The following is a 61,507-nucleotide window of genomic DNA, read 5'->3' on the forward strand; positions in this document are numbered from 1 at the left end:
CTACAGCAGGCACATGTAGCCTCCCACCCAAATTTAAACTAAAGCTGTCACTGACCACATCCACACCAGGCCTTCATTTCACTTTGGACAGTCATGGCTTCTCCCAAAGAATCCTGGGAAGTGTAGTTAGTGCTGAGAGTTGCTAGGAGATGCCCTGATCCACTCACAGAGCTTCAGTCAGAGAAGTTGACTGTTAAACCACTCTGGCCACTGGAGCTCTGTCAGTGGAATAGGAGTCTCCTCTCAGGACTCTTCACAAACTACACTTCCCAGGATTCTGTGGGGGAAGCCATGACTGTGAAATCACGATCTGGTGTGGGTGTGGCCCCCTAAGTAGGCAAGCCGAGCAGCTGTGAGTCTGGCTTTTAGAACACTGGCTGTTGGTTCTTACTGAGCATGCCTGGCCTTATAGAATCATAGAATCATAGAATAGTAGAGTTGGAAGGGGCCTATAAGGCCATCAAGTCCAGCCCCCTGCGCAATGCATTGAGTTCAATGCTAAATTTCTTAAATTAATTAAAAATCAGCCAGGTATTTTTTTAACTTTTAAACTGCAGAAGATGAAGGTCAGAATATGGGGCAAGGTCAGCAATAGGGTTACAGGTACTCTGTGAATTTCAACAGATTATGAGAACTCTGACCAAAAAAAAGTCCAAAAGGGGTCTGGTTTTTTCCTTTCTGTTTTTACACTTTGAACTCTCTATTCTCTCTGACTGCTTTGTGTATCACAATGAAAATTGAGAGGGTTGTTAAGCAAGTGTTTCTGAGTTTCGAACTATAAGTTTTGTGAGGTTTTATTTTGAAATGAGCTTATGGGAAGCATCAGAATGCATGGCGGGATATTTTCAATTTAACATTGCGGAATGTGAAAAATCCATACTGACTATAGTATACAGCTACTCTCGTGGCTGTATAAATAATGGAAATGGACTGCCTTCAAGTCAATCCCAACTTATGGCAACCCTATGAAAAGGGTTTTCATGGTAAGCGGCATTCAGAGGTGGTTTACCATTGCCTTCCTCTGAAACTGAAAGGCAGTGACTGGCTCAAGGTCATCCAGTGAGCTTCATGGCTGCATAGGGTTTAAACCCTGGTCTCCCAGTTCATAGTCCAGCACTCTAACCATTACACCACACTGGCTCTCTATATAATAATACATCTATGTATATGATGTGTCCATATATGTGCAAATCTGTCTGTACACACACATACATTTATTTGAACATGAAAGGAAATAGTGTGACTTTAAAGATTTGATAAATATACAAGAGGTAAATAAGCAGGTTATGCAAGTGATTTATATACTGATTTTTCTGTTTCTACTTTAACTATTTTGAGTTGTATTCAGCTAAGTCCTACTCAGAGGAGACCTAGTGAAATTAATGAACATATTTTTGCCATGTTTATTAACTTCAATGGGTCTACTCTGAGTAGGACTAGCACTGAATATTGTTATACTTTGGCTACTGATTTTGTACAGTAAAGTAAAATAAATTGGGGGCGGGGAAAGAAAAGAGCAGGACAAATAATTTGTTCTGCTCGTCCTCAAGTTCTGTTGCACTGAGTGATGCTTTCTGCCTTGCCTACCCTAGGAATGTCTATCTGGGGCTCATTCTCTCATTGAGAGGTAGATGTTGCCTCCTATACATAATTCTCTGCATTTTAATTGTGAAATGATTCAAATGAGATGGGAAAGAATCAATGGCGGCCCAAAATTCTGAAGTGTCCACCATCAAGTTACCAGTGATTGGCCTAAACAGAGGAGAATCCTCTTGTGTAGAAGCCTCAGTCACTGGCGACACCCGCTTGTGAAAAGGGAAAGCTGACAGATTGTTGCTCCTCTGGCTACTGTTTGCGCACTCAGGAGCTATCTGCGATGTGAGCCATTCCTGACCATGCCAAAGCCTCATTTGACAATGAGGACTAGATACATACAACCCTAAGTCGGATAATTGGCAATAGCACCTGTCTGCGATAGCCCCGATTGTCTTGAGCAGATCATATGGGAATAGCACCAATCACCTAGAAGAGGGGCAGGGGCAAGAGGGAACTGAATCCAGCTCCCTTCCTCTGGGGGGCTGATGGGTGTTTTTGCACCAACTGGAACTGTGATGCAGCTGCTTGATCAGATTTTGTAATGTCAAGAACTGTACACATGGCGCCTGTTTACATGTGCCATTCCTTGTCCAGCTGGGCTTATGGAAGCTGGAAAGGGGGGAAATGTTTTAAAACACAGAAATATAAAACTTTATATAGGAACATAAGAAGCTGCCTTGTACTGTGTCAGACCATTGCCCCACCTTGCTCAATATTCTTACACTGACTAGCAGCAGCTCTCTGGAATTTCAGGCAGGGTACATTCCCAACCCAAATGGAGATGCTGGGGATTCATAGAATAGCAGGGTTGGTAGGGGTCTATAAGGCCATCAAGTCCAACCCCACTGAACCTGGGACTTTCTGTGTGGAGAGCAAGTGCTCTGCCACCGCGCTATGGCCTTTCGCCAGATTTGACTCAATAGTGTTGGAGTGTGACCAAAGAGTGGGAAAGCTATATTTCTCTTATTACCCTAAGGAGAAGACGGATAGGATTTTGCAGCCTTCTATTTCTAGGTTGTATTTCTCCCTGCCCTCAAACACCCATTATGAAATGGAAAAATGGCATTTTCTCAGTCTCTCCAAACAGTATCTGCACATGTGGGATTCTTGTTTTAATTTTGCCACTGGGGGGGGGGAGATTCATTGCACAAACTAATGCCATGAATTGGATGGAAAGCGGTGTGTGTGTGTATGGCTGCATAAATGGAGGCCGATGGGTTATTGTGAATTCAAATCAGAATGGGTTTGTCACTGAGAGTCATGAGGTGCTGACAGATATCCAAAATAAGGTGTGCATTTAGCCCACTTTTTCTCCTCCCCTAGCTTGCATGAGAGTTTCTCACCCCAACCAGACTGGGTGGGCTTTGGCATGAAGAAGGCAATGGGAAATTATTTGCACTAAAAGCCTACAACATCCAAAACAGAATCTGCCAGTTTTCAGTGACATCCCTTGCTAATGAATGTTTCAAGGGGGTAGTGAAATGTTGGCACATTCATTTTTTCCCTTAAAAAAGGGATTTTAACAACACCACTGAGTTTTATGTTAAATATATGACTATACAAAAAGATAAAGGCAGCCTGTAACAAAACACAGTGGGAGATACTCAATTAACTCATGCTTAGAATAGACCCACTTAAATTAATGGACAAGTCCATTGATTTCAGTATAACTAGAATCATAGAACAGTAGAGTTGGAAGGGGTCATTGAGTCCATCCCCATGCTCAGTGCCAGAATCCAAATTAAACTAACATTAGATATCATCCAATGCATCATTATATACACAAATAGCACCTGAAAATATCAATGTAAAGAATATATCCAAGGAAAAACGAATCCCTAAACAACCAATAAAAATCCCATTGTTTTCTGTGTTTTTTCCTCCCTGACAGAACATGTTAATGAAAGGCAGGCCTTCAGACAAAATGGATATGTTCATTTGGGGAGGGGGGGAAAGTGTTTGCTTCCTAATCTTACCAATGTATATATACATATATATATATATATATATATATATATATATATATATTCCACATCAATTTGAAACTAGAGTCCTATTCAAATATTTCATGATTATCTATGCAAATCAGTCTCCTGGTTTGATTATCAGACCACAGAAGTGTGTTTTTCTTTTTTTTTTATTGGAAGGGAGCATTTTCCTGCCCCATTCAAAGCATTCTCCAGAGATCATCAGTGATCATTTGGACTTGTTACAGTGACAAGAAAAAATGCCTCTCTTATTTACCTTGAGCCCTATAATGCCATAGCTTTCCCCATTTTGTCAAGAAATACTTCATTTCCAGGCAAATGGCTGTGTGGGGATTCGAACCCTGGTCTCCCAGGTCACAGTCCAACACTCTAACCACTATACCACACTGGCTCTCCTACAATTAATAGAGGATGCAAAATGATGGTCAGGCTGCCAAGACAATGGTTGCTTCTTCTGCTTGCAGGCCCAGCAAAAACAATAAAACAAAGCAAAAATTAAAAAACCCTTTGTGTGTGTATTTGTCCCCCACCTCCGCTGCCCATATTTCTCTACACACAAATGGGGTGGAGACTTTTACACTGGGGAAGGGCCATATTTCAGTGGTGGAGCATCTGCTTTCCATGCAGAAGGCCCCAGATTCAGTCCTTTGCATCTCTGGTAGGGCTGGGAGAGATGTGATGTCCCTGTATATATAATACTGTAAATATGGTAAGTGCAGGTTTATTAGAGTATATGTGATAAGTAGACTGAGTGAGAGGGGGGAGTACATGGGTTGGAATGTTGATGAGTGTTGTATGATGATTGGCTGAGCGTTTGAGTGTCTGAAGGTATAAATGAGAGGATGACAGTTGAGAGGGGGGTCTGTTGGTTTTTGGTGGGTTTTGGAGAGGGTTGTTGGGTGGATTGGATTAGGCAGTAGTGAGGCAGGATATTGATGACTAAGAAACATAAAGAGTAACACATCTTATGAAACCACACGCTTGTTGACTAAACCTTTAAGTAATCTTGTTATTCCCTGTGTATATAAATAAATATTTCTTGCTTTACCAAAATGCCTGATCCTTGTCTGGGCTTTCACAGACCAGAAGGGTGGGCAGGACATATACCAAGGTTGGGAAACAGTATCAATGGTGGCAGTGGTGAAGAGATAGTGTAACATCATCAGGTATCCAGAGCAACCCAGGGCTGTAATCTTTCTAGGCTCAAAGATACAGGGGGGTTGAGGCCTGTAAGTGCACCCAGATACAACGTAGCAATAAGCCAGGAGGAGATGAAGGCACAGTCTCAAGGCAATATTGTTTACAGGGAGTGTATGGTGGTGATGCCTAGCAGTGGGATCTTGAGACATCTTTGTAAGAGCTGGTGAGAGAACTGTTTTAAGAGCAGGACCCCGATGTGGGACCATGATAAGGCGATGACCACAGGTGGGGTCCTGACAGGTGGTGGCAGTAGCGGTGGGATACGACAAGAGACTCCTGCCTAAAATCCTGGTGAGCCACTGCCAGTCAGTGTAGACAACATTGAGCTAGATAGACCATTAGTCTGACTCGGTATAAGGCAGTTTCTTATGTTCTTGTGAGAGGCCTTGAGTGCCCAGTTTCAATTTGTGGTGAATCTTTTAGAATTAGCCTGAATCTGAGGATGCAGTGGGTTGTTTTAAAAAAACAACAACACAAAAATCCCTTTTTCCCCTTTAGTTGCTCATTTTAGATTTGAGATCTTGCTGAGATCTTTTACTGAGTCAGACCATTGGTCCATCTAGCTCAGTATTGTCTGCACTGACTGGCAACAGCTCTCCAGGAGTTCAGGCAGGAGTTTCTTCCAGCCCTACCTGGGGATTTATTTATTTATTTAACAAAATTTATATACAGCTTGATTGTAAAAATATTAAAATTATTAATAAAACAGTTAAAAACAAGTGATTAAAACAGTTTAAAAACAAAACAGCAAAGACTAAAAAGATTAAAACACATCAACATCTATGTGGCTGGATAGGCTTGCCGAAACAAAAATGGTTTAAGCAGGCATCATAGAATAATGGACTCAAGTTACAAGAAGCCAGATTTTGGCTGAACATCAGGAAAAACTTCCTGACAGTTAGAGCGGTATGACAGTGGAACCAATGACCTAGAGAGGTGGTGGGCTCTCCAACACTGGAGACATTCAAGAAGCTGCTAGATAGCTGCCTGTCGGGTATGCTTTAATTTGAATTTTTGCATTGAGCAGGGGGTTGGACTCTGGCCTTATAGGCCCCTTCCAACTCTATGATTCTGTGATTCTATGATTCTCCTGCCTCTTCTGGGTGGGTGAACAAGCAGGTTGCAATGGTTAAAGGGAAGAGCAGGTCCAGGGGGACTCTTATGAATGGCCTACCTCCTGGAGTGTGCCCCTCCCCCTGGCAAATGCCCAACCACGTTAACTGGCCCTTAATGTTGGCTCTGCCATGGTAAACCACTTACACCATCTACTGTACTTTTCCTGAAAGACGGCTTTCCTTGAAAAGCAGTCCAGCCATTTTATATGGAACACTATTGAAGGCACATAACACACACAACATGTGGAATCTTGTAATTTAATGCTTTTAAGATCTGTTTTCTAGGTTCTGTGCACTTTCATACTTTTACTACATACGTTGTTCTCTAGTTATTTTTGTTGTATAGTGCTTGGGAAACAATTGTTGGGAAGCAGCATATCAATCCTTAAATAAAAGAAATATATGTATTTGTAAAGCAGACAGTTGGAATAGAAATGTTTTAAAATAAAAAATGGCTGGGATGCTAAGGTACTTCTGCTCATACAAGGCAGACCCCCCCCCCACAAAAAAGTATGCCCTGAAGGGCTGTAGCTCAGTGGCAGAGCATCTGCTTTGCATGCTGAAGGTCCCAGGTTCAGCCCCCATCTCCAGGTAGGGATGGCAGAGACCCATCGGAAACCCTGGGGAGCGGCTGCCAGTCAGTGTAGTGAATGCTGAGCTGGATAGACCGATGTTCTGACTCTGGATAAGGCAGCTTCCTTTGCTCCTATTACATCAATATCCCCTCCTCCATAAGGAAAAGAGTTTTGGCCACATTTCACCAAAAAAGAAGATAAAAGGAGATACATTTTGCACATGTTAATTAATATGTATAGCTGCAAATGCAGAAAGAAATACTCTAATTTCAATGGAATATGCTTCATCTCATTGTAATGAGATAGACTGTGACCAGGTGACCTGTGCACCTGCTCAGTCTACTGTTCAGTTGCTAACTGTTGATGGGTAATTTCAAGGGCCTTCCTGCTTTCTCTTATTATGTTTCTTCATCTTTACTATTGTGAGATTTATATCCCACCTTTCCTCCAGGGAGCTCAAAATGGCATATATGGTTCTCTATCTCACTCCATGTTATCCTCACAATAACCCTGAAATATAGTGATGGTCCAAAGTAACCCAGTGGGCTTCATGATTGAGTGGGGATTTGAACCCTGGTCTCCCTGGCTGTAGTCCAAACCTTCAGCTGGATAGTCCTTCATATAGAGGACTGTCCTCTGAAAAGTAGGACATAGAGCCACCCTAGATGAGGCCACATGTGGTCTTAGAGCCACAAGTTGCTCACCCCCTCCCCGATTTAGAGGCAGTTGTAACCCCCAGGCTTGGAAACCTTATTCTTGGGTTAAAGCAGGTGTCAGTAACCTTTGGCCCTCGAGATGCTGCTTAGCTGCATCTCCCATCAGCCCCTGCAAGCATGACCAATGGCCAAGGGTGATGGGAGTTGTTGTTCAGCAACATCTGGAGGGCAAAAGGTTCCCCATACTTAGGTTAAGCAAATAAAACAAAGCACCTTTTAAAAATCAGGACAAGACACTTGAATGAATGCTGTTTCAGGCAAAAGCAGTCCTTTGAATACTTGATCAGTTCTGTATAAGTAAAAATGGGTAGAATTCCGTTCACATTTAAAGGCGAATCTATCTAATCCACACTTTCTGAAGCAATACATGAGCTGAAACACAGTCATCCTTCGAAAATTGCACTTTTCTGAATTTTGCAATGCAGTTCTCCAGTCAAATAATGTGTACAAAAATCCATATACTAGGTAGAAATAAAATAATATATGGCCTAAAATGCAAAATAACCTGAAAAAATGCTTTGTATCAGTGAACATTGCCTTGCAAAAATGTGTACATTAGGCAAAATTGCATACAAATATGTTTATGTTAGGAGAATTTAGCACTAAAATGTTAACTATGAATTTTCGTGAGGGCTTTTTCAAAAAACAAAAAATCACAAACTGATGTGGAGAACTGAACATAAGATTAGCAAAAATGAGACACTGAAATAAATAGATTTGCCTGTCCATACCTGTAAGGCACCAGAATACAGCACATAAGACATCCTAGTACAAATGAAGGGTGTCATGTGGAATTATTTCAGATTGGTGGTGGTGTTTTTTAAACTTGAACTTGCATTGTAAAATGTGCACACAGCAGGCTAAATGGATTTAGCTTCTCATTAGCAAGAATGAGAGAGAATAGCAAGAATGAGAAGAATGAAAGAGCCTGGAATTTCCTCTTGCATAAGAGATGCCAGCAGGCGAGCTTGAACAGGGAGAAAACCAGTGGCGGGGAACAGCCTAGGAGAACATTTATTCATTCATTCAGTTTCTAGCCAACCATTCTTCAGTAGCATCCCAAAGAACGCAAGAATTCCCCCCACCCCTCAAAAAAACAGTTGTAGAATGAAAAGACTATAAAACTAAAGATAGTTGTATTGGTTTTATATCACTTTAACAGTCACAGCTCCCTCCTCAAATCCTGGGTATTGTAATCCTTAGAAGAGCTTAGAATTGCCAATTAGAAATCTAAAACTTCCTTTGCAACACTAAGGCCATTCCTAGGATTCCCAAGGAGAAACAATGACTCTTAACCCCATTTAAGTCTGACCCAAAACTGAAGGATAAGACTGACATATGGCTATTAATACATATGGGTTTGATGAGCGATGGGGTTGAATGTAGCTTTGTTGATCTTAAAACATACATATCACTGCGGGTTGAGGGTGGCGGGCATCGTTCTGTAAGCTTCCAATATGTCGGGGAAAATCCAGGTAAGGTAGGCCCTATTGGCTAGCACCAGTGCCATTGTCCACATACCATCTCCATCCTCTACAGCAGGGATAGCATCAGGTTGGCACTCTTGCATATCTGCAATTTACTCACCAGCAAAAGGCCTACCGTCACCTGCTGGAAGGCCCCAGTCCTACTGCTTCCTATCTTTGTTTCTTTGTTTATTGCATTAACATCCCACCTTTCCTCCAAGGAGCTCCTCCATTGGCTCTATATGGATCCAAAGATTAGGCCAATAAATGTGGTTTGGGGGTCTTTTTATCCTTCAGAGTTGAAGCATGAATAAAATACCACCAGACCAAGTTGGATCAGAGCAACCCCCCCCCAAAAAAAGGACTGTGTCACTGGCTGCATTCACATGTGGGATTGATTGCATTCTTTTTCCTGATTATAATGCTAGTGCTTCTGTCCTGATTTCTAATATTTCTTTCACACTGCAGTGCCTGTTGCATTATGAAACTGTTTTTTTTTTAATCAATATACTGCCATGGTGCTCTAAGTGGATGTGGTGTGATATCACAGTGGGCTTCATTGGACATATCAGTACCACTCCACCCTTTATGCACATGCATGTATCTGTATGCTGGAATACCACCCCAATTATCATTACATGAGCTGTGGTGGCGTGATCCCAAGAAAACCACAGAAAAAATAAAATGCCAAACTCCGATTATTTTCAAGGTTAACAGGGTTGCAAACAGTTTTTTTTTCTTGGAAGCAATTAACATGGAAATGAGGGGGGGGGAAGCCCACTTGATTCTGTTAGATTTCCAGAAGTGGTTTTTACATCATGTGAAAGATCATATAAAATGCAAAATTTAACAGGTAAAGAAAGATGGGGGAAATAGAATAAAGTGCTGTCTGAATGCAGCCACTCTTCATTTCTATATTTTCCTGTTTCATATAGCTCTAAATAGCTCTTGTCGTTCTGTTCCGCTTTGTAGGCTTCCCATAGGCATCTGGATGGCCATTGTGACAAAAGAATGCTTAACAGGACATTGGTTTGAACCATCAGGGGCCATCTTATGTACACACTGTCACACATGCACCTCTCTCCAAATTTTGTACAACATGTGATTATTCCTATCTCAGGTTATTATAAAGTATTAAAAATATAAAGTAATGACAACAAATGTTATTAAATAATACACTGTGCTGTTGTCAGTTTAATCTTTGATAACTGAAATGCCTTCAGGACATGCACATAATTGCCCAAGTACAGTATGATGGTTAATTTTTGCTAGATATAGGTGTCCACTTCTGCATCTGAAAAGCCGGCCGTATGTTCAGTGCCACTAGGCTCTGCTTCCCAATTCATAGCAGCATCTTCTTTGATCCCGGTTTCAGTAGCATCAGCCTCTTTTACTCCAAAATGTTTCTTTACCAGCAAGAAAAAGACTAAACCCAGCAGATAGGATGGAGCTCTTAAGCCAAATGTTAGACCAAAGAAATAATATCTGCATGAGAGAAGAATCCATAAAAAAGGAGAGAAATTATATTTCTTTTTAAATTCTTCATTTCCGCTCTTTGACATATATTATTAAAAAGGAAATAAAATCCTCAGGCGACCAACATCATAAATCACAACACACATAAGAATAGCCATTTGAAACAATAGAAGAATAATGTGCAACATATTTAGCAGAAGGTGTAACATACAGCAGCAGCCACAAGCATCATGGTTAAAAGCAGCTTCTCATAAATTGCCAAAACAAATCAAAAGATCGCTGGAATAAATTAGCTTTGATTAGGGGGTGAACCCAGTGGTCCTTCAAATATTGCAGCCTCATTAACACATCAAAATAGGTTAATAGTGCTAATTTGGACAAAATTCGCTGCCAGATTTATGCTCACTTTAAATAAAAATGCTGCTGCCACTAGCAGAAATGTACTCTATGTGGGACTGCCCTTGGACCTGGTCAGCTTGTGCAGAATGCAGTGATTAGATTGCTGATGGGGACAGATGGCTGACAGTATGTGACAGTTTTGCTAAAACATCTGCACTGGCTTCCCATGTACTACTGGGCCAGGTTCAAGGCTCTTGTGTTGATATACAAAGCCCTGAACAACTTGGGTCCAGGATACCTTAAGTCGCTGTTCTTCAACCTTGGGTCCCCGGATGTTGTTAGACTACAAGTACCATCATTCTTGGCCATTGGCTAAGCTGGCTGGGGTTGATGGGAGTTATAGTCCAACAACATCCGGAGACCAAAGGTTGGAGAATGCTGCCTTAAGTGGTGCCTGAGCTCAGTTATTGAGGCTGCATACACACCATACAATTAAAAGCTATTTAAAGCACATGACTTTCCCCAAAGAATCTTGGGAACTACAGTTTAGCACCCTTAAGAAATGACAGTTCCCAGGATTCTCAAGGGGAAGTCACATGCTTTAAATGTATGGTGTGTACACAGCTTATGATTATCCAGAGGGGCGCTGTTAGTTGTCCCCCATATTACAGAGCCCCAACTGGCTTCAACCAGAAGTCAGACAATAAAATAAAATAAAATATTTATTAAATACATAAATATTATAAATTAATATTATTTTGTTTGTTTCATGGTTAAGCCCTTTTAATCATTTCTTCCCTTATTTCAGGAACCCACCAGAGCTTCAGAAGTGCAAATTTTACTTTTCGTCTTCTCTCAACAAGGGATGGAAGGATCTGTCAACTTCACCTCTCTGTTTCTCATTTTTCCAATCTTAAATTCAGTACTCCAAATTTTTACAACAATTTGCAATTTTTAAACAAAAATCCTCATGAAAACTCTTCAGCATTTTAGTTCAAATTTCTTCTAATAAACACATTTTTGTCTGCAGTTTTGACCAATGTACATACACGTTTTTGCAAGCAATACAATGCCTTTTTGTATGTTATTTTCACTAATGTATTCATTTTTATACACATTTTCCCCTATATGCATTTTTGTAAACATTTGTTGGATAACTGCATCGCAAAATTTGGATAAGTGCGGCTTTCAAAGGATGCCTGTGTTTCAGTTCTCATATTGTTTTGGAAAGTGCAAATTTGATAGATTTGGCTTTAAATACGAACTGAACCAAATTTCTACCCATCCTTACTCTCAACTTAAATGTGTTCTTCTCACCCAGTAACACTTTCCTATAACCAATGGATCAGTTATCAATTCAGTCCTAAGGTGGTGGTAGGGAATCCAAAGGTGGTTTAATTACCTCATCCAGTGCCTTGCTGGGCTCTGCCAACAGGTCATAAGTGGGAGAAGGGGAACCCTTTTGTGTTTCTCCATCCATTTCTGGCCTTTATTTATTTTAAAAAAAAATTCCTTCCATTGGAAACAATAGGAGGGAAAGGGAAGGATGAGATTTAGGTATGCTCAGAAGGATGTCTAAATCCCACCCCACCCTCAGTTTGGGGACATGTCACTGGTTGCCCATTAGCTACAGGGCTCAGTTCAAGGTGCTGGTTTTGATGTATAAAGCCCTATGGAAGGCCAAACAAGAGATGGATTGATTCCATAAAGGAAGCCACAGACCTGAACTTACAAGAGCTGAACAGGATGGTTTATAGCAGATGCTATTGGAGGCTGCTGATAGGGTTGCCATAAGTCAGAATCGACTTGAAGACACAGAACAGCAGCAGCAGCTTGGGACCAGGATACCTGAAAGATTGTCTTACCCCTTATATACCCAGTTGATCAGGTGAGGGCCTCCTGCAGATACCATTTCATCAGGAGGTCTGCTCCACACAATGTAGGAATCTGGCCTTTAGTGGTGCAGCACCTACCCTTTGGAATTCACTCCCCTTAAATAATAGAGGGGCATGGTCTCTGTTGTCTTTCTGGCACCTACTGAAAACCTTCCTCTTTCAACAAGCCTTTTAAGGCCTTTTAAGCCTTTTATCCCAGTCTGCATCTGTGTTGGGATTGTTTTTTTAAAAAAATTTAAGCAATTTTTAAGGGCTCCTTTTGGGACGAGGGGTAGGACATAAATTTAATAAATAGTCAGGGGATTGACAGGGGTTTGGATCCTTTAAATCTAAGTCATTTCCTGGAATTCTCCTGAATGCTCTATTTCCAGCCCTACTGATGTCAGTTGAGATAAGATACTGTGTGGAAGGAGCCGGCATTGTTGGAGAGGGTGGCTCTTTCATTGAATCTCCCTCTCCAGCACTGAAATTTTCTCTCCAACATAGGGATGGGGGAGAAATTTGCCTTAATTGACAATTAAATGAAAATCTAGCCAATTCTCACTTCCTGAAACATTAAACTAAAACACAGCTCTCCACTGAAATTCACACTTCTCTGAATTTTGTGAAGCAGTTATCCAGTCAAAGAAAGTGTACAAAAATGTGTATATTAAGAGGGTGCCCATTAAAGTGCACATCTTATTGAAAATAACATACAAACGTGCATAATATTAGGGGGAAATTGCTTGCAAAAATGTTCAAATTAGGAGGAATGTGCACCAAAATTCTGAAGAAATTTCATGGAGACTTAAAAAAAATCACCAACTGATGTGAAGATCTGGACAACTGAATTTAAGATTAGAAAAATGAGAAGCCAAGAGAAAGCAAAAACTGTACACAATACACTCCAGCACTGGAAGGAGAGCTAGGAGCACAGGAAGCTGCTGCCTCAAACCATTGGTCCATCTTGCTCAGTATTGCCACTGACTGGCAGAGGTTCTCTGGGGTTTCAGACAGGATTCTCTCCCAGGCATACCTGGAGATGCTGAGAATTGAACCTGGGACCTACTGCATGCAAAGCAGATGCTCTACCACAGAGCTACAGTCCTCCTGGGGGACCACAGGGCGGCACCAAAAAGCTCTATTTGTTCCATCACCTAATTGAGCCAATTAAAACTTGCAGCCCTACTGTTATATTAAATGAATATTCTTCCAAAAAAAGAGTTAGATAGATCTTGGTGTCAGACACTGAAATTAATTTACATGGAGGCAATTAGGCTCGGAGGACTCCACAGGGATGGATGCCATGCAGGAGACCATCTAGATTGAATGGAGCCACTGCATGAAGTTAATTAGGCAACTGCTGTTGAGAGGAGAGTCATAGAAGCTGTGGGATTCCGATGGAGCTCACCTGTATGCTGTAGTATCATAAAGCATGCATGCTCCTCGTTTGCCACACCTGCTGCTTGCCCACTTCAAGCAAGCTCTGTCTATCACTGCTCCAAAATAAGCAGGGGCTGGGATTCCAGCTGAAAGACATCAAGCGGCAAATATGTACCAGATTGTCAACTAGAAGCACATTTTTAAGTTAATATTGTTGGGTAGGATGGTAGAAAAGGCAGGGGTGTTTGTGTGCATGCATATGTAAGCCTTAGAAGCCCCATTGGCCAATACATTGAGCAGATTGTGGTTAGAATATAAGAACTGCCCTGTTGGATTAGATGTAAGAGCCCTCTAACCCAGCATTTGGTTTCCAGCAGTGGCCAGCTTATTGCCTTTAGAAAGACAATGGCCCTATCCCTGTGACATGTCCACCGTAGCCAGTATGTTGAGAAAGACCACCTTTAAACATGCAGATTTCATGCAGCAGCCATGAGCTAGTGGATGTCCCCACCTCCTGTAGCAATCAATGAACTGCACAAATGCATCATCTTAGCTATGAACAACAAACACATTCTCCAAGTACGGAGACCTATGCAGCCAAAATGGCACCACCCACAAACAAGAGGGAGGTATCCATCAGATTTCAGGAAATCCCAAAAGTTTGCAGACGTACAAAAAAATCTGGAGAGAGAAAAACAAAAAGGCAGGGGGGGAAACAACCCAAAACAGCCTGACAAAGAGTGAGCATGCTCAGTGGTCCTGGGATCCTGTTGGAATGGCAGAGACCAGATGGAAGGTCAGAAGCAGCTTGATGGATGGGGCTTCCCTGCAGGTGGGTCGCTGTTGCTTACAGGGAGGAGGAGGGGAGGTTGGCGTGGGGCATACCCTCCAGCACCCTCCTGGTGGTGTGTTTGCGCTGCACCAACTTCCCTGCTGCCTCTCCCCTCCTGGTAAGCAACAGCTACTCACCTGCTAGGAAGCTAGCACAGCGTCTACACCCCATGCGGCTCACTGATTCTGTGGAATGGGAATGGAATGGAGTCTTTGCAGCAAGGGCCTGGCTGGCTGGCTCCTGAACAGGAACATTCCACCCCACAACATTTTGTTACAGAGTTTCACTGTTTAATATTTTTCAGAGTGCCTAAAAGGACAAATAAGCAGGGAATATGATGTTGTGGTGGAATCAGCTGGTGTCAGGATCACCTTGGCGAAGGGGTGAAACTATAGAATATTTCAGTAAGGTATGTTGGAATGCATTTTGAAATTCTCATGTCTCCCAAAAGCCATGACACCAACCCGTTGTTGTTTTTTCCTCCTTAGATGTCCTACTTGCAAAAGCACCTCTTTCTCTATGAGTTACTTCCACATGGCTGGGAAAATGTTTAAATGTGAGAAAGCCTGAACAAAGTTAGCCCAATGCCAGGACAGGGTATTGCCAGTGGTAGAAATTCCATAGCAATGATTTGTGAGATTGACTCCCACCAATGTGATCATGCTGTTTCAATGTATTTCAGTGTAGGGCTCATGTACTGGAAGCATCTCTGCAGAGTGGGACACAATCCATATCTGTATGTTTTGCCTATAAAGTCACATTGCCAGTGTGGTGTAGTGGTTAGAGTGTTAGACTAGGACCCGGGAGACCAGGGTTCAAGTCTCCACTCAGCCATGAAGCTCACTGGGTGAGCCTGGGCCAGTCACAATCTCTCAGCATAACCTACCTCACAGGATTGCTGTGAGGATATAATGGAGAGGGGAGAGAACAACAGATGCCACCTTGAGCTCCTTGGAGGAAAGGTGGGATAGAAATGCAATAAAGAAACAAACAAATAAATCTCTTTATGGGTTCCCTTCCCACAGAGTCCAGGTCACTCAGTGCTGTGGTGAGGAAAGTTTTGTCCCCACGTACATCACTTTGCTTCCCCCCACAGCAAGTTCTAGGAAAAGCCTCCACTGTTAAGCCTCAACATATGTGCATGCAAACCTATGTGCCTCAACACATGTGCATGCCAGATGCCTCCTCAAATGTGCAAGCATGATACCTCTCGAACCAACCTTAGTTACTGACATTCTCAGTCATGCCAGATATCTTCGTGCCCTGCTATGTGTGTCTTGGAGGCATCTGATCAAACTCTGTAGGAAATAGGAAGCAGATACTGCAGTAGGTGGACCTTCTCAACCAGCAGGACTGTTCATTGTTCCTTATGCATAAGGCTCATCTATGTCACCCAGACTTAAGCTACAATCCTAAGTCCCTCTACAGGATCACCACCACATCTGCAGCCCTCCTGCACATACTGGCTATCACACAAGATGGGGGCAGATGCATCAATCTGCCAGCCCGGAGCTTGCACTGTAATCAGGCCTGGTTGGGGCCCATTGCCATCACACGACAGCAGCAGGGTTGGCTCAGGATCCAACAGATCCCAGCTAATCCTCACCCCCAGAAATCCCCATTTCAGTAGGCAGAAGGGTGACCTCTGTACCAGTGATGCTGGCGTCACTCTGCAGATGGCAGGAGGTTGATGGAGGCCACCAGGGTTGGGCATAGGGACATTTTTGCCCAGTCCAGACCACCCCAGTCTGGCACAGAGGAGGCTGGAATTACTCTGCCAGTCTGAACCAGTATTTCTTGGTATTTATTTGCAAAGAGCCCTTGGGGGAAAATATTCAGTGATGTTCAAAAAGGATCAAAATGTTTCTTACCCAAAGCTCTCAAAATAAGCATATAGAGACCAACTGCAAGAGACTTCAGTTCTTGATGTACACATCTAAAAGATGAAATAAATTTACCATAGTGGCAAATATGCTTCTGTACATTGCTGCAAGTTTCTGCAAATCAACTGTGATGTTACAAGCATGCCTGATTGTTAGGAACATACCTTTCCCATTGCTAATGCTTCCATTGCACTACCAAGTGGTTCCTCTATTTCCAGCAGTTGAACAGCAATGGGGAGGAGCCATAGTTCATTGGGAGAGAACCTGTTTTGCTTGCAGGAGGCCCCAAGTTCAATCCCTGGCATCTCCAGTCTGGCATGGTCAGGTATCCCATGATATGCAGACCCTGGAGAGCTAATGCTAGTCAGGGCAGATACTTCTAAGCTAGATGGAACAATAGTCTGATTCAGTTTGTGTAAACAGTGTGTGTGTGTGTGTGTGTGTGTGTGTGTGCTTTAAATGAGCTTTAAATGCATGGTATGAACTCAGCCTCAAAATAAGGCCTCAGACATTCCCTCAATCTAATCTCTACATAGCTCTGACAGATGCCACATTGTAGTAATTATGGAGTGTGATGGAATGTTGGGAAAATGTGGCAGAGTGATATAGATGTGTTACACAAAAGGTGTGTTCAGGAGCTTGCCTGAATATGCATACTCTATGTCTATGGATGGGGGATGCACAGCAATGTGCACTCAAGTGCCAGCCTCAATGCGCACATTGCCCTATGTGCTCAGTCTCCGGCCATCCCCATGCTGAGCAGGTAAAATCTGCTGCGGTCTTCTACACAAATTCGCTTGAATGTGAGAAGAACACCTTGTACAATTGGGGACCCTTAAAGCAAGGTCTCCAATCATGTAAGGCAATGTACTTGTGTTCAGGCAAATCCAAACAGAAGCTCCCGGCAAACCTTCCCCACTCAACACAGGGAGGGTTGAGAACTAAGGTTAGCCTGATGCAAGTGAGGATGTTAGGAGTGAGCCCCTGCTCCTGTCTGCAGATATAAAATTTGCACATTCAGGCTAAGATGGGAACATAGGAAACTCTCTTATAAGGAATCAGATCAATTGGTCCATCTAGCTCAGCATTGTCTATACTGAGTGGCAGCCACTCTCCAGGGTTTCAGGCAGGATGTCTCTCCCATTCCTACTTGGAGATGCAAGGGACTGAACCTGGGACCTTCTGCATGCAAAGAATGTGCACAACCACTGAATGTCATTCCTTACCTGTGGTCCTGTTGCCTCACTTTGCCTAATGGTGGGGGCAGTATTGCCCACAAAATACTGACATTTCATTTTGAAATGCATTTCAGAGTCATTTTTGACAAACAAAGGAGCACCCAGAATACCTGAACCTTCAGGGCTGCTTCCCATATTACATGTCTTCCTATATCTATATTTACAGAAGGCTGTCATCACACTGTAATTTGCATGGCCACCAACAGATGGCACCACAAACTACAGCATGATGAGAGGCCAGCACTGCTACTGGCCACCTTTCTCCTCCCTGGCTGGTCTGGCTAAACTTTTGTCCCCTTTGTCACAACAAAGATGAAAAAGTATTTCTCCCCTTCTTTCACCTCTGCCGCTGCCACTGGCAGAACAACAATGATGAAGAGAAAGTCTTTTTATTTATGTATTTATTTATTTATTTATTTATTAGATTTGTTAGACGCCCATCTGGCAGAGGTTAATCTGCCACTCTGGGCGACATACAACAAAATACAATACAATCCATGTAAAAACAATTCAAAAAGCAAACAGTATGAAATTTAAAAACTGAATAAACCCCCACAGAACTACCCTCTGCCACCCTAACCCCCTTCCCAAGCCTGGTTAAAGAGCCAGGTTTTCAAGGCCCAACGAAAGCATAACAAGGAAGGGGCCTGATGGAGGTCAGTTGGCAAATAATTCCAAAGTGAGGGAGCCACTACTGAAAAAGCTCTGGACCGTGTCCTCCCCAACCTTGCTGCTTTTGTTGGGGGAATAAGAAGCGAACCATTGAAGGAGGATCTTGTAAGCCGGCGCCCCTGGTGCGAGTGGAGGCAACTCTTTAGGTAAAGTGGGCCAGCCTCGTGGAGCACCTTGAAAGTTAAAGCCAGGATCTTAAATTTGGCCCTAGCAACCACCGGTAGCCAGTGCAGTTCCTTAAGTACTAGCGTAATATGATCACGGCGGCGGCAGCCCTTAATCAGGCGAGCCGCCGCATTCTGCACTAGCTGCAGCTTACGGACCGTTCTCCAGGGAAGACCCACATATAACGCATTACAATAGTCCAGCCGGGACAGAACCAGAGCATGTACCACATTAGGGAGCAGGTGCCTCGGGAGGTAAGGGCGTATCCTACGAATGAGGTGAGGTTGGTAAAGCACCGCCCGACTAACAGCTGCTACCTGTGCCTCCATGGATAGCTGGGAGTCAAGAATGACCCCTAAACTCCGGACATGGTCTCTTAGGGGCAGTTGTATCCCATTAAGCACCAAATCCGTAATCCCCAGCTTCTCTTTATCACCCACCAACAGAACTTCAGTTTTATCGGGATTCAGTCTAAGTTTACTCCTGCTCATCCAATCCCTCACAGCCTCCAGACAATTAGATAGCCTTTCTATCGCCACCGGTGGGGAGGACTTAAATGAGAGGAAAATCTGGGTATCATCTGCGTATTGATGGAATTGCAGTCCAAATCTCCTGATGATATCTCCCAGTGGCCTTACATAGACATTAAATAATGTTGGGGAGAGGATAGAGCCCTGTGGTACCCCACATGTAAGAGGCCAAGGCTCTGAGACCTCCTCTCTCAGTACCACTCTCTAGTATCTCACAGAGAGGAAGGAGCGGAACCACCGTAAAACGGTGCCTCCAATCCCCAGAGTCTCAAGGCGATCTAACAAGATATCGTGGTCGACAGTGTCGAAGGCCGCCGAAAGGTCCAGGAGAACAAGGAGGGTATGCTCCCCTCTATCTAGTGCCCTTCTCGTTCCTTTTTCTCCTTCATCCTATTGTTAATGCTAAAGCTACTAGTGGGGGGGGCACAGGGGAGGTTGGGGAGGTCTGGTGGAAGGTGAGGTGTTGGCAAGGGGTGGTAGTAGGTGGGGTTGGTGAGCAAAGTGGGCAGGGACATAGCCACTAGTTTAGGTATATATAACTAAAACTTTTTGTGTATACTTCTAAAAATATAAAGGGTGAATAAATATTACTAATGCATCCTAGAGGTACACTTGTAAGGAAGCCATGATTGACAGTGGCTTCCACCCATTATGCAGAGGGAAACTTGATGAGCATACCTGTATGAGAATATTGTACAATACATGCTGTATTGTATGCTGTATATATGCATAAATCATTGTAAGTATATCCGTAAAAATAAAATCTGTCAAGTAGTCTTAAGGCTACTGTTGGTAGCAAACATGAGTTTGCTTTTGTGTATTGTGTGAAATGACAATCAGCGGCTTAGTGGGAAGCAGGGAACTGAGACAATCAGGAGATCCAAAAAGCTGAGGTTTGGATGAAAAGAGGAGAGGGGCCGTAGTGTAATATTGGTATGATTCCCTCTACTACCCAAGTGTCAACAGAAATGGGATGCTGATAGAAAACTGGGACAGTGAGAAACAAAGGGATATATCAGGATGCTAGGCAGGGGAGACTCCAAGGTTTACTGAAGTACAATTTTCCACCCTGGTCTCCTAAGCAGGCAAAAAAACAGGTTCAGTAGCCACAGAATGTTAAGTGTCAGTTGGGGGGAAATTCTGGAAATCTGGAACAGGGGCACTGGAATGACCTGCTTGGAAGGAACTTTGAATATACACAAGGAGGGAAGGGATTTTCTGTAACCTCTTGGGGCTGGTGCAACTTGCAGCTTACCGAATCATGATCATGTAAAAAGGAGTCCCTCCCAATGCAAAGAAAAAGGAACTTGCTGTTTTTATCGCTGTGTGATAAATAAAATTTCTTGAGCAGTAGTCGCTTCTTAGACATTCTCCCAAAACTGCTGAGGAATTCCTCATCAGAGAGTCCACCATTCCAATGCAGCTACAATTATGAAAAATCTAGAAGAAGAAAATGACTATGATGGCATAGGCATCCCAGTTCACCATCCCTTTACTTGTAAATGTTAGCTTGCCTGTCTCCGTCACCTATCTAGGACAGCCTTCTCCAGACTGGCACTCTGCAGGTGTACTTTGGACTACAACTCTCATCATCCGTGATCATAGGCCATGTCAGTCAGGGTTGATCAGAACTGGAGTAGGTAGAGCTGATCTAACGTTCTCAAACATGCTGCTTGAGACTTTCACCACAATTCAAGCCTGAGCTGAGCCACAAACAGCTGTTGAGCGAGAGTCAAGAAGTCAAGCCAAGGCTGTCATAAAATGAGATTAAAACTAGCTTAAATGATCTCAGAATCAAACCAGAGAAAATCATGTGGGGTATAGACTAACGGTAGGAAAGAAATCCAATTCAGTTTGCATTTAAAGGTGAATCTTTCTAATTCACACTTTCAGAAACAATACTCAAACTGTCCACTGAAATTGGCACTTGTCCAATTTTTGCAAGGCACTATTCCAGTCAAGCAATGTGCACTAAAATATATTATACAGCCACAAGAGTGGCTGTATACTATAGCCAACATGGATTTTTCGCATTCCACAATGTTAAATTGAAAATACCCCACATGCCAACCTGCTGCTTCCCATGAGCTCATTTTTTTAAAAAAAACCTTACAAAATGTATAGTCCTGAACTCAGAAATGCTTGCTTAACAACCCTCTACTTTTTCATGGCGATACACAAAACACTCGGAGGGAACTGAAAGCTCAAAGTATAAAACAAAAGAAAAAAAATTTCTGTTGGACTTTTTTCTGTCAGTGGTCTCATAATCTGTTGAAATTAATTAAAAATCAGCCATGTTCACATAGTACCTATAATCCTATTACTGACCTTGCCCCATACTCTGACCTTCATCTTCTGCAGTTTAAAGGTTTAAAAAATGCCTGGTTGATTTTTAATTAATTTAAGAAATTTAACATTGAAGTTTATTCTAGCACCAGTCATGCTCAGTAAGAACCAACTGTCAGTGTTCTGAAAGCCAGATTCACAGCTGTTTGGCTTGGCTAATCAGGTGGCCACACCCAGGCCAGACATTTATTTCACTTTAGGCAGTCATGCCTCCGAGCATATGGTGAGTGGTAGCAACACCTGCAATCAGCCCAAATAACAGAAACAAGACATGTGCTGTACTGATCTTGTTTTAGCAGGGAGGAAGCAACAATATTAACACAGATTATATAGTTCAGATAGTCACTTTAAATGTTTAATTTACTTTGTAATTTTAGTGAAGCATTTTATTTTCCTTCTCTTTCTGTGAATATGTGAAGAACATCAACACTATGCATAATTTACACTAAAGAAACATCCAAAAACAATTGTGGAATAATGGCACTGACTATTCTGCAGAATAGTCTCCAATGGACATGAGGGGTGTCTCAGTTTGCACAAGACAAAAGAATGAGCGATGAAATATATTCTAGAAAATTTCTAGGTGTGCTCTATGTTTTTAATTGACCGTGCCCACGTTTCCTTAAGTGGAGTAGTTTAAGCATAATAGGCTGAACACACACATCTTTGCATTTGAGAACCTTTTCTAGTTCTCTCATAGCTGCCCTCCCCAGTCCTAGCTTTCTTCACTATTGTCTCCATTTTGGTTAATGACTGTGCCAAGGTATTTATCATCCTTGACAAATTCAATGTCCCCATTGTCAACTTTAAAGTTACATAAATCTTCTGTTGTCATTACTTTAGTCTTCTTGACGTTCAGCTGTAGTCCTGCTTTTGTACTTTCCTCTTTAACTTTCATCAGCATTTGTTTCAAATCTTTACTGGTTTCTGCTAGTAGTATGGTATTGTTTGCATATCTTAAATTATTGATATTTCTCCCTCCAGTTTTCACACCTTCTTCATCTTGGTCCAGTCCTGCTTTCCGTATGATATGTTCTGCATATAGATTAAATAAACAGGGTGATAAAATACACCCTTGTCTCTCACCTTTTCCGATTGGGAACCAATCAGTTTCTCCATATTCCATCCTTACAGTAGCTCTTGTGCAGAGTATAGGTTGTGCATCAGGACAATCAGATGTGGTGGCACCCCCATTTATTTTAAATAAATAGTTTTTCATGATCTACACAATCAAAGGCTTTGTTGTAATCTATAAAGCACAGGGTGATTTTCTTCTGAAATTCCTTGGTCCATTCCATAATCCAATGTATGTTTGCAATATGATCTCTGGTACCTCTTCCTTTTCTACATCCAGCTTGGACATCTGGCATTTCTTGCACCATACATGGTAAGAGCCTTTGTTGTAGAATTTTGAGCATTACTTTATTTGCATGGGATATTAAGGCAATAGTTTGATAATTATTACTGCATTTCCTGGAATTCCCTTTCTTTGGATATATATTGAACACCTCCACTCTGTGGGCCACTGTTTTATTTTCCATATTTGTTGACAAATTTTAGTCAAAAGTAACTTGTAGCAACCCTATTCACATGCCACCTGTTCCTGGTGATTTCTTTCTTTCAAGTATTTCAAGAGCAGCTTTCACCTCACATTCTAAAATTTCTGGTTCTTCATCGTACGGTTCCTCCTGAATGAATCTGTCATTCTTGCATCTCTTTCATAGAGTTCTTCAATGTATTCCTTTCATCTTCCTTTTATTTCATGTCGGTCAGTCATTGTGTTCCCCTGTTGATTATTCAACATCCCTACTCTTGGTTTGAATTCCCCTTTCTCTAATCTTTTGGAATAGGGCTCTTGTTCTACCTTTTTTGTTGTCCTCTTCTATTTCTATACAATAACTATTGCATGGCATACAAACATGCATAATGTTAAGAAAAAGTGCTTTGCAAAAATGTGTGTATTAGGCACAAGTGCACAGAAATATGTGTATATTAGGAGAAAGTTGCCCTAAAATGCTGATGAATTTTCATGAGGACTTTAAAATAAAATTGCAAACTGACGTGAAAATGTGAAGAACTGAATTTAAGATAGGAAAATTTAGAAATTGAGAGAAACTGAAACTGACAGATCTGCCCAACCCTAATATAGACCTATCAGTGCTCATTAGCCATGAAAGATAAATAGAACCTCCATGTTCAGAGGCTGTGTATATCCAAATACCAGTTGCTGTTGCTGTGGGGCTAGCAAGGAGTTTCTCCACATTATGTAGAAGAAGTTGAGTGGGTAATGGCGAACAGAAAGTCAGCGGTAGTTCTGCTTCCTCATCTAGCTCCTAGTCACAGGATAAAAAATAGACACCCCCTGAAAGTGGTTTGGATTGTGATGGAGATAGAGCAGGAAAGTGCCTCCTCTCAACCTCCTGCAACTTCCAGTGCCTGTAATCCACAGGATATTGGAGACCAGGCATTTCTCCAAACTCTACCTTCCTGTGCTGGCCAAGACCTCAGCACTCCTTTCTTTCCAACACCAGTCCTTTGTCCTAGGGCTTTCCAATCCTTCCTCTTCATTAGGAATGGAGAAGAATTTTATTCATCCACAATTTAAAGCAAATCAACCTAATTTGCAGTTCCTGAACTTACAGGTGGATTGGAACCCAGCTATCCGTTGGATTGTATACACCTCTGAATTTTGCAATGATGCTGCCATTCAAAACAGCCGCAGCTAGTGTGGTGCAGCAGAAATGCAGAGCTGCCCTCCTGACATATGTGTGTACCTACACCTTATGTGAATGAGGCAGGATGGGGTAGCAGAGAGGTTAGGGCTGTGTGGATGCACCAGCAGGAGTGCTAGAATGGATGGGGCATGTTTCTTTCCATGGTAGAGGCTTCGCTTCTGGGATTGAGCCTCAGTGCATCTTTTCTTAGAAATTATCACATGCCGTCTGAACGACTCTTTAGAAATCATCAGATGTTGTCTGCACATGTATGAGGCTGGCCAAGCACTAAAACCAGCATCAGAGGCCCTGTTGTCCAGGTCACCAGTGAAGATTGTTAGGCTGGTTGGAACTAGGGATAGGGCTTTCTCATTGGTGGTTCCACATCTCTGGAACTCCCTTCCTGGGGAGATATGTATATACTCATCACTGCTGTTCTTAAAAAAACCACATTTTTTCAAATCTGCATTTGGCTGAATTGCGCTGTCATCTGGGGAAAATAGTTCTTTCTTTAATTCCATTTTCATGTAATTTTAAAAAAGTCCTGTAAGCCACCTTGTGAGGGCAGTGTACCCTGAAAAGTGGGCTAAAAATCTTTTAAATAAGTAAATAAATAGAAATATATGCCCACCTATTCTGTCTTTGCCCACCTCTTCAAAAGAAAAAGGGGACTAGAAAACAGTCCTTTTGATTATTTATTTTTCCTCCCACAACTAAATGCACAATGTAAAAGGCAACCCTTCATCCTTTCAGGAAAATAAAAATCTTACTGTTTCTTTCCTGGATCCCGTCATATCTTTGCATCCGGCAAAACAAGCTGACACATATGTGATCCCATTGTCTCCGCAGACAGGATCCCACTGGTTGGTGGCACAGTTGCAATTCAAGTTGCAGGCTGCAGATAAAGGAGTTGTGTCCCATTCAACCGGTTGCCTTTGAAAGAAGCACGGAGGTATGCATTTAGTTTATCTTAAGGTGCATCTAGCACAGGGGTATCAAACATGGTGTTCTCCAGACATTCTTGGACTATAACTTCCATCAAGCATAGTCAGCATATCCAAAGGCCAGGGATTATGGGAGATGTAGTCCAAGAATATCTGGAGGGGACCACATTGGCTACCCCTGTTCAAACAACTCCACTATACAGCTTCTGTCATCTGCTGAAGACACACCTGTCCATCCTTGGATAGTCAAGGTTTTTTTTAGGATCTCCCGATATGAACCTACCTGGACCCTTAGATTTTCCTCTGAGGCCCTTCTCCAGATGCCCCTTCTGATGAAGGCACGGAGAATGGTGACAAGAGAGAGGGTCTTTTCAGTTGTGGCTCCCCATCTATGGAATATGCTCCCCAGTGAGGTCTGCCTGGTGCCTTCATTGACATCTTTTTGGCACCAGGTAAAGACGTACCTTTTCTCCCAGGCATTTGCTAAATTGAGATGATGGTTTTGTTTTAATATTTATTTATTTATTTATTTTATTAAGCTTATATACCGCCCGACTAGCAAACAGCTCTCTGGGCGGTGAACATAGAAACATGTACAATAATAAAATTACAGGATCTAATATAACAAGTATATAAAAGTACACCATCTAAAATGAAATTACAACATTTACTTAAATTAACTTAAATTAAAATGCCTCAGAGAAGAGAAAGGTTTTAACCTGGCGCTGAAAAGATAATAGTGTCGACACCAGGCGTACCTCCTCGGGGAGACTATTCCACAATTTGGGGGCCACCACTGAGAAGGCCCTAGATCTTGTTACTACCCTCCGGGCCTCCCTATGGGTCGGGACCCGGAGGAGGGCCTTCGTAGTAGACTGTAGTGTATGAGCCGGTTCATATAGGGAGAGGCGTTCCTGCAGATATCGTGGTCCCGCGCCGTATAAGGCTTTATAGGTTAGTACCAACACTTTGAATCTGGCCCGGAAGCATATTGGAAGCCAGTGCAGGTGAGCCAGCACAGGTGTTATATGCTCAGACCGCTTGGTTCTTGTTAGCAGTCTGGCCGCCGCATTTTGCACTAGCTGTCAAACCTTCCTGTGGCGGTGTGGGGGTGTTACTGCTATTGTTTTGTTGTTGTTTATTTCTATGCTTTTATAGTGTGCTTTATACATTTTTGTTTTAACATTGTGTAAGTCGCTTGGGGACCTTCAGGTATCAAGCAACTAATAAATCTAATAAATATTTTTTTTAAAAACCCATCCTCAATTGTATTGCTTTTGTCTTATATTCATCCATTCATTTAACATTTCCCATCACCCCCCAGCCAGCATGGCCAATAACTCAGAGATGATGGAAGATGGAATCCAACAACATCAGGAGGGCAATGGGTTCCCCAGCCTTGACACAGGTGATAAAGCAAATTTGCTTTTTGTTGCTCTGAGGGTAGGATACAAATCAATGGATTCAAACAGCAAGAAAGGGGATTTTGACTAACCATTAGCAGGAACGTTCTGAAGGTAGGAGCTGTCTGGCAGTGAAGTAGGCTGCTTTGGAAAGTGGTGGATTCTCCTTGGTTAAAGTTTCTAAGCCAAGGATGGATGCTGTCACAATGGATTTCCTGTACTGGCAAGGGGTTGAACTAGGCTAGATAACCTTTGATAGAAAGCCAGTATAGTGTAATGGTTAGAGTCCTAGGCTTTGGGACACCAGGGTTCAAATCCCCAACCAGCCATGAAGCTCACTGGGTGACCTTGGACTAGGGATGGGATGATCTGTCAATTTCATTTCTCTCAGTTTCTCATTTTTCTAATCTTAAATGTGGTTCTCCACATTTCTGCAACAATTCATGATTTGTTTGAAAATCCTCATGAAAATTATTTAGCTTTTTAGCGCAAATTTCTACCAATAAATAATTTCTGTATGAAGCTTTTTCTAATGTGCACATTTTGCAAGTAATTTATCCTAATATAATGCATTTTTGTAAGTTATGTTTACCAATATATTCATTTGTGTACAATTTTCCCTAATATATGCATTTTTGTAAACATTGTTTGGTTGGTGAACTGCATTGCAAAATTTGAATAAGTGCAAATTTCAAAGGATGGCTGTGTTTCTATTCTCATTTTGTTTCAGAAAGTGTGAATTGGATTAATTCGGTTTTAAATGCAAACTGAATTGAATTTCTCACCCATCCGTACTTGGACTAAGCACCAGCTCTCTGCCTAACCTACCTCACAGGGTTGTTGTGAGGATGAAATGGGAGGAAGACAACCATGTATACCACCTTGGAAAAGGTGGTACCTCAATATAATACATTAAATTACATTGTAAATTGCTTAAGAGTTTTTTCACAATCAAGCAGTATATAAATTTTGTTAAACAAATAAAACCATTCAACCATCCACCTCCAGTCCTCAGGTCCTGCTTGCGGGCTTCCCATAAGCATCTGGTTGGCCATTGTGAGAAGTGGGTGCTGGACTAGATGGGCCTTTGGCCTGATCCAGCAGGGCTCTCCTTGTGTTCTTCTCTTCAATTCTATGATTCCATCATTCTTCCAAAAGGAGAGAGTGCATCTGATATTTACTATACATATACTACATGCTACATACCCGTCGTAGGATACTGTTAATCCAGCCACAGTGCGGTTCTCACAACCCACTGCTAAGTAGAGAAGTGAAATGAGGTATGCCAGAAATGACAGCGAAAATGCCATTTTTGTTGCAGCAATTATGCTGAGTTTGTACTTTTTCATGATGAGCCCTCCTAGGAATATACCAAGGCAGACAGCTGGTATGGATGTTACAGCTGAAAGAAATGACAGAGAAAAAAGGTCACATTGTTCCATTGCAACTGCCTGAACAAGGAGAACAAGTAAGTGTGTATGGATGGAAAGGGTGGGATGGAAGGGGAAACTGGAATGCACTGGAAATGTCAAAGTGAATAAAGGGAGTGACATTAACCATACAGTGTTCCTCCTCTTTCCCTTCTTTATTGTGCCAGTCAGTAGGCTTGACAATCTAATGATCCAGCTTGGCAATTCTTGGCTTGCTTATTTATTTATTTATTTATTTATTTATACCAGCTTATTTATAAGCTTGCTTATTTATTTATTTATTTATTTATACCAGCCTTCGCCCTCTGGTGCCCTTCAGACGCTTTGGACTACAGGTTCTATCAGTCCCAGCCAGCCCTAGGTGGGTGAAGTTTGATGAATTCATTCAAAGATATTAATCAAAGATTGTTTAATTGTTTAATATGTTTGCCTTTTAGTGTTTTTTATGTGATTTTATTGTATTTTACTTACTGTTGTGCACCGCCCAGAGAGCCTTCTGGCTGTGGGCGGTATAAAAATTGAATAAAAAATAAATAAATAAAATAAATATCCCTTTGGATTTGACCACTTGGATCCCATTCATGTATCTATTTCAGCATTTTAGCTCAGCTGAAATGGCTCTAGAAAGAATTTTCTGGTGAATTTCCTTTTTTAAAAACAATAATATTAAATAATAATAATCTCAAGCTGATGAAGAAATGTGACAAGATGAACTTAAGACTGGAAAAATGAGAAATTGTGAGAAACCAGAATTGACAGATTCGTCCACCACTACTTCCAGCAATCCTCTCTTAACTTGTAACCTCCTCATCCATCACAGTAAACCTACAATTTATAGTTCCATTCAGTATCAACTGAGCCAACATTTCTCAAAAGATGCTTTTCTTCCTCCCCAACAGTTAGAAAAATTTGACTGCCTCTCCACAAGAATATTGGGCAAAATGCCCTGTCCCAATTTCACCATCCACTAGTTAGGATGTGACTAGGGGTCACTTTCACACAGCCCTCCACCTTGCCTTTTTTATTGTAAGCCTAGAAGCCTTGTACCTGGCAGCACTCAGGAATTCTAAGAAATCAGTGTAGGCTTTTTAAAATTCATTTTCATATTTATAAACTGCACCTTCATATAAAATATCACAGACTAAAAACATAGCCCATTAACCAAAATAGAGACAATAATCAAAAAATCAGAAGAAGGCTAAGACTGGGGAAGGCAGCTATGACAGAACTAGAAAAGGTTCTCAAATGCAAAGATGTATCACTGAACACTAAACTCAGGATCATTCAGACCATGATATTCCCGATCTCTATGCACAGATGTCAAAGTTGGACAGTGAAAATATGGATAAGAGAAAAATCAACTCATTTGAAATGTGGTGTTGGAAGAGAGCTTTGCACATACCGTGGACCGTGAAAAAGACAAATAATTGGGTGTCAGAACAAATTAAACCAGAACTGTCACTAGAATCTAAAATGATGGAACTGAGGTTTTTCATACTTCGGAAACATAATGAGAAGACATGATTCAATAGAAAAGACCATAATGCTGGGAAAAACAGAAGGGAGTAGAAAAAGAAGACCAAAGAAGAGATGGATTGATTCCATAAAAGAAGCCACAGACCTGAACTTACAAGATCTGAACAGGGTGGTTCATGACAGATGCTATTTGAGGTCACTGATTCATAGGGTCGCTATAAGTCATAATCAACTTGAAGGCACATAATAACAAACAATATTTTGCTTAGGCTGGCATTACGCTGTAAACATGTGATGACAGCCTTCTAAATGCTGTGGGGTCATGGCAGCGGCACGCTGGCAAGTGGGCAAGGGAGGGAGGGAAGCCACCAAGTGGGTGGGAAAGGAAGGGAGAGTGGATGGGTGAGGAAAGGAGGGTGGGCGAGGAAGGGAGTGTGGGTTGGAGGCAGCAGTAGTGGCAGAAGGGCTAGGGGTTAGGTGCTAGGGTGGGTGCCCTAGTATTACAATAAAAAGGCTAAAAACATCAAACACAGTTTTGAAAGTCAGTGCATAAAATCTATGCAGTTTTATAAGGTTCAGTCCACCATCTTGATTCAAAATGGCATCCAATCATATCCAAACATAGACAAAACCTTCTTCTTGATCTCAGGAACTTTCATGCAAAAATTGGTTATATCTTAAGAGCAGAGCTTGGAAAAGTTACTTTTTTGAACTACAACTCCCATCAGCCCCAGCCAGCGCCACAGATTCTCCCCCCCCCAATTCCTACCTAAGAGAGGGAGGATGTGGAGGCTGGATTTTACTTAAGACTTGTCTAGAAGCATTGATAAAACCAAGCTAGTATGGATCTAGTCAACAAACTGGATAGGACAGGCACCTAAGGAAATCATATGTAACAGCAGGTATACATATCTGTGTGTGTGTGTGTGTGTGTTAAGGGGAATATAAGTTGAGCAGTTAATGTGCATAATAATGAGCCATTATTTACATTTCCCAGGCCTCATGGATAATATGCACAGTAAACTTCCATGAAAAGGAAAATGTGCACATTTCCCAGTCAATATACATAATGTCCAACAGCCTTTGGAAAATGTGCATATATTGACCAAATTTTGTACATTGTCTAGTTATTTTGCATAACTGCCAAAAGGCCTTGGGGAATGTACATATACTGACTGAATTTTGTACATTCTCCATCCACTATGCAAAATCTGCAACAGGCTTTATGCATATCGTGTGCATATCGTGGCTGAATTCTGTACATCCTCTGTCCATTATGCATTATCTCCAACAGGGCCTGGGGAATATGTATATCAACTGACTTCTGTATATTCTCTGGTCATTGTGCATAATCTCCAATGTGTGTATCTCGGCGCATTTTGTACATTTTGTTACACACAAGACTCACCTGTTACAAAGTTAGACTTGGTTGCCGGCTGACCATACTGTTGCTCTATGTATTTTGGGGTGTATGTCAAATAACCAATAAAGCTGCTAAACTGCAGCAACGACACACACAACAATGTGAAGTACATTCGGTTACCCAATACTCTCTTCAGCGACTTAAAGAAACCTGAGAGAAAGAGATGTGTAGGTTAATGTAGGGCAGGCCTGTGCAATGTATGACTCATCAACTATTATTATTATTATTAAAAAATCAAAATCAAAGAAATGATACCTATCAGACCTGTGAGATCTGTGTACAGTACATGGCTACCCAATCAGGAACCAACATCCTAGTTAGTTTGCTGTTGTTTATTTGTTTTGACCTTCCATATGACATGTTAATTTATACATGATCAGTACCTCCTATACTTTTTCCATCCACTTCCCAGTGAGGAAATGGTTCCTCTAACTACCTCCATTTAAATACCCAGGTAATCTTGATTCAGTCCTGGCAAGACATTTAATCAGCGGAGGCTGGTCCATTAGCACAAATGGGACACTTCCCCACCACCCTCAATTTGCCCTCGGTCAGCCCACACCTGCCTGCCTTCCTACTTACAACCACTCCAGAGTGTGACACTCCCTGCCAGCTTCCTCCCCCTCCTTAGTCTCAGGGTTGCCCTTGTAGAACTCAGCTGGAAGGAGGAGGATGGGGACAAAACTAGAATGAGTTGGCTCTGCCTATCATTGGCTCTGACACCACCTACAGTTGGTCTTCCTGCCTTCCACCCCACCAGTCCCAATGAGCACTAGCCACCACTGCCTTTTAAAACACTGAAGATTCCCCAATTATTATAATTAAAGGTTCCTAACAAAAATACTGGAATTGGTCTGAACACAAGAAACTGCCTTATAATGAGTAAGATCATTGGTCCATTGGTCTATCTAGTGCACATTGATTTATTATTATTGTTGTTGTTGTTGTTGTTGTTGTTGTTATCTACCCACCTTTCGCCCAGAGGCTCCAGGGCAGGTTGCAACAATTTTAAACCAGATAATTAAAACAGTCTACCAGTGGCTCTCCAAGTTTTCAGACAGGAACCTTTATAGTCCTCCCTGGAAATGCTAGGGAATGAAACTAGGACTTTTTGCAGACAAAGCAGATGCTCTGCCACTGAGCATAAACCTCCTTTGTTGCACCGGAACGTAACCCTTACCTGTTTGGATTCTGCCCCTGCCCCTTCATCTGACAGCCTACTCCTCTGAGATGCAGAACCTGACTACCCAGAGCCTGTCATGTCTAAATAGACCCTGGGTTGTCTACTGTAGCTGCCAGGGCAGTTCTCATATGTCTCTACCTTTCAGTTTTGTTGTGAACCCCACTTCTTGTTGACTTTCAGACTTCTGCACATGGCTTTCATCACCATTCATTTTCTGGGCATACAGTGTTTTCTTGACAGAAGCATTCTCTCCTTCTTTGTCCAGACTTTTAGGCAGAAAGCAGAAAGGAATTCCAGAAATCAGATTGATGATGCCGGCGACCAAAAAGCCCAACCACCATGCACCAACCCAACGGGAATCAGTTGGAGTTATAGTTACCGTATCTAGAATAAGAGACAGATAATCAAAGTTCTATCGTCTGTTCATCAAATCTTCATGGCGCTTTGTAGAGTAAGGGAAAAAAAAGTGTGCCAACCCAAATCTAGGTTGTTTTTAAACTGTTTTAATTATGTGTTTTAAAACTGTTGTAACCTGCCCTGGGAACTATGGCTGAAGGGCAGGTATAAACCATTATCACCTTCAACACGGGAGGCAACCAAAGGGGAGAGCAGGGAGGAAGAGGGATGTGAAGGAAACAGAGAAGGAGATCCATTCAGTTCTGGAAATTGAAATACGGGTGGGCAGTATGTCAGTAGGTGTCCTGGGAAAGAGGTCCAGGAATAAAGGGCAGTAAGGAGGAATGGATAGAGTTGTTTACAGGAGCAGTAGAATGAAAAGGGATTCACTTTCCTCCTGTTGTTTTGTGGGGAAGTAGCATAGATTGCAGAGGGGCACTGAGTAACTTCTAAAATATTCACTAATAGGCAAAAACCTTGAGGTTTAAGAATGTACCTATAGCCCATAGATATTTGGAGGAGGGGGAGGGGAGGAGATTGGATGGGTGGGCACTGGGCAGAAGGGAAGCCCATTTCCTTCCCAAAAGGGAACATTGTGAACATTATCATTGCTTTTCAGAGTTTCCCCCACCTTTATATTCTATAGCAGGCACATGTAGCCTCCCACCCAAATTTAAACCAAAGCTGTCCCTGGCCACGTCCATACCAGACCTTTATTTCACTTTAGACAGTCATGGCTTCTCCCAAACAATCCTGGGAAGTGAAATTAGTGAAAGGTGCTGAGAGTTGCTAGGAGATACCCTGTTCCCCTCACAGAGCTTCAATCAGAGCGGCTGACTATTAAACCACTCTGGCTACTGGACCTCTGTCAGGAGAATAGCAGTCTCCTCTCAGCACCCTTCACAAACTACACTTCCCAGGATTCTCTGAGGGAAGCCATGACTGTCTCATATGAAATCAAAGTCTGATGTGGATGTGGCCCCCTGATTAGGCAAGCCAAGCAACTGTGAGTCTGGCTTTTAGAACACTGACAGTTGGCCCTTACTGAGCATGCCCGCCATTATCATTCAGTTCAATGCAACATTTATTAAATTAATTAAAAATCAGCCAGGCTTTTTTTTTTAACTTTTAAACTGCAGAAGATGAAGGTCAGAGTATGGGGCAAGGTCAGTAAGAGGATTACAGGTCCTCTGTGAACATGGCTGATTTTTAATGAATTTCAACAGATTATGAGAACTCTCAGAGAAAAAAGTCCAAAAGGGGTCTGGGTTTTTTCTCTCTCTCTTTAGACTTTGAACTCTCGATACTTTCTGACTGCTTTGTTTACCGCCATAAAAATTGAGAGAGTTGTTAAGTAAGAGTTTCTGAGTTCAGGACTGTAAATTTTGTAAGGTTTTGTTTTGAAATGAGCTTATGGGAAGCATCAGAATGGCATGGGGGTATTTTCTATTTAACATTGCGGAATGTGAAAAATCCACATTGGCTATAGTATACAGCCACTCTCGTGGCTGCATAATTAGAAGGATAGGTGCAGAAGCTAGAGAGTTATGATGACTGGGAAAACATCTTCAGGTTTGTGTTCTGCTGAATTGGCCCCCAAAGTCACAGAAACTAAGTGCAAAGCTGATTCAGCAGGAGTGGGCATGTGGCAGTAGCAGAAAGACTTAAATGTCCAGCATTTTCCAAGCAAGCACCACCAACAGAATTAGTAACAAACACTGAACAGACAGGAACAAGGTGATATATTACTTTAACATTCCTCCCCCAAGCACTGCGATTGGACAGCTCTGGTAAAAATGATTCCCTCTGATTAAAAGCTAGGCTTGAGAGTCACAAAAGAACCCTCACTCTCCCATCTCCCTACCCTGGTATTTTCCTTATATGGCAAGCTCAGGGAGAAAGATTTCACTTTTGCCACTGCATGTTTGCCACTGCATGTTTTGTTTTGTGAATCTCTGAAGCATCTCAAAGCACTTTGGAGGTCCCTGCTTCAGTTCAAGGTGCTCTGGAGAGAACCTGCTTTGGTTTGGGTAAGCCCCAGCTCTTCCTAAAGCATCCCTCTTTAGCTTGGGATCCATCCAAATTTGATGCACACCCTTACTGCAGAGCTAACCGCTCTGTACGATTCAAACCAGTAAGCCAAGCCATGTGACATGCCTCATCTTACTATTACCCATCTTCATCTTGCATCTTACCTAGATCCACAAAGCCAATGTCCACATACAGTTTGGCTAACAGAGATCCCAAAAGGAATCCAACCATTGGGCCAATCATTGCTATTGTGTGCAAACAACCTGCAGTAATAAAGAAAATAGTAGTATCAGTAGATTCCAATACACATAACAGTGCATATTCTGACCTGTTTTGCTTAGTCCCTGTCGATGGCTTCTTTTGCCATTTGTGGAGGTGAATTTCATGAGATAGCACTCGTGTGTGTGTGTGTGAGAGAGAGAGTGAGAGAGAGTGAGAGTGAGAGTGAGTGAGTGAGTGAGTGAGTGAGTGAGAGAGAGAGAGAGAGAGAGTAATGTGTTGGGTATACTACTCACCCATAGGATCACCCTCACTCTTTAGTTTAATGCAGATGTTGTAATTATACCTAAGATGTTATATGCAGAGCTGAGCTGTGCTCTGCCCTTTCGGTGATCTTTCAAAGCGCCCTCCAAATGGAGGCAAAAGTATTTGCCTATTGAGAAGGACCAACTGTCCAAAATAAATGTTGGGGGGAGTTGGATTGCATCTCTGCTGCCAGTCTATGTCTTCCCATGCTGCAGCAATTCAATCACCACAGCATAGCATGCCAAAACGCAGAACAGTGGCCCTGTTGCCTTGCTAAATGAGAACACACTTCCCTTCTTCCATTCATTTTCACCAAGGGCCAAGGATTGGCTTTATTTGTTCCCAGCTACATTGTGATCTGATTTGTGGCCTAGCACAGTAACATTATCACATTCGCTATAGGATCCCTAATTGGTAGAGATCATGTAGTGAACCAGAGGGGAGAACCCTTAAATATAGTGGCAAAGCAGCTACAACATTGGGACTGTAAACTAGACAGTCGGGGATGAGGAATGGGTAGCTTTTCATACTCTTTCAAAACCCACTCTTCACAGGTGAAAATTTAGTGTAGCACTAGTTTTAATAATCCATTTGCAAATTTAAAGTGTGAAGAACTGGGATCAAACTTTTAAAACACATGTTCAATGGTGTAATCCTACACGTCTATTCAGAAGTAAGGCCCATAGAGTTTAGTGGGGTTTACTTTCAAGTAAGTGGACATAGGATTGCAGCTTTATAAACATACACACATTAGTTGGCCAGAAGTGGCTGTATTTTTTTTAAGTGTCCTTCAGCAGACTGCATAATGTGGGGAAAGGCCCAGTCAGGACTGGTGAATCCAAAAAGGACTCACAAATGTTTTCCTGAGTAATAAAGAAACTGTAATAGTGCTTTTGTTACTTTTTTACCTCATGTGGTTCCAAAGTTTGATATTTTTTTTTTGCAGAAAGTATACTCTCCTTAAGCCGCAGCAGATTAAAAAAATATATAAATGACAGTTTTAGAAAATTACACAAGACAAAAAGCAATGACATAAAATTCAAATTTGGACACCATGAATGCAAAATGCTCCTAACTGTGCTGATGAGCAAAGTCAAATTTTACCATGGAAGGGGCTTTTTGGCACACCCCCCAACTCAGTGGAGAGCAGGGGCAAACTTTGAGCACTCCAATGTGAAAATCTGCCTTTGTGTATCAGATATTGTTAGGGACTGCTGAGTACTAAAAACAACTTCCCTATGTGACGTTACCAATATAAAAAGGAGTATCTTCTTCTCTAGAGAAATCATCAAGGTAAGAGATGCCCAGTGGAGTTACTGGTGTTTCACCTATCCCACGTAGAAGATTCCCCATCAAGACATAAATCCATGCATAAGATGTAACTTCCTTGTCACAGCCTGCAAGTAATAGCAATTATAGTAGGAGAATGAGCCATTAACGTGGCCACACCTTCTGCAGAGAAACACAGATCATAACATCCTCCCAAACAATGCCAGTTGGGGATGGAGGTGGCAAACTGGAACACACAGTGATGCCGTTCACCAAACATGTTTTAGGGGTGGAGTGAGCAATGCGTAGACTCTCAGGTGAACCTCTCTGTTTCTCCTTTTTTCTCATCTTCAGTTCAGCTCTCCACAGTTCCACATCAGTTTGCAATATTATGGGTTTTTTTAAAAAAAACTCCTCATGAAAATTCATCAGCATTTTAGTGCAAATTCCTCCTAATATACTTATTTTTGTATGCAATTTTGCCTGACATACACATTTTTACAAAGCAATTTCCCCTAATATAATGCAGTTTGGTATGTTATTTTCACTAATATGTGCATATATGTGCACACTTAACATAGCATATGCATTTCTATACACATAACTTGGCTGGAGACCTGCACTGCAAAATCTGAAGAAGTGTGAATTTTGAAGGATGGGCTGTGTTTCAGTTCATATATTGTTTCGGAAAGTGTGGACTAAGTAAATTCACCTTTACATGTGAACTGAATCAAATTTCTCCCTCATCCCTACTCTCAGGAGCTACACTATTCTCCACACTATGGTCTGGGGACCAGAAGTATATTTTGCCTCTCGGAATGGGCAAGAAATTCAATTCAATTTGCATTTCAAATTGAAATCTGCAAATTGCTGCAGAAATGTGGAGAATGGAATTTAAGCTTGGAAAAATGAGAAACAGAGAGGACTGAAATAGAGGGATCTTTCCATCCCTATTTGCCTCCATAATACACTTGACAGTGTAGTGGTAGGTAAGGGCTCCCCAGCTGAGCAGATGGATTCAAGCACACAGTGCATACTAATATGTATATGTGATATATATATGGGTACATATCACACGAGTGTCGCCATGGATGAGGAACCTGGTGTTTGCAAATTCCTACAGGAAATATCCTGATCCACACATTTTCCTGTAACATAAAGAAAGATCCCTTGCCTTGTGCTATGATAGAATCACATGCATTTCCATGCCCAGACTCACTGGTGGTAGCCAATGATATGGATTGGTTGTGGGAAAATGCAGTAACATGATGGTGTTCCAACATGGAGAAAGTGATACAATGCAGAATATAGGAGAAAGAATCTGAAATAGGAGTGGCAGCAGCCTCACATTGAGCATAATATATGGCAGAGATAGCTAGCCCATGTGGTGTCCTGCAGATGTTGTTGGCCTGTTAACTCCCATCACCCCTGACCTTGGCTGGGCTGATGGGAGTTAGAGTCCAACAACATCTGGAGGGCACTCAGTACTAGGCCTCTTTAAAAGAACAAGAGTGGGCATAAAGTGTGCAGAGGAGTGGATGTGCAGGTAGCAGCTTTGTCTCCCAAAACCCTGTCTCTGCCTGCTCCACCTCTGATATTTCCATGTTGAGTGGGAAGGTCTGAAGGCTTCTAAGTGCATTCAGAAGTCCCCTTCAGACTTTCCTGCTCAATATTGGGCAACTTTCAACCTTCCACTGAGAAACCACAACCTTACCCGACCCTGGCATCCCTTCTAATCCTCGAACTGTTTGGTTTAGTAGGCAGGGAGAGATGTTGAATGTTGAGTTCTCAGATGCACGTGATAACGTCTCATATTTATAACTGAAAAGAAAGAAGGGTAAACTTAGTCATGGTAGATGAAGGAATATGGAGAGATTTCCTTTGTTGTTGGGGACTAGTTTAATGATCGTTTCAATAATATACAGTGTAGAAAAGAAGCAGTAAAGTAAAGAATGGGGATTTCTGCTAAATTTCAGAATTCAGTGCATTGTCAAGAGTTGCTCAGTCAATATGGACAGAAAAAAGACACATCACTGTAGCTGAAAATTGCAATCCTGGAGAGAGACCAAAAACACCTCCATCCTATGCATAAGATTTACTTCTAAGTAGCCATGGCTGGAATGCAACTATGAACCAGCTGAGCAGCTCAACTAGTAGGGGTGTTCACACATTACATTCAACAAGTGTGCAATCCATGTACCTGTGTACACAAACAGTTGAGCTGCATACTCATAGTTATTCACATTCCATTCATGTACAGTCTGTTCATGTTCAATTAGTGTACAGTCTGTATGCAATAGTACCTATGTAGACAATAGTTGGGCTGTACAAATCAAGAAGTGTACACACTTTCATACAAACACTTCTACATGTGTCAAGACAGCTTGTTCCTGTGTTCAGTGCAACATGTCCGTTCTGCTTACATCTTTGTGTTGTTGGATTAGTGATCTTAGATTTTTGGGCGGAGGAAGATGAAGACAGAGGAAAGGAATGTAGTATTTTAGTGTGCTTCTTTAATTACTGGCATGATGGAGGGAGGAGGCTGCTACAGGGAACAAAGCTAGAATGAAAAGGAGAAAGGTGCATTCCATTCCAGTCAGGACTGTGGAGGAAAAAGATAAGCTTCCCTTCCCCGTGGGCTGCATTTCACAGGAGCAAAACTCTCCCTCCATGCCTGTAATAAAACAAAGTGTCAGAATTTCTTTCCAGAGTTTAATTCTTAATGGGGAAGGGCTCAGTGGGACAGCACCTGCTTTGCATGCAGAATGCCCCAGGTTCAGTCCCCTGCATCTCCTGGTAAGGCTGGAACAGTTCCCTTCCTGATACCCAGGAGAGCCTCTGCCAGTCAGTTGAGACAATATCGAGCAAAATAGAACAATGGTCTGATTCAGTGTAAGGCAACTTCCTGTGTTCCTCTTTAACAAGATCAAATATCATTCATCAAACAGCACTATTGACTGACTGATTTGCATTTATGAACCACTTCCTATGAAACATTTCAAAATAATTTAATAAAAACCCATCAACTCTCTCTCTCTCTCTCTCTCCATTTCATATATAAAAAACTATTAAAACTATTTCTTATATAAAAGAAGTTAAAACCATTTTCATATATAAAAACATTTTCAAATCCACTACAGATACAAACTGGGATAGAAATCTACACTTAGGCCCCATCTGCACTATACATTTTAAGCAGTATTATAGCATTTTAAGTAGTCATGGCTTTCCCCAAAGAATCCTGGGAGCTGTCATTTGCTGAGGGCGTTGACTTCCATATTCTCTTAGGAGACCCCTATTCTCTTACAGTTCCCAAAGTGGTTTAAAAATCAATCCCTCTTCCCAGTGAACTCTGGGAATTGAAGGTCTGTAAGGGAAATAGGGAAGTCTTCAAATTCTAGGCCAGGAGCTCCCAAATTATAGTCAGTGGACCACCAGTGGCCTGTGAGCTTAATTCAGATGGTCCCCACCATGACCATATTTAATTTTCATATTGAGTTTTAACTGTATTTTATTGCTTCTTTTATTTCTCATATTGTATTACAGTCTGAATTCCATAGGATGCAAATTGTAATATTTTAACATTCAATATGATAAATAAAAGAAGCAATTAAAATACAATTAAAAATCACACAGCACCTAGCACAGTGTATTACAATTGCTACAACACGCAGGGAAATCATTAAGTGATCTGCCAAGACCTTCAGCAATTTTCAAGTAGTTTGTGGGAAAGAAAGTTTGGGAACCACTGATCTAGGCTATCAAGCGCATAGAAAGAAATATTCTTGGTGGTTGTCTCCCAAGTGTGGTCCTCTGAAGACTTGCCAAAGCATTCCTCAATAAGGCCTTTCCCCCCCTAAACTGGGGCTGGCATTCGGTGTTTTGGGTTTAAGTTGGTGAGGGTTGTTTATAATGCATCCATTGCCTTAGATTTCTATCCTATTTGTCTTCCATTATGAAACCTAAGCTGGTGCCCAGGTGGTCGCCCTGACCAGACCCAGACATGCTTAGCTTTAGTAAGACCTGCTTAGCTTCAGGTGGCCTCATGTGTCTCCAGACCATCCTCTGGGACCTAACCCTGGTTTAGGTAATGTTTTAGGTAATATTTTTCTGATCATATTTATGTATTTCAGACATCTCTGCCACACTTCCCATATCAACCCCCCTTTCTTCAAACAGTGGTACAATAGAACTTTAAAAGCAACATTTTTTTAAAAAGCAGAGCAGCTAAAAAAGGTCAACGATAAAATAAGAAATATATAAGGTTGTATTCAACTAAGTCCTACTCCAAGTAGGCCCACTGAAATTAATAAACCTAAGCCAGCCATATCTATTAAATTCAATGGGCCTACTCTGAGTAGGGCTAACATGGAATGCCATCCAAAATATCAAATGCTCTCAAAATGAAAAGCCAGGCATTCTAAAAATCAAAGCATTCCAAGCTTGGGGATCTGCAATGGATAAAATCTTCTCCCAGTTAGCCACCCACCTACCCTCCAAAGGAAGAATCTGAGGGGGGCCTCTGAAAAAGATCTTAGGTGAGATCATGACCACATTCACACCATACATTTCTTCCACTATTATTTCACGTTAAACAGTTGTAGCTTCCCCCAAAGAATCCTAGGAAGTATAGCTTGTGAAGGGTGCTGAGAGTTGTGAGGAGACCCCTATTCCCTTCACAGACATGCAATTCCCAGAGTTTCCTGGGAAGAGCAGAGCTTGGAAGATTACTTTTAAAAAGGAATAAATTACAATTACTGTTACATGGCCCCCAAAAGGAATAAATTACCATTACAATTACAATTGTTCTGAAAGGAATTGATTACTTTACCGTTACTCAAAGGTAATCACTACAATTACACTTAAATTACTTTTTAAAAACTAGAGTGCCTACAAAGTGTTGGCCTTGGCTGCTACATACTAAGCCCCCTAAAACAACATTAAAAATAAACACACACACACACAGAGGTAGTAGAATAATTCTTTTTATCCGTAAGATAGCCGTGGTGGTCTCTCCGCTGGTAAGGGAGGTGGGGAGGGAGGCAGTGGCCACTACTCAGATATTTGCACATCAAACCAAGTGCAACTCCCACACACACACACACTCAGCCAGCAAGCATAATTTCTCTCACTTAACCATCTCCCGGACCCTGTCCTGCCACCAAGTAAGGGACACCCCCCAAGCAAACATTTCCCCCTGAGATTTAAAACACTGCAAATGCAGCAAAGTAGCCAGGGAGGGAGGCGGAGGCTTCCGAGTTCAAACACAGTACTCTCTCTCTCTCTCCCTCTCTCTCTCTCTCTCTCTCTCTCTCTCATTCACTCACTCACTCACACACACACACACACACACACACACACACACAAACACACACAGGCGTTGTCATCTTTCACCTCCGCAGTTCTTTATCTCCATGCTACTGCTGCCTCCTCCTCTTTTATCCATGTTCTTGCCCTCTGGCTCCTTTCTCCATCCACTCCATTCTTCTCCACCACCGTCCATTTTTTAAAACAATTGTTTCGTCTACTCTACCCCCATCTCACTCTCTACCTCCTCCTTTGTCACCTCCTGCCCACCCACAGAGCACGGTGGAAGAGCGATGCTGCACAGAAGCCCAGTTTGAGGCACATGATTTTCATCCACAAATCAGAGGATCAGAAGCCTTCCCCTGCTCCCCCCAGGTAATGCCCCAAAGTAATGCTGGAAACATTACAGTTACTCCTTAAAAGTAATAAAATGACTCCTCATTCTATTACAATCAAAATGTAAAGGAATTACCCACTTATTCCTCAAAAAGTAATAAAAATAATAATCTTTATTGTTACGGTCAGTGACCAGCATGAAAAAAGTAATAAATTACAAGTAATTCATTTTTGAAACTAATTACTTCGAACCTCTGAGGTAGAGGGATTCATGGTTAAACCACTCTGGCAATTGTAGCTCTGTGAGGGGAATAGGGGTATCTTAACAACTCTCAGCTCCCTTCACAAACAACACTTCCCAGGATTCCTTGGGGGAAGCCATGACTGTATAAAGAGGAATAATAGTGGAATAAATGTATGGTGTTAATGTGGCCATGACAGAGAGACCCTTTCATTGGGGTGGAGGAGAATTTTGTCTAGTCTGCATTTTAAGGCTCCATACATGCCATACCTTTAAAGCACATTCCCCCTCCCCCAAAGAATGCTGGGAATTTTAGTTTACCCATCACAGAGCTATAGTTCTCTGCACCTTTAACAAACTACAGTTTCTGGGATATGGTGGGGGAAGGAATATGCTTTATATGTATGTTTGTACACAGACAAGGTGACCTGACCTAATTCGCACTTTGTGGACAAACACATGGACTAGAATGCAGTTATCCATCATAATTTACACTTATCTGAATTTTGCAATAAAATTCTAAGCAGAAAAAAGAAAAAAATGGAAGTATCAACATGTGTTTTAGATTCATGCTTTAGGATGAAATATGTTTAGAATTTTGTACATTGGAATAAAATAATATTTAAATGCATATTTTGTGATAAAATACATATTTACATACAGTAGGGACCCACTCATATGGCAAGTTACATTCCAGACCTCCGCCTAAAAGCGAAACCCGCTGAAAAGCAGAACTCCATCAATAAAATGGCACCTGACGAGCAAAAAATGCCGTAAAAGCGGAACAAGCGCTGTATGAGTGGGGCCTTACTCTATCTGAAAGCCACCGTATTAGCGGAACACAGAAAAGCAGGCTGCCAAAAAGTAGGGCCCTGCTGTATTTTGTGGCAGATATTTCATTTCATTATTTAATTGCATAATTTGTGTTTAAATACAAATTTAAATATGAATTTTCATAGGATTTTTTTTAAAAAACAGACATTATTGTAGAACCAGAAGGGAACAGACACAGGAATGAACACCTTTGAAATTGATGTGAACCAAAATTAGACAGATTTGTCTGTCTCTCTACTCTTTAGCTTATATATGTTTGATTCTCCATCACATTAAGAGACAGGAGCAGAGGTGTGACAAATCTATCTACCTAAGCCTGCAATCCAAGGCTGTAAGCTCCATTGTGTTCAATGGGAACCCAAAGCATTGGATTGCAGCCTAACTAACTAAATGTGAGCACACATACTTACTATCCCATGAAGAAGTGAGGCATTGCTGTTAAAAAGCTCCCAAGGGACATGATGAAACAGCCAAGAGCAATCACCCTTGGCCGATGAAATTTCGCTCCAAAGTAACTCACAAACGAAATCACCAACAAATTCCCTAGAAAACATAGCAAACCATTACAGATGGGGAATATTTATTGTTAAATTGTTTGGCACCTGTCCTGAGAAAGTGATGTGGGTTGTTGTTGTTGTTGTTTTAGGGCGGCTACTGCAAGAAAACAGGGACAGTAAAGGTATGGCAATATTGGTTTCACCACTGACTAAAAATGGTTTCACCATGGCTTTTCTCCCCCTCCCACTTTCCATTAAGTACTAGTTACCCAATTCAAAGCCTCCATCCATGAAGCCAGCAGTAGAGGAAGAGATGCCAAATCTCCTTTCCAGTTGCGTGAAAGAACTTTTCATCATAGCCGCAGAAAATACTTTGCTGAAGTAGGTAAAAGCCAGTGCAGCCAGGAAAGCCTAATAAAAGGTGGAAGAGAGGGGGAAAGGCTTAATTTTTTAATTTGCAAATGGTGTCATGTTTAATATCTTCCCCCATAGATTTCATCTTTATGGCATTCTTGGGATCCATTTGTCCCTAAACTCAAATTGATAACTGTATTTTTTTTCAATCAATGGAAGGTTAAAGTTGCATATATCTCTATACATGTTAGCAAAACCATGGGATAGTCTACTGCAGGGATAGGGAAATCTATGGCCCTACAAATATTGTTGTGCTACAACTCCCATCAGCATAGGCAATTGTTTAGCAACATCTGGAGGGCCACAAGTTCCCCACCTGTGTTCTACTGGATACATCAGTCCGATTCAGAATTTATTTTCTGTTGGTATACTCATAGAGAAGATCCTCCGTGGTGCAGAGTGGTAAGCGGCCGAAACGCAGCCGAAAGCTCTGCTCATGGCCAGAGTTCGATTCCAACGGAAGGAAGAAGTCGAGTCTCCGGTAAAAGAGGTCAAGGTCCACTCAGCCTTCCATCCATCCGTGGTCGGTAAAATGAGTACCCGGCATATGCTGGGGGGTAAAGAAAGGCCAGGGAAGGAACTGGCAATCCCACCCCATATATACGGTCTGCCTAGTAAACGTTGCAAGACATCACCCTAAGAGTCGGAAACGACTCGCACTACAAGTGCGGGGACACCTTTACCTTTTATACTCATAGATGACAAGTGGGTTTGGCAATACAAGGTCTTTTGCAGCACAAAATGCTTAGACGGCATTAACCACTTCACTACTACCCTACCCTTCAGCCATTCTCAATGAGGACTTATGTGATGCTCCCACATAGAACTAGCATGAATAGCGATAACTTCAGCAAGTTCATTGTGAAAGATAACTCCCTATGTGTGAACGGGTTCCTGGACATAGAAGTGGGGGGCATCACTCTGCTCAGAATGACATGTGGATGGCAAAGAGATGAAAGCTGTCTTATGTCCCATAACATCTCTTAGTCATCAAGGAGCAATCTGGTGCATTGAACAGAATTCATTAGTAATAGCAGTTAGGATATAATAAGGCATCATTTTCTGTTCCAAGCTGTATTCATCATGTGCAACATTGTTTCTGTTCTGCTGTTCATCTTCTGCCAAAATCTCTTCCTGTCTATTGTGGTGAAAGTATGTAACTTATGCAATTAATGTAATTATATTAAACCCATCAATATAAAATAAATTACATATTGAATTGTATTCAACTTAGTCTTACCTAGAGTAGACCCACTGAAATTAATGAACCTTAGTTCTGGTTCATTAACTTCAATGGATCTACCCTAAGTAGGGCTAGCAATGAATACCACCCATTGTTTGTTGACTGAAAGCAATAACTAACACAAATATTGCTTGTATTCACTGGATTGGTTTCCATTCCAGACATGGGAGGAATAAGCAGACATCAACATTTCCCATTCCCATTTCTGTTTTTGTCAGAATTTTCCAACTTCCCTAAATAACAGCAGTTGTAAATACTTTCATGCAAAGTTTATTGATCCAGCGACGATTACAAACAACTGAGCAAACATTATAACCAGTTGCTCTATAACTGCTTATCAGTAAGCATTTTAGCCCTAATGTCAGTAACAATTTGGCAACATTTAAAATGAAAACGGGACTATTTCAATTGCTTAAAATTGCTTAAAAATTTGGCAACATTTAAAATAACTTAGGGACTATTACAATTTAAACATATTTTCAAAAGAACTCCCATCAGCTCAACCAGGAAACTGTTCCAAAATGGGGTGCAGCAGCATGTCCCTTGCACCCTTATAAAAATTACAATACACTAGCATGTTTACTATAGACTCCACAACACCAGAACCACATGGATACAGTCTCTGATCATAGGGTGTGCCTTGGAAGCACCTTCCATCATCACAGAGAGCATGGCATTAACCCTAGCTAGAAAAAAATGTTCTTCTATACTTTGGCATGGATAGTTTGCCAAAATAAGGGCACATTCTTTTTCAGGGGGTACATTTAGTCCTAGGGCTATAGGGGAGCAAGAGCAGTTTGACAGGGTTATCATATTCTGTCAACATCCAGTATTCTCTGGTTGACCAAAAGATTTAGCGTTCAAGCCGATAAGCCTACACAACTCTGGTAAATAAATGCATTTATCATGCTGGGGGGGGCAGAGAGCCCATTGTCATTATGGGAGAGGAAAGGAAAGAGGGTCCATACATTGTAGGGAGGACTGTTATTCAATAGCAGCCATGCTACCTGGTCTCAGGGGTAGGGGGCAGATTTTCCTTCCACCAAACCACTACCACCATGTGCAATGCCTATAGGCATGAATGGCATTAGCAGCCATTCACTTACACGGGAGAAAGTAAAGGCACATACTGGGTTGAGGAATGGTGACCCTCATTTCTTGGGGAGGAACACCTCTTCCCCAACAGCCTTCCTGTTGAGACAAAAGTTAATGGGAGCCACTAAAGACTTCTCTGCACCTACCTTTTACAGCGCTACAGTTGCTTTTTGAATTATTTCCTTGGCATGCTTTCACACATCATCATTATTCAGCTGCAATAGTGGAATAATGTACTCTTAAAGCTACTTTTGCTTCTACAAGGTTAAAAAATCCATCATTTGTGAAAGACCCGGAATAGATTCTCAATATTTTCATTTATGTGGAATATGTCTGAGCATCATCCACCAGGGAATGGAGGGGTTGGGGGTGGGTGGGCATTGCCTTACCATCTTAAATCATGTTGTCGGTCAGGCTCAACATTAGACTGAGAAACTGCTGTATCCTCAGTGGTGCATACCGATACTGATATTGTGCCAATATATTGCCTAGGACAGCAATTATTAGCTGCGGGTAAAATTTAATGATGATAACCAGGATCCCCATAGCTGTGATAGACACAAGCAGCTCCTTCCTTCTGTTCTCTTAATCTCCCATGGGATGAGAATTCTGGAATACCAGGAGTTATATATAACAACAAATAACGGGGAAAGAGGCTCTCGGTAAGCTGAGCACATGCTCACAACTCTGACATTTACTGGTTAGCAGCACACGAAAGCAGGATGGGGTGCGCCTACAGTTATGGGATTCTTCTCAAACTGGACACAACCAGCCATTGCTGAGGATGGGTATAGTGATGGGTGGTGCCCATTGGGACTGGTGGGCCGGAAGTCAGGGAGCCCAAACATAGGTGGAGCCAGAGCCAATGATAAGCAGAGCCAACTAACTGTGGTTTTGTCCTCCTTCTCCCTACCGACTTTTACAAAGGCAACCCTGAGACTGAGGAGATGGAAGCTGACAGGCAGTGCTGTGCCCTAGACTGGTTGTAAGTAAGGAGACAGGGTGGCTGAGAGCAGATTGAGTTGGGTGGGGCACTGTCCTACCTGTCCTAATAGACCAGCTTCCACTGGATGGGTAAATATGCACTTACTCTCCCATGTAAAGCTACAATTAACCAACAGTCCAGACTTTTACAGATCAGAAACCAAGGTAGGCTTTGAACTTCATCCACTCCACTGCAGATTCAACTGGGTAGTCACTGGATCAATGCTGTTCTCATTAGAATCACAGTTTTTATGTTAATGCAGGACTTGCTGATGATCGCTTAAATATTACCCAATACTTTGTCAATACAGCCCTGTTGTCATTTCATTTGGTTCCAAAACAAATAAAGTCCTGTTGCACTGGGCCAAAGTTAGAAATGCTCGAATAACCTGGTTATAAGTAAGTACACAACACAAATTGGGTGTTGAACCTTGGGATGATATTGACTACATTGCACAAAAAGAGGAGAGAGAGAGAGAGAGAGAGAGAGAGAGAGAGAGAGAGAGAGAGAGAGAGTTGGCCGTCAAGAGATAATGAGATTCTTTCCTTAGCAATATGGTTGGTCTGAAAATCAAGACTGAAAAATAGCAGAAGAAAAGCCTTCTTTCAGTTGTTCCATGAGAAACACAATGGGTTGGGATCTTTTGATTCCAAATTACCTCCCTGCCCCAATATCAGGTATGGGGCAGGTCTTGAATCAGCACACTGGCCCCTAACATTGTTGCTCCTCCTGGAAATCAATAAAGGGACCAGCCAGCAGGTGGCTCTGCTCCAGCATCAGAACTATAAGTTAGCCCCTCCTCTCTGTTCCCCCTGAATCTGATTACCTGTGTGTGACCAAAGCCAGCTGCAAATGCTTGTAGAGCAGCTGTCAAGCTGTGCCCAAGAAACAATACTGTGAGATGGCTGTGCTCTGAAATGCTGCTGCTAGAAAAGCCATTTAGGGAACATCGTGGGCTGTCTTGCCTGTCAAATATTTCAGACTACAAGTTGTTATTCCAAAGGATCACCAACAATTTCCAAACAATTGGCTTTTGCTCATTGGTATCATTGTTATAAGCCATATTGATTGGTTCTTCATAGGTTATTGTTATAAACAAGCCTCCCTTCCCCCATGTGGTGCCCTCCAGAAGTTTAGGACTACAACTCCCATAAACCCCAACCAGCATGGCCAATTATCAGGGATGACGGGAGATGAAGTCAAAAACATTAGGGAAGGCTGTTATAAAGATCATGCCCTGGAGTGAAGATACATTGGGGGCAATGAGAGAAATTAAAATGGCAGTTCCTAGACCCAGCTGCAGGGCCCTCACTAGAACAACTAGGGGTGGGTAGGTGGAAATATTTAAAGGGTGGTGGTCAGGACCAGCATGAGTAATTGGCAGTTGCTCAAGGATGCAGTGTACTTATGCTAGGTCTGAGAAGCTCCTTGGGTCTGGTCCATAGACCTAGCCTTGACATGTCCTTTAAGTTAATGATTTCCATGCAGTTATTCTTTATCTCACCCACATATCAGTGAGGAGTGCAATTCTGGATACTTGGGTTTAAGGCAGAGATGGGGAACCTGTGACCCTCCAGATGTTACTGAACAACCATGCCCATCACTCCTGATGAGGCTCTGAAGATCTCTAACTTCATCTGCTTTCGGGATGCTGTTAGATAACTGTATACAGTGCAGCCACTACAGCAGCTTCATCTATGGCCTACACTGTTGGTTTTTTTAAGCATCAGGCAGTTGGGAGAGAGGCCGTGGGTTATTTTCAAGGCTTAATCTGAGCCAAGATTCTGCTATGGAATGTTTTCAAAAGCCAAGGTTTAACCATGAAGCACATAAGGAAGATACTAATGCATTTTAAGAGGTATCTCCTAATAAAGATGGTTACCCTCTATGGTGGAACCTTTTGCTGTCCTTCATGCAATTATTATGTATGGTGGGGTGGACAATCTGTGGCCCTCCAGATGTTGCTGGACTACATTTCCCAGTGCTCCTTACTGTTGGCTATGGAGGCTAGGGCTGATGGGAGATAGAGTCCAACAAAATGTGGAGGGCACTGTGTTAGCTACCCCAATGTATAGTTTTGTACTTAACACTAGCCCTCTCTGTGTGTTCAAAAGAACAACAGTAGGCATAAAGCATGTAGAAGAGTGTCTGGACAGGCATCAGCTCCACCCCAAAAAGTCCAACAACACCAGGATATCCATAGGTTCTCCATCCTTGGATTAGGAACATCCCAAGTCTACAATCATTAGTCAACCAGTAGAGACTGAGTCCTACCAGTGATGGGTATCCAGTGACATACCACATGCTTCCAAATTGACTGGAAGGTCCCCAAAGAAAAGACCTACTGTTGCAAAGCAGAAAACATTACAATTTTTTAAAAATAGTAATAAGGAATTCACCGAACCTTCAGCCCTTTGCAAGATGATGATTTTGCCTCGGCTGGTAGTTTCTTGGTGCCTTCATCCTCCAAAGACTGCGTCACTGACTTCACTTCCATAGCTGATCCATTCACATTCTCTGAGTCAGTGTCCTTCAGGATCATGTTGCCTTATCTTGAATAATTTCCCTGTATCCCACAAAGAAAACTCTCATGAAACTCTCATGACATTCTTCATCAAAGCAGAAGTTAGCTTACCTGCTTTACAGATCCAACTCAGCAGTCGCTATGGCATCATTTGAGGGGACGTTGTGCACAGCATTTTCTCCTAAAAGGAGGTGGTTCTGAGGTCCATATGGGAAATCATTAACTTCCCCAACTTCCTAAGCAAACAAAAAACGCTGTTTAGGGTCTACTTGTGTAATCCCAAGCCTGTCTCCTCCTGCTCTCACTGTTTGAAATTTATGTATTTTTCTCTGGTGTCAAAAAACAGCTTAGCTAGAAAATGTTTTGAATGCGATCCTGGCATATTTGTGACCTTGCTTTGAAAACGCCTTGTGGTTTGTTTGGAGACAGAAACATTCATTGTTTCCTGTGGTTAGCTCTTCATTTCATCCAGAGAGATGTATCCATCTAATCACTGGGGGGGGAAATAAAGAGGAGAGTGTAATATCCCTTTTGCATCCACAGTATTCAAACCACCTAATCCAGAGTAATTCCCTATTGCCTTCAGAGAAAGACAGTTGAATGGCAAGGCCTGTATTTTATAGCAGTTTGAAGATGTTTTAAAGTATGTAATTCTACCATCCAATCTGTTCTGTTTATAGTATTTTACTAATATTCGTGCTTGGGGTTCTAGGAATGTGGTGGGGGGCTGAAGTTTCTAGAGACAGGAGAGCTCTCTGAAATATTTTTTAAACAGGAATAATTAAAAAGAATTAAGGCAGTGGTGAAGAACCTCGGTGTGTCCCTCAAGGACTCTTTATCTTAGGACTTAGGACTCTCCGGCCAGAGCTTGGAAAAGTTACTTTTTTGAACTACAACTCCCATCAGCCCCAGCCAGCACGGCCACTGGATTGGGCTGATGGGAGTTGTAGTTCAAACAAGTAACTTTTCCAAGCTCTGCCCCATGCTACACCTCCTCCTCAGCCACAACCCCTCTCCCCAGGCCACCCCCTCATGAGAGAAGGCCTCCTATAGATAGCATCAGATCAGAAGGTCCGATCTATATGATATAGGACCAGGCCTTTAGCCTGGTGGCACCTACCCTTTGGAACTCCGTCTCATTATATATCAGACAAGTACTGTCTCTCTTGTCTTTTCAGCAGATATTGAAGGCTTTCCTTTTTCAAGAAGCCTTTTAAATGGAGATTTTAATCCCTTATGCATCTATATTGGATTTGAAACTGTTTTTTATAGATGTTCTCATTGTTGATGTTTTAATGATATTTTAATTAGAACATAGGAAGCTGCCTTATACCGAGACAGACCATTAGTCCTTCTAGTTCAGTACTGTCTACACTAACTGGCAGCAGCTTTCCAGGATTTCAGACAGGATCCTCTCCTAGTCCTATTTGGAAATGCCAGGAACTGAACCTGCATGCAATTGGACCTTCTGCATGCAAATCAGATGCCCTTCCGCAATTGTTAATGGTTTCAGGGCGTTTCACAGGAAGGGATTCATAAAGGAAATAAATCAATAATCCTCAGCTAGCTTTTTTACAGAAGCTGCAGCCAATAAGATGGATTTTGAACTGATGGGACCTGCACAGATTTCCCAGTATTTCCTAACTAAAACAACAAACACACTATTTGATTTTAGGTCAGTGTGCTGGAACCTTTAGCAGAATGTTGGCAGAAAAGAGTCTGGGACAATGTGAAGTTGAGGTGGAGGATGGCAGAAGGTATTCACAGTTGGCGTAAGTAGGTAAAGGGGAAATATTCAATTCAGTTCACATTTAAAGCCAAATCTTTAAATTTGGAGGAAGGGGCAAAGGAAGGGGGAGGGAAGGAAATGGGAGGGTGGGTTTGATCGTTTGCATACTTTTTGAGTTCCGTGGGATTTATCTCTGTTCAATCATGTTTAGGATAGATAAAACTGACCTGGGGGAGGGGAGGAGATTGGGTGGGTGGACACTGGGTAGAGTGGAAGCCCCTTTCATTTCCAAAAGGAAACCATTGTGAACAGTATCATTGCTTTTCAGCATTTCCCCCATCTTTTTTATTCTACAGCAGGTACATGCCTCCCACCCAGATTTAAACCAAAGCTGTCCCTGTCCACATCCACACTAGGCTTTTATTTCATGTTGGACAGTCATGACTTCTCTCAAAGAATCCTGGGAAGTGTAGTTAGTGAAGTGTTCTGAGAGTTGCTAGGAGATGCCCTGTTTCCCTCACAGAGTGGCTGGCTGTTAAACCAGTCTGACCACTGGAGCTCTGTCAGTGGAATAGGAGTCTCCTCTCAGCACCCTTCACAAACTACACTTCCCAGGATTCTGTGGGGGAAGCCATGACTGTCTCAAGTGAAATCAAAGTCTGGTGTGGGTATGGCCCCCTGATTAGGCAAGCCCAGCAGCTGGAAGTCTGGCTTTTAGAACATTGACAGTTGGTTCTTACTGAGCATGCCCAATACTCTCATTCAGTTCAATGCAAAATTACTTAAATTAATTAAAAATCAGCCAGGCATTTTTTTTAACTTTTAAACAGCGAAGATGAAGGTCAAAGTATGGGGGCAAGGTCAGTAATAGGAGTATAGGTATTCTGTGAACATGGCTGATTTGTAAAGAATTTCAACAGATTATAAGAACTCTCAGAGAAAAAAGTCCAAAAGGGCTCTGGGTTTTTTCCCTCTCTTTTTAGATTTTGAACTCTCAATTCTCTCTGACTGTTTTGTGTATCACCATGAAAATTTAGAGGGTTGTTAAGCATGCGCTTCTGAGTTCAGGACTATAAGTTTTGTAATGGTTGGTTTTTTTAAAATGAGTTTATGGGAAGCATCAGAATGGCATGGGGGTGTTTTCAATTTAATGTGAAAAATCCACGCTGGCTATCGTATACAGCCACTCTTGTGGCTGTATAATATATCGATATATCATATTTCTATTGAAATTGTAGTCATTAAATTTGCATCTATACATATAAATCATCATATGAAATTTAATGTAAATTTGTGTTATCTCTTGTACTTTTCTCTCTTTTTTTTGGTGATGCATATTCTCTTTTTTAGCAATGCATAACTGGCCACCCTAATGGGCACCAACTTTTAGAAGGAGAGAGGAGCCTACAGGCTGGGTAAAAAATATTACATCTGGAATTAATTCACAGTGAGTGACCCACACTGACATTTGTTAAACACTTCCATGAGCCAGACAACCCTGGAATATGTTTTAGAAGCGTAGCATAAACTAAAATAGAAAACACGTTCATCTCATTGGCTGCTTGTGGGGGGAGAAATATGTTATTTTCTCTAACCTAAATGATGTGTTTTTAAATAGTTTTCATTCCTCACCCTAGGGTTCTTTTTGACACTTTAACGCCTTTAGAATGTGCCATTTCAGTTCATGGAGGAGGAGGCAAAACCAGCAGTCGATGTGATTGGGGTTTCTGGTGAATGAAAATATAGCTAAGGCTGTGGAGTAAGGAAATGTTTTACAATCTAAAAGTAATACAAAAAAGTCAGGAGTCAAATTAAACATCACTTTCTTTTGATTAAATTTCTCAAAGCAAATCCATTCGGCCTTGCAAAAATGCAGAAAATTAAGATATCCACAGAGCAATTCAAGCTTTCAGACAGGAAATAGGACAGAAACTTACAACGTATCAGTGGTCTTATTTCTATTTAAAATATATGTTGGTCTGTGTCTTAGTGTATATATTTTTCTTACATTTATTTTTTTAATGCAGAAAGGTTGTTCACCGCAAACTTTCTGTAAGCAAATAAGCACCCTTCATTGCCTAAGTACAGGGAACGGGATTTTAGATTATATCAATTCAAAGACTCCTTTGCTAATATTTATTTATTTATTTATTTATTTTATTTATTTATATACCGCCCTAAGCCCAAGGGCTCTCTGGGCAGTGTACATAATAATAAAACAATCAGAGAATATATAAATACAATAATACAATGGAATCAAACAAAAATAATCAAAATAGCAGCAAAATACAACAATAAATATTAATAGTACACATTAAAATGCCTGGGAATATAAAAAGGTTTTCACCTGGCACCGAAAAGATTGCAGTGTCGGCGCCAGGTGCACCTCATCGGAGAGACCATTCCACAGTTTGGGGGCCACAACCGAAAAGGCCCTATTTCTAGTCACCACCCTCCGAGCTTCTCGATGGGATGGTACTCGGAGGAGGGCCTTAGATGTTGAGCGCAGTGTACGGGTAGTTTCATATTGGGAGAGGCGCTCCACCAGGTATTGCGGTCCCATGCCGTGTAAGGCTTTATAGGTCAAAACCAGCACTTTGAATTTAGCCCGGAAACAAATAGGAAGCCAGTGCAGACGGGCCAGAACAGGTGTTATATGAGCGGACCTTCTGGTCCGCGTCAACAATCTGGCTGCTGCATTCTGGACTAACTGTAGTTTCCGAACTGTCTTCAAGGGCAGCCCAACGTAGAGCACATTGCAGTAGTCCAATCTAGAAGTTACCAGAGCATGAACGACTGAGGCGAGGTTGTCACTGTCCAGATAGGGACGTAGCTGGGCTACCAATCGAAGATGGTAAAAAGCATTCCGTGCCACTGAGGCTACCTGAGCCTCAAGAGACAGGGAAGAGTCGAAAAGAACACCCAAGCTACGAACCTGTTCTTTCAAGGGGAGTGTAACCCCATCCAGAACAGGGTGAACATCCACCATCTGGGCAGAGAAGGCACTCACTAACAGCGTCTCGGTCTTGTCTGGATTAAGCTTCAGTCTGTTAGCTCCCATCCAATCCATTATCGCGGCCAGGCAACGGTTTAGTACGTTAACAGCCTCACCTGAGGAAGATGAAAAGGAGAAATAAAGTTGCGTGTCATCAGCGTACTGGTGACAATGCACTCCAAAACTCCTGATGACCGCACCCAGCGGCTTCATATAGATGTTAAAAAGCATGGGGGACAGTACCGATCCCTGTGGGACTCCACAATGGAGAGTCCAGGGTGTCGAGCAGTGTTCCCCAAGCACTATCTTCTGTTGACGACCCACCAAGTAGGAGCGGAGCCAGTGCCAAGCACTACCCCCAACTCCCAACTCCGTGAGCCTTCCCAGAAGGATACCATGGTCGATGGTATCAAAAGCAGCTGAGAGATCGAGGAGAATCAACAGGGTCACACTCCCCCTGTCCCTCTCCCTACAAAGGTCATCATACAGGGCGACCAAGGCTGTTTCGGTACCAAACCCAGGCCTAAAACCGGATTGAAATGGATCGAGATAATCAGTGTCATCCAAGAGCCCCTGGAGCTGGCATCATGTAATGATATGTTACCTCAGGAACAAATGAAGCACATAATAAATCCTGCTCTATGGATTAATGAAAATCAGTGTCTAATACTGAAAAATATTTCTCACTTATCTAACTCAAATGTTTTTAGCCTGGTTCAGGTCTTTAAAGGCACACAAATGAGATCAGGCAAAGGGTGAAAGAAAGATGGGCTCATCCCCTACATAGTGTCACTGGGCCTGGGTTCACAAACCTCCATGTGTTGTAGGGTGAACGGCTGCAGTGGGGATCCTGCTGTACTTGTATAGACTCCCCACACAATTTAGAATCCTAATTATGCAGGGCTGACCTTGTTCATACATAATCCAGTGCATCACAAGAGGGAGTTCCACTTTGTACCCTTCAAATAGGGTGGTAAAATGGGGTTGTGATCTTTTGGTTCCCACCTATTTTTTTCTTTTCTTTTCTACTACTAGATTGGATGGGTAGAATTCAGCACACAGGTGCATCCTGTCAACTGGAAAGCAAAACATGGGGATGCAGCCACAGGTGGCTTTGCTTTAGCAGAAAACACTTCTGTTTGCTCAAGACAAGGCACCTGGTTCCTACTGATTTTTCCTACCTACTGCAGCCTTCCACACATAAGTGATGCCCATTCAGGCTGGGAGGGCTTGAGCTCCACCCAGGCCCTGCTCTCATCATCCAACATACTGCATGCACCAGAGGGCATGTTTTGTGCTTGGGTTTGGATTGGCAATGTCTTTCCATACACTCCCACCACGGTGAGGATGCCCAGATGTACCTGGACCACCCTTGATGTTTATCCAATGGGGCACTTTACAGCAGCACCCAGTGCCTTGCCACTACATCAAGTCAGTCAGGCAACAGCAAGCCTTTGTGGGCTTTCTGCATGCCTGGCCTTGCAGCTGGGGCTGGGATGGCTAATGACAAATACAACAAACCCAGAAAAAAATGCCATCACAAGCTGCTTGCAGAAGAGCAGTGCCCAAGTTCCTTGGGCCATGAGTTCCTTGAAGACTTAAGTGGGCAGGAGAAATTGGGGGAAAAAATAGATGCCGTTTTGCATGAGAGAAGTGCTTTTTTAGCAAAATGCATAATAAGCTTCATTCTTGTGAAATACCTTTCCCAGCTCTACTCAGAGATGCTGGGAATTGAATCTGGGGCCTTCTGCATGCAAGGCAGATGCTCTTCCATTCAGCTGTGACAAACCATTCTACAGCTTGAGAGTTTTGGGGGAGGGCACTGGTATTAAGACTTAACAGTTTTATTATACACCTCACAGAAAGGTTAATGTTAGATCCCTGTTTTTTTTTTCTTTTTTGAAAAGTGGAGAAAATTAATTTTCATTTCAGTGGACATTGTTCTCATCTTGGTAGCATTTGTTTCACTTTTAATTTGACTCAAGCTATATCTCTATTGTTTTATAATTATATTTCTAGCTGAGGTTTCATCCTGTTATTTGGATGGCCTAAATTACCAACATTTCATTTTTTATGGCACCCAAGTTACAAAATTGGAATGTTCCTTCACATGTGATTAGTTTGAGTAATTGTCAAGAGTTTGCCAAACAGCCTTGTCCACTGAGACATGGGTTGTTAAAATGAGCCAGACTGTGAATCTTAAAGGAGAGTTTGTGTAAGAAATAAAGACCTGGAATTAACTGGTAATGTTTTTATGTGTAATTAGAAAATGCATTGTTCTCCAATTAAGAAAATTAATTAAAACCAACCAGATGGTAATCAAGGCATATTGTAATATAATTGTATCTAGCACCTGTATTGTTTTTATGTCCTATATGTGTATTGATGCACTGTTGTGTTTTACCCAGAAAATATAGCTGCAGGAGATTGTATCTGCAATATACTCAGCCCAATATTTTCACAGTACAATCCACTCATAGTCAAAAGCCTGCTTGGAAAACCTGCTTGTGTATGTAGAAATAGCTTCAAATCACTCAGAGAGCTCTTGGTGAGCAGTCCATGGCAAAGTAAGGGCCAGCATTACGGAAACAATGCACAGAACTGCTCCCAGCATTGCATTGAAGATGAATGGCATTGCAAACTGAAGACTGTTACGTGCATATCAGAGCTCCTACATGTGCAAGGACCCAGGCATGCAAGGTACCTCCAACTGAGAATTAGGGATGGGGGAGAAATTCTGTGCAATTTGGATTTTAATGTGAACCTACCTAATTCACACTTCCTGGAACAATACTTGAACTGAAACTCAGCTATTCTTCAAAGTGTGCACATCTCCAAATTTTATGATGCAGTTTTCCAACTAAATAATGTGCAGTGTCTCTGAAATTTGCACTGCAGGTCTCTAGCCAAAAAATGTATACAAAAATATGTATGTTTTGGGAAAGCATGCAAAATAAAATATTACTGAAAGTAATATACAAAAATGAATTACATTAGGCAAAATTGTACACAAAAATATGTATATTAGGGGATATTAAAAAATGCTGATGAAAATTCCTGAAGCCTATTTTAAAAAAATAAATAACAAACTGATACAGAGAACCAAACATAAGACTGGAAAAAATAGGAAATTGAGAAAGTCTCCACCTGCTTATGTCTCTGACCATGCCCACCACTGGCATATGGTCCCTGGAAGGTTGCCATGAGGAATGTAGCCCTTAAGCTTAGAATGGCTCCTCACCACTGGTGGTGGTCTAGTTTGGACCCTGAGAAAGAGGGCAAATGTATGGGCTTCAGGATGAAGGATGCACTGAAGACATTTTCCCCAAGATCCCACCAAAACCTGAAGCCACCACCATTTATTTTTCTCAGCATTTAAAAAGTTGTATCCAACATATGGACATCAGTCTTTTGAAACGAATGCGTGTCTTGTTATGCTTCTGTCAATTGACTAAATAATAACAGAGCACTGCTCTTTTGCAAGCAGCAGACATCTGTCTTGTCCAATAAGTAGTGACCCTATTTAGACAACCTGGGATCAATTCACACATTGCCCAGGAAGAGCTCCTGTAATATCCAGGTTCAGGGTATCATCTAATGTCCTTTGCCATCAAATTTGTTTTACATGCCAGGAAATAAGTGACAGTCTAAAAAATATTCTCTTCTTAACTCTTTCCTATGAGAAATAATACAAAGGGATTGTGAGTAGGGATGGACAGTTTTGTCCATTTCATTTCTCTCAGTTTCCTGTTCTTCCCCCCAATCTGAAGCTTCATTTCTACACACACAAATGCACACGCACATACACACCCCTCTCTATCCTCCATCCAGTCAAGCATTAGCACAGTTCAAGGACACATTCCTGCCAGGCCAAAGCACTTGAGAAAGGCTCAGAGCAGGATCAGTGAGAGGGCTGCCCTAGGGAGAGGAGTGTGGCGCAGGAAAGGGTCCTAAGAGCTGAACAGAGGGGCCTAGATCCTAGAGGGCAGCATTTGGCTCCCGGGCCTGAAGTTCTCCATCCTTGACTCAGAGTGAAAGGCAAAGACAAAAGGAAACTCCTTTCCTGGCTCCTGTCACTGCTTGCTCATTTAGAGAGGGCAGGTGAACAGGCCAAGAAGGAGGAGCCACAGCCCAGTGCTTCTGGGGGTTGGCAGTGGGGCCCTGGTTGAGGGTGGGCCTCAGCAGTTGTGTAACAATGTGTTGCTGAGATGCTGGCCCTGAAAATTAGAACAATGGGTTGAATGTAGAAAAGTCCCACTTTAGTCTCACTGAAATAAGAGGCATTTTAGTTATCCACACGATACTTGTCCAATTGGTATAAAATAGGGGTTCCCAAACTCTGGTCCATGGACCACCAGTGGTCTATGAGTTTCAAGAGGTCTGCAGTGTGTCTGTAAAAATTACAAATTGTACAGCATCTAGCATAACACACTAGAATTGCTATTAAAAGCAGAAAAATAAGTGTTCTGCCAAGACCATGAGCAATTTTGAAGTGGTCTGTGGAAAAAAAGTTTGGGAACCTCTGGTCTAAAGCATTACTAACTTAGTCTGGATCCAAACCAATAATTCTACCACAAATTATGGAGCTGGATAAGACAGGGAGTTGTAGAAGGTCTTTCCTGTTGTTGTTTTTAAAAATCAATTAAACATTAAGGCAAAGCTCATGAACATCTGCACAACTTTGAAACCGTTGAAGGATTGAAGCTGGCCCTGGAATGATTTTATAATAATAGGATGCCCATCTTTTCTTAAAACGATAGGCAGTTTATCACATTTAGTAAAGATTACAAACATTTTATAGCACATATTTTGCAGGTTGCCACAGAAATAATGGATGCTTTCAATATGAAGCAGGGTCAGAAAATAATAAGCCTTTGACAATAATAAATCTATAGCCCCAGTAGTGCCATCTTCGCTACAAATAAAATGAAAAGGTCTTTTAAATAAAAATGGAAATGACAAATAGATGACCAGGTCTGCACCTGTCTGCTCCTTTAACCTCACCACCCCACCTATCCCGTCCACCCCTCTAAGTAGCACGTCTACTTTCTGCCAAAATAGTTTCCCCGTTCATATTTAAAATGTTTTGCATCTTAATATTTCCTCTTTCATTCCATTCAGAAACATTTCTGCTTCTCACTATCCTGGTCAGTCACAAACAAGCTATGTAGTTTGGAAACTCTTGATAGAAAATAAATTACTCAGCACAATAACCCCATTATAAAGGCACTGCAAGTGCATACATGTGTAGTCTGGCATAGAACTGTACTGGTTTGTGCTCTTTGTTAAAAGTTTATTTGCAAAGCAAGTGAGATATTTTTAAATTTTGGTGGGGTTTTGACACTGTTTTTAATTATTAAGACATTTGGGGTTTTCAGGGTCATTTTCTCTGATTTGTATCCCTTTCTCTTTTTTCCAGCAATTGTTATTTTATATCAGAGACTAAAAACTAATTAACCACAGAGACACAGCAAGGTTTATGGATGAAATGTGGGAAGAGACTGTACATAAAATGTAGGCAAGTGGGGGGGGTTTAAACACAATTTGGGAATTTTATAAAACAGTTATATGTTTAGTCTGTTTTGCTGGGTTGGATAGTGGTTGTGACAGAGTTAAGAACTCAATGTTTAAGGACCCAGTCCAGTTCTAGTCACATATAAGCATGCAACTAATTGTGCAGGAATGTGGATGGAGATGCACATTTAAACATGATGGATAATGTTCCCAAGCTGTGGTCCACAAGCTTCATTCAGATGGTCCATGGTATGTTTCTGGATTAGTAGTTGAAGATGAGAGACGACACATCCATCACATTATTCACATTGGTTTTAATTATATTTTTATTGCTTTGATATTGTTGTAACCTTCCCTGGGATCTCTGGGTGAAGGGTAGGTAATAAATGATGATGATGATGATGATGATGATGATAACCACAATAATAAAAGAGAAATAATGTAGAATGAGTTCATAACTGTTTAGTTGTACTGCAAATTTTAAAGTGAATAATTTTTTTAAAAAGATCACAACTTCATCCTTGATTTTATTATTTTTTGTACCAAACTTTGAGGTTATTTTCTCATCTCTGCACTTGGAATATTACATATATAAATCCAAGTGTATGACAGTTATAAGATATATCCCAGTGTTTATAACCGTTATTTTGGTTTTCCGATCTCAGTTCTTCGTATCCTTAGTGGAATGTTATTGCTCTTTTTGGCAGTGTGATATACTAGAATGGGTTAATCTTTTCCCCTTTCCTATGATTTAAGCTTTTATGACCAATATACCTTGATATACGGCAAACTCCCAAACTTCTTCAATTTCACCATGCTATCTCTGCAACAAAAAAGCCAGTGCAGAGATAAACTAAATGAGACTGACAGCACTTTGGAGTTTCTTTAAATAAAATCCAAAAGGAAGTATCTCTTGAAAGTGGGGAAGCGGGAGGAAAAAACTAGTTCTGAAAGAGAAACTAATTTTCAAATGCATGGTGAAAATCATTTACAGGCAAAATAATGCTCCAAATGCTTCTCTAGCACAAACATTACTGAACAGAGAAGCCTGAAACACCAGTGAAACATCTCTTTGAGGACTCTAGCAAAGTGCCATTACAGGTTTGTTTGGTTTTTTGCCCCCCCCCTTTCCACACAGTGTGAAAACAGTCTGCTGACTGGAGAGGATCCTTCTAATTGCTTTACAAAGCTGCTGAATGAAACACACCTGCTCTGTTAAAAATGCAAATAACTTTAACCACGTCAAGCAGAGATCGCAAACAAAGCGGAAACAGATATTATATCTGACATCCCAAGTGCACCCCTTACAGAAATGTAAACGTGGGTGGGTAAAGGCATGGATGGTGGAAATAGTGCTGTGCTGAAATCAGTTCTCCAGTTCCACAAAAGATTTCCTCACCTGGGAAAGAGTTTACTGTTTTCCATCTATCTCACAGGGCCCTTTAGGGTTTCTTTATACTTTTGGTGGCTGCAGGAGTGAACCGACTTTACTGTGTATTTTTTCTGCTTTTTCCCATTAAACATTTCTCCAGCACTCTGCAGCCTCCACAGCTGCCTGTGCTTTCTGATTTCAAAAAAGCCCTATGGGAGGAGTCACTTCATGAT

The 61,507-nt window shown here is 41.8% G+C and overlaps 1 protein-coding gene and 1 long non-coding RNA gene across 10 annotated transcripts; one reads left to right on the forward strand and one right to left on the reverse strand.

Moving 5' to 3' along the window:
- Window positions 1-9,819: 9,819 nt before the first annotated feature.
- On the reverse strand, window positions 9,820-49,856 carry LOC133389326 (solute carrier organic anion transporter family member 1B3-like). Of its 8 annotated transcripts, XM_061636761.1 has the most exons (15): window positions 49,776-49,856; window positions 49,545-49,706; window positions 43,673-43,814; window positions 43,317-43,449; window positions 37,903-38,009; window positions 36,170-36,316; window positions 34,559-34,657; window positions 32,106-32,351; window positions 30,770-30,934; window positions 27,662-27,857; window positions 24,879-25,041; window positions 20,304-20,488; window positions 16,432-16,496; window positions 13,757-13,874; window positions 9,820-10,141 (listed from the first exon to the last, which is right to left on the reverse strand). In XM_061636761.1, exons 2-15 carry the CDS (start codon window positions 49,680-49,682, stop codon window positions 9,925-9,927), a joined length of 2,121 nt encoding a protein of 706 aa, XP_061492745.1. In that variant the 5' UTR covers window positions 49,683-49,706; window positions 49,776-49,856; the 3' UTR covers window positions 9,820-9,924. The 8 variants fall into 8 exon arrangements, with proteins under 8 accessions (XP_061492745.1, XP_061492744.1, XP_061492748.1 ...); XM_061636760.1 differs by having other exon boundaries at window positions 49,545-49,837; XM_061636763.1 differs by lacking the exon at window positions 13,757-13,874 and adding an exon at window positions 15,781-15,858 and having other exon boundaries at window positions 10,081-10,141; window positions 49,545-49,837.
- Window positions 49,857-51,349: 1,493 nt separating this feature from the next.
- LOC133389328 (uncharacterized) lies at window positions 51,350-60,342 on the forward strand. Of its 2 annotated transcripts, none has more exons than XR_009764064.1 (4): window positions 51,350-51,436; window positions 52,744-52,840; window positions 56,797-57,088; window positions 59,808-60,342. It is a non-coding gene; the product is annotated as an uncharacterized LOC133389328 (long non-coding RNA). The 2 variants fall into 2 exon arrangements; XR_009764065.1 differs by having other exon boundaries at window positions 51,382-51,444.
- The last annotated feature ends 1,165 nt before the right edge of the window (window positions 60,343-61,507 follow it).

The sequence above is a fragment of the Rhineura floridana genome, chromosome 7 (genome assembly GCF_030035675.1).
Source record: "Rhineura floridana isolate rRhiFlo1 chromosome 7, rRhiFlo1.hap2, whole genome shotgun sequence".
NCBI lineage: Eukaryota > Metazoa > Chordata > Lepidosauria > Squamata > Rhineuridae > Rhineura > Rhineura floridana.

Excerpts from the sequence above, each read along its gene's own strand:
- LOC133389326 (XM_061636761.1), bottom strand. The coding sequence starts at position 49,682 with ATGATCCTGAAGGACACTGACTCAGAGAATGTGAATGGATCAGCTATG. Across the intron at positions 43,815-49,544 it reads CATCTTGCAAAGGGCTGAAG|GCTTTCCTGGCTGCACTGGC; the intron begins GTTCGGTGAATT and ends ACCTTTTATTAG. Across the intron at positions 36,317-37,902 it reads AGAAGGGATGCCAGGGTCGG|GCTGTGACAAGGAAGTTACA; the intron begins GTAAGGTTGTGG and ends TATTACTTGCAG.